At 56.3% G+C, this 69,424-nt stretch overlaps 2 protein-coding genes across 2 annotated transcripts; one reads left to right on the forward strand and one right to left on the reverse strand.

Moving 5' to 3' along the window:
* Window positions 1-9,156: 9,156 nt before the first annotated feature.
* Window positions 9,157-16,931, forward strand: PRSS27 (serine protease 27). The gene is made up of 6 exons (XM_030798137.1): window positions 9,157-9,260; window positions 12,830-12,856; window positions 13,472-13,634; window positions 15,010-15,281; window positions 15,646-15,815; window positions 16,535-16,931. The coding sequence occupies exons 1-6, from the start codon at window positions 9,215-9,217 to the stop codon at window positions 16,826-16,828; spliced, it is 972 nt and encodes a 323-aa protein (XP_030653997.1). The 5' UTR covers window positions 9,157-9,214; the 3' UTR covers window positions 16,829-16,931.
* Window positions 16,932-20,341: 3,410 nt separating this feature from the next.
* On the reverse strand, window positions 20,342-47,169 carry KCTD5 (potassium channel tetramerization domain containing 5). Its single transcript, XM_030798138.1, has 6 exons — window positions 46,850-47,169; window positions 33,252-33,360; window positions 31,299-31,390; window positions 29,379-29,474; window positions 26,843-26,968; window positions 20,342-22,094 (listed from the first exon to the last, which is right to left on the reverse strand). The coding sequence occupies exons 1-6, from the start codon at window positions 47,099-47,101 to the stop codon at window positions 22,065-22,067; spliced, it is 705 nt and encodes a 234-aa protein (XP_030653998.1). The 5' UTR covers window positions 47,102-47,169; the 3' UTR covers window positions 20,342-22,064.
* Window positions 47,170-69,424: the final 22,255 nt, after the last annotated feature.

The raw sequence follows: 69,424 nt of genomic DNA on the forward strand, positions 1-69,424 counted from the left end.
TGGTTTGGGAGAGCGCTTGTGGACCTCCCCTCTAATTAAAATGGCAACTTGGGGGTTTAACCCTGTCCCATTGATCCCCAGGGTTACACGTTCTCCCTTTTTCCAATGGGGATCTAGGGGATTGGTAATTATTAGTTCTAGTGGGTTACAGTGACCGGCAGCACAGGAGGGGTTGGCTTCCCCCTTCTGAAGATAAACCGGGTCCTTTTTGTTCTTTTTCCAAGTAGCCCAAATAACACATGGCCAATAGGAAGAATTTTCACAAACCCCTGACTCATGACAAACATATTTATTTTCTACTCTGTAGCTCCTTTCCCAGTTAAGAGAACCACATCGTGTTCCTAGCTTTTTACTATTAATGGCTGCACAAGCATCAAGTCTTAAAGTTATTTGCTTGGAGATTCCTTTTTCTTCTGTTCTGGTTATTATTTTAATTGTATTACCTAGGAAAAGGCCAGTTCTTATTCTTATTTCAAAAACGGTGGCTGCGGAGGGCTCAGATGGGTTATAACTCACATCAGGTCAATGATTTCCCGAGCTACATACCTTGTACTGAGTGGTATTATACAAACAAGTTTCTTTTAATGCTTCCTTACATTCATAATAACTATAGAACAGAAAGATTGTTTTAATTTGCTGTCCTCCCTCGGTGACCTGATGAATACACTGGGAACAGTCCCTAGTTTGAGTAAGGTCAGTTGAAGCCCTTACTGTATAAGTCCAAAATTTAAGAAAAATGAACCCCACGATGAGCTTCCTCATGCTTCGGCCGTGCGTGGACCAGTCAGCTTCCGGGTGTGACTGGAGCAGGGCTTGTCATCTTCTTCAGGGTCACTCTGCAAGGGTTGTCTGGGCTTGGTCTTGCCTCCCAGGTTTCAGGTGCTGCAGGTTTTACATGGCTATGGTGGGTCCAGGCAGGGATTCCCTCTACCTTCACAGCGGTGGGAGTGGTCAGGACGACAGTCTGGGGTCCTTTCCACCGTGGACACAAAGATGCTACGTTCCAGTCCTTGATCCACACTCGATCACCTGGGGAGAAAGGGTGAACTGGGGAGAATAAGCTAACAGGGCATCTTTCATTTACCCAGGCTGAGATAGATTGTGTAATTTTTCCTAAAGCCTGTAGCTGTCGCTGTAACTCAATTTCACCTAACTCTCGGGGAGTGCCTGGAAGTCCCCGCAATATAGGAGGGGGCCTATGATATAATATTTCATAAGGGGAATATCCTGTTCTTTTAGAAGGGGTACATCTAATTTTAAATAATACCATAGGGAGGGCCTGTATCCATTTTAATCCTGTTTCCCGACATACTTTCCCTAAACTGTTGTTGACAGTCCGATTCATCCGCTGCACCTTTCCAGAACTCTGAGGCCGGTAGGCGGCACGCAGTTTCCATGTGATTCCCAATACCTTTGCGGTCTTCTGTACCAAGTCAGCCACAAACGCAGGCCCGTTACCTGAGCCGATCCGTAAGGGCAGTCCCTATCTAGGAATAAGATCTCGAAGAAGCACACGAGTTTCTTCACGGGCTTTCTCAGTTCGTGTTGGATAAGCCTCCGCCCACCCAGAGTAGGTACACACAAGAACTAGTAAATACCTGTTACCTCCACACTTTGGCATCTCTGTGAAGTCCACCTGGAGATCTTCAAAGGGGGCTGCTCCATCAGCTCATATGCCGGGCGGAACAGCTGGACCTTGCCTTGCATTACGCTGTTGGCAGGTAACACACCGCCGCGTCACCGTTGTGGCAAGGGCTGACCAATGCGAGATGTAGAAATACCGGCCTAACAACTTTTCAAGTGATTCCTGACCTAGATGGGTTGCTTCATGCACAGCCAGTGCTGCAGCTCCTAGCAGCTGTGGCACAGCTACTCTCCCATCTGGTAACTGAATCCATCCTTCTTCCATCACTTGTCCTCCCTCTGCCTGGAGAAAGTCCTTTTCTTCTTTAGAATAAGTAGGTACAAGATCAGGTGCTTGAGGGAGCAGGGGGGCTGTGACTGATGCCCAGAAGGGGGCAGATGCTGCTTTTTGAGCCTCTGAGTCAGCGCGGGAATTTCCCAAGCCCACCAAGGTGGAAGCTCGCTGGTGTCCTCTGCAATGCATAACTGCCACCTTGTGGGGTTTCCATACTGCTTCTAATAATTACAAGATTTCTTGTTGATGTTTTGTCTTTTCCCTCAGCGTTCAATAGGCCCTTTTCTTTTGTAATGCTCCATGCACTTGAAGGGTTAAAAAGGCATATCAAGGGTCAGTGTGAATGTTTACAGTCTTACCTTCACTGAGTTCTAAGGCCCGAATTAAAGCAATGAGTTCAGCTTTCTGAGCTGAAGTGTCCTGGGGCAACGATCTGGCTTCAACAACAGTGTCCAGAGTTACCACCGCATACCCTGCACATCTCTCTCCTTGTGGGTTGATGAAGCTGCCCCCATCCACGTATAGTTCCCAGTCTGCTGATGCCCAAGGCTGGTCCCGGAGGTCAGGTCTGCTACAGTAAACTGAGTCCAACACTTCTACACAGTCATGCTTGACAGGGCTCTCAGAGACGGGGAGCAAGGTAGCGGGGTTCAGGGTGTTCCAAACTTCAATGGTTATACGGAGATTTTCACAGAGCAAACTTTGGTACTTAGTCTCGCATTCCTTAGCCAATGATGTCCTTTAGTATTTATTAAAGTCACCACAGCATGGGGGGCCTTTATGTTCAGGTTTTGCCCAAGAGTCAGCTTATCTGCTACTTGTATTAGCAGGGCAGTTGCTGCCAAGGCCCTCAAACACGGGGGCCATCCTTTAGAAACCCCGTCTAGTTGTTGAGAGAGGTAGGCCACTGGCCTCAGCCAGGGCCCCACAGTTTGGGTTAAAACTCCAACTGCCATCTTTGCTCTCTCTGACACATACAATGTAAAAGGCTTTGTCAGATCGGATAGCCCCAGGGCTTGGGCCAACATGAGTCTTTCCTTTAACTCATGAAAGGCTTGCTGTTGTGGGGATCCCCATTCAAAAGGTTCCCGGTCCCCCCCTTTGTGACCTCATACAAAGGCTTAGCTAATACTGCAAAGTTTGGGATCCACAGTCTGCAAAACTCTACAGTCCCTAAGAATTCTCTCACCTGCCTTCTGGTCTTAGGCTCCTGTAGATTACAAATGACCTGCTTTCTTTCTGATCCCAGGCTGTGCTCCCCCCATCGGATAGTAAATCCCAAGTAACATACCTGCTGTCGGCAAATCTGAGCTTTTTTCTTGGACATCTTATACCCACAGTCCTCCAGGTGTTCCCTTGGTGCACCCGACTGCTGTGGAGTGTCCCAGCAAACGTCATCAACGTACTGGAACAACACGCAGCCTAGGTCTCTGGTGGGAAACTTCTGGAGGTCTCGAGCCAACACCTCCCCGGAGATGGTGGGGGAGTTCTTGAACCCTTGGGGAAGCCGGGTCCAAGTGTACTGAGTAGTGACACTTGACTCCGGCTCTTCCCACTGAAAGGCAAACAGCTTCTGGCTCTCAGGGGCTAATGTGATAGGAAAGAAAGCGTCTTTCAGGTCCAAGCAGGTGAACCAGCTGTCCTCAGCTGGCAGCAACCCCAGCAATGTGTACGGGTTAGGTACTGTTGGATGTAAAGTCACTGTAGCCTGATTAACCAAGCGCAAATCCTGTACTGGCCTGTAGTCCTTGGTCCCAGGCTTGGGAACAGGCAGGAGGGGAGTGTTCCATGGAGACTGACAAGGAACTCTCATTCCAAAGGTTCTTAGGCGCTTGAGATGGACCTGGATACCTTCAAGAGCTTTTCTGGGGACCGGGTACTGTTTTTGCCTAACCAGCTGGGCCCCAGGCTTAACTTCTATAACTACGGGGGCTTGGTTGACTGCCAACCCTGGAGGGTTGTCTTCTGCCCACACTCTTGGCCACTGCTTAGCCAGAGCTGGTCTTATCTCTTGGCCTGACTCAGTTAAGAAAAGTCTCCATTCCTCCTCTCGGGGGACTGTAAGGGTCATAATGACTCCCGTTCCGGGTAACTTTAGCAGCAAAGAGCCGTGCTCTGTCAAAGAGATAGTGGCTCTCAGTTTGCTAAGCAAGTCCCTTCCCAACAAGGGCAAGGGACAATCAGGCATGTACAAAAACTGATGAGTCACTGTATGTCCTCCTACAGTGCAAGTCCCAGGCAAGCAGAAAGCTTGCTTTGCTGAAACCCCCGTGGCTCTGATGTCAATAGTCTTTTTGGATAAGGGGGCGACCGGGGCGTTTGCTACCGAATGTTCAGCACCGGTATCTACAAGACAATCAATGTCTTTACCCCCAACTGTCATCCTGACCATAGGCTCTTTGGGGGTCCTTGAGCCCGGTCCCCCTCAGTCCAGTAACCCTTCTGCCGGGTTGAGCAGGGCCCCTTCCTCCTTATCTGGAGTCTCCTGCTCTGAGTCACCTTGTTTTCCTTTTGGCTGAGGGCATTTGTTCTTTCAATGTCCTATTTCTTTACAATAAGCACACTGATTACGCCGCAAGCTCTGACAGCCAGGCTGAGTTTCTTTCCTGGGGCCCCCCTTCCCTTGCCTCTTTGGGGGGACCCCTCTGATTCCTGCAGCTAACAGGCAGGTTGGCGTTTCGCCGGGCCTGACGTTCATTCTCTCTGCGGTTTTCCTTACGGCCTACTGCATCCCTCTTTACAAACACCCGGTTAGCTCTTTCTAATAACTGTGATGTGTTCATCCCTGCAAGCCCAGCCTGTTTCTGCAGTTTTCTTCTCATGTCTTCTGTGCTTTGACTGACTAAAGCCATGTGAAGCATGTGCTGATTTTCAGGGCTATTGGGATCAAAGGGAGTATACATAGGATAGGCCTCACACAGTCTCTCATAGAATTGTGCTGGACTTTCTTCGTTTCCCTGAATGACCTCAGAGACCTTGTTAACGTTTGTGGCCTTCTGGGCTCCCCTCTTTAATCCTTCCAAGAGAGCTTCCCTGTATCGGTTTAGCCTTTGCATATGCTTTCATTTGGGTCCCACTGGGGGTCGGTTCCCAGTAACTAGGTGCTTCCATACTCCTGGGGGTTTTGGTAATCAGCCGGTGCATGTTCCTCTAGCCACTTAGTTGCTGCTTGGAGCACTCTCCGCCTTTCATCTCTGTTAAAGAGGAACATGAGCAACTGGTGGCAATCAGCCCAAGTGGGGTTATGGGTCTGGATAATAGTTTGGAGCAAATCAATTAGAGCTTGTGGCTTTTCAGTATAGGACAGGGTATTGTTTTTCCAGTTGAGAAGGTCGGCAGAGGTGAAGGGCTGGTAAAAACACGCCTCTCCACCACGTGACCATCCTCATCTACCCCAGTATACCGCTGCTCTCTCAGGGGCATTTGTATCCCCATTTTGGGTCTTAAACGAGCTGTCAAGGGAGGGGTTTGTCCCGAGGCTTCACCTCCTCTCCTGTCTACTCTGGGTGGCCTAGGGATATGTTTGTCTTGCAGAGGTGCAAGCACTGTGGACTCAAAAGTGGGGAGCCTCTTTCCCTGGTAAGGGGAGGGCACCACTGGGATCACTGGTGCCATCTCCTGCAATGGATCTTCTGACGTTGGGTCGAACAGAACTTCAGGAGTTGATTTCCCTCGGCGGGTGGAGCGGGATCCTTCCTTGGCTATCTGCCCCTTTGCTACTAGCACTGCTGCTGCCTGCCCTCTTAGCCACTGTGGGGGGTCTAGCACCAGCTGTAACCAAGTGTCTATGTATGGAAACTGGTCTGAGTGTCCTGACTTACCAGTTACCTTAGAAACAAGGGACCTGTCCAGGCTTCCTTCTGATGGCCAACCCACTTCTAATGTTGGCCAATCTATTTCACACAAAGTTCTCAGTTTCCCTGGTGTCGTAGTAACCCCATAGTCTCCATTAAATCCCTTCTTAAAATTTTTCAACATAGTTCCTAGAGGAGTAGACTTACTTTGTGTCTGACCCATGTTTCCTCAAGACAAAACATCACGCTCACACCACACGCACACCACAGAACAAAGAATGGGTAAGAAAGACACACACACATTTTTTCAGTTTTCACCAAACCAGAATCAAAACCAAAATCAGAGTATCCAGAAATCCAAGCCAGGTCAAACTAAAACCAAAGTATCAAGCAATTCAAGTCAAGTCAAAAACAAAAACGACAGTGGCAGTAGAGGCACGCCGTGGGTGACCAGGCCACGCTTCCCCTCGAATGGAGTGGGCAAGTTCCAAAGACCGGTCTTACCAAGTTTCAAATGTCCAGACTCCAAGTGTCTGTTCCTTCCCAGTGTTCAGCCACTGCGTTGATCCTCCACGGGGGCCCACCACACACTGCTCTGACAAGGCGTTCCACCAGGGCAATTGCCTACCCGGCAGTGCTCTCAGGATCCGTGTCGCTCAAGCTGGCCAGAGTCCCCCGCAGGCATGTTCCACAGGGCAGGCCTAAGCCACCTAAGGGGCTGCCTCGACTGTCCGTCAATTACCTCGCTTCCAGGTCAGGGAACCAAGAAATGTAGCAGGACGAGTCGCAGACGAAAGTCCTCAGACACCAGATTAAAGAAAGAAGAGGTTTTTTTATTCAGCCGGGAGCGTCAGCAGACTTGTGTCTTAAGAGCCGAGCTTTCCGAAAAAGAAATTCCTAGCCCTTTTAAGGGCTTACAACTCTAAGGGGTCTGCGTGAAAAAGTCATAATAGCTGAAGCAAGCGTGAGGAACGTGACTGGGGGCTACATACATCAGCTAACAGAACAAAAAGTTTTACAGTGCTTTCTCATACAATGTCTCTCAATCTACAGATAACACCAGTAGTTTTGGTCAGGGGTTAATATTATTTTTATTTTAACCACCAGGGCCAGGTGGTGGCGCCAAGGTCGTCTAGCTATTTATCTTCTGTTTCTTTGCAACTTTTTGCTTTCTCCCTTTTCTTCTGTCTTATAAAGTAGGGAAAATGGGAGGTTGGGGAAAAACTGGGAAGGACAACAGGAGAAGTGGTGGTCTCATACCATAGTCTGACACCTCTGAAACCTGGGTGAATAATCAGAGAGGCGTCCCTGCAATGATTAAACACCAGGGGAAGGCTGCCTTCCCAGTCTGTGACTGGCGCCGGAGTTTTGGGTCTACGGATAAAACGTGTCTCCTTTGTCTCTACCAGAAAATGAAAGGAATTGAAATTAAGAGAAGGGAGAGACTGAATACTGGAAAGGAGAAACTGGTTGAGGGACAGTGAGAGAGGTTGGAGAAGAGAGTAAGAAGAGGCCGCTTACCCAATTTAAAATTGGTGAGATGTTCCTTGGGCTGGTCGGTCTGAGGACCTGAGATCGTAGGTGGATCTTTCTCACAGAGCAAAGAACAGGAGGACAGGGAATTGATCTGCCAAGGGAGGTCCCCCGATCCGAGTCACGGCACCAAATTTCATGCGCGTCCGTGTGTGAAGAGACCACCAAACAGGCTTTGTGTGAGCAATAAAGCTTTTAATCACCTGGGTGCAGGCGGGCTGAGTCCGAAAAGGGAGTCAGCGAAGGGAGATGGGGTGGGGCCGTTTTATAGGATTTGGGTGGCTAAAGGAAAATTACAGTCAAAGGGGGGTTGTTCTCAGGCGGGCAGAGTAAGGGTCACAAGGTGCTCAGTAGGGGAGCTTTTGAGCCAGGATGAGCCAGGAGAAGGAATTTCACGAGACAATGTCATCAGTTAAGGCATGAACCGGCCATCTGGTTGTGTACGTGCAGGCCACAGCGGATATGATGGCTTAGCTTGGGCTCAGAGGCCTGACACCTCCTTCCCTCCAGCCCCCCAGGGGCTGCCCAGCCCGCCTCCCGTCCCCCCGACCCGGGAACTCCGGGGACTAGAGGGGGAGGGAAGGTGGGAGGAGGTGGCAGAGGCGGAGCCGAGGGAGGGCGGGGCTAGGGAGGGCGGTGCGGGGAGACAGAGCCCTGACCAAGAGGCTGGGAGCGCCACTTCTGCACCCCTGGCCGCCGGCCGCCGGCGCCGCGCCGCGCCCCGCGCCCCGCGCCCCGCGCCCCGCGCCCCGCGCCCACCAGAGGGCAGCACCACGACCCGCGCGGACAAGGCTGAGGCGGGAACGGCCGCACCCCCAGCCCTGCCCGGAGCCGCCCGGCCCCGCCCGCGAGTACCGCACCCCGGCGCCGGCGGGAAAACTGAGGCCCGGCGCCCCCGACCCCACGGCTCGGCCCCACTCTGTCTCTGACGTCAGCTCCGTGCACCAAATACCTTCCTCCCCGAGCCTCTTCCGCCGCGGCGCCGCGCCCAGAGCCAGGCGGGGACACTGAAACAGGTCACCCCGGCCCGGCCTTCCCGGAGCCGTTTCCTCCCCGCCTGGTGCCAGGAAGCCCCCGCCCCGCCCAAGGGATGGTAGCCGGGGCCGGGGTCGGCCGCCTGGGCCGGGCTGGCGCACGCCTGAGGGGTTCTGGGGCCTGGTGACCCGGGAGGAGGGTCGCTGCGGCCAACCCCGGACCCTGCCCCGTGTCCCATCGCCTCCCCTGCCCTAGGCCCCGCAAACACCCCTGGCCTTGACTTTCCCACTAGCGCGGCCCAGCCCCACTGTGTTCCATCGGCGTTCAATAAAATACTGAATGAGGCCGGGCGCGGTGGTTCATGCCTGTAATCCCAGCACTTTGGGAGGCCGAGGAGGGCGGATCACAAGGTCAGGAGATCGAGACCAGCCTGGCCAACACTGTGAAACCCCGTCTCTACTAAAAATACAAAACATTAGCCGAGCGTGGTGGCGGGCGCCTGTAGTCCCAGCTACTCAGGAGGCTGAGGCAGGAGAATGGCTTGAACCTGGGAGACGGAGCGTGCAGTGAGCCGAGATTGCGCTCCAGCCTGAGTGACAGATCGAGACTCCGTCTCAAAAAATTAAAAAATAAGAAAAATAATAATGAAGCTGGACGGACTTCGCGTGCACCGCGGTCAGCTCGGGGTCTGCTGGGGCGTCTGGGTCAGCTCAGGGTCCAGGAACCCAGGCCAACGGCACCCCGTGCTGCGCTGGGGTGAGGGGTCTGCCCGGGGGTCTCGAGGTTCAGGGCCAGGTCACGGAGGAGTAGGCCCTGGGCGCTTCCTTCCTGAGGAGAGGAGCTGGGCAGGCCGGGCGGACGGGTTGGGCGGCATAGCCGGGCCTGTGCTCATCTCCAGCATAAAACTCCACTTCATGGAGCCTGCACCTCGCTCGTGCTCCAACGCTTCTGCCACCGCCGACCACGGCCCTGCGCCCCAGCCAGGCCTGAGGACATGAGGCGGCCCGCGGCGGTGCCGCTCCTGCTGCTGCTGTGTTTTGGTGAGTCGCGAAGGTGCAGGGTCCTGGTGGTGCAGTCCCCCAACAGGCCCCGCGCTGCACTGCCTGGGGCTCCTGCTCACGGCTCAGCCCCCTCCTCCCTGGGACAGGCTATCATCCCTCCTGCCCGTGAGCAGGTGGGAAGGCTCCAGATGTGCCAACTGGGGAGTCCAAAGTGGGGCAGGCAAGGTGGGAGATGTGCTCACAGGCCCCGCAGGACCCCACCACCATAACTGGGCAGGGCCTCCTCCCATGCCTCTCCGCTGGCACTGCTGTGCCAGCTCTGGCCAGGCTCCCTGCTTCCTGCCACCTCAGCCTCTCACCCCATTCTCTAGGTGAGGACAGGGGCCTCCTATGTGCAGGATGTGAACTCAGGCTCCAAGTGCCTGGACCATCATCCTCAGGGTGGGAGAGTGGCCGAGCCGAGGGCTGCTGCCTGTGCCCAGAAGCCCCAGCAGGCTGGCTGTGGGCTCAGTAGAGAGCTGGGGGCAGGGGGTGCAGGTGGCAGAGGGCCCTGTCTCCTGCTGACAGAGGAACTGGTGATGTGCCACCATGCCCTCTCCCAGTCCTGGGTCAGGGACAGCAGGTGCAAGCCAGGGGGCCCCACCTGCCAGGCCCCTCCCTGCAGGCCGGGACACTCTCTGTCAGGGAAACCCTCTCACATTCCTGGGCTAGCCCGGCCAGCCTGGCAGCCACCACACTTCCCTGTCCTCAAGTCACCTCTCAGGGCTGGGTCAGGTCATCCCAGGCTGCAGCTTAGCCAGGACTCCAGGCTTCCTCGTTCCCTTGGGTAGGAGGGCACCAGGGTGGCCCCTCAGTGGCCCGGTCTCCCCCACCCCATTCCCCCAGCCTCCCAGCACAAGGGTGATGGTGCCCTCTGAGCGAGCCATCTGCACAGGAGGTGGAAGGCAGTGACTGCCCCTGAGCGGGGTGAGGAACCAAGGTCATTGCCAAAACTCTTTGGCAATGAGTTTTGCAGTCGGTTCACAGCTGTGACCAGAGGCTGGACTCCTGGACACGTCCTCACTCCCAGCCCGAGGGTGGCACCCCCACCACGTCTCTGGCTGGTACCCACTAAGCTTCACCATCCCCACCAGCTCCCAGCGAATCAGAGGCCCAGGCCCCAACAATGCTCCTGACACCCCCGGCACCCCTGGCTGTTGCCTCCAGCCCCCACAGGGCGCCCATCCCGAAGGGCTCAGCTGTCCACATCACCCATTTCCGATCAGCCCCCACAGCCACACTTGTGTCCGTCCACACATTCCCTGAGATCAGGCCCCCCAGATGCAGCCCTTGCCTTCTCGGAGCTGCTGGGCTAAGATAAGACTTGATTCTGGCTCCAGGGTGATGTAGGCAGAGCTCCCATCAGAAGGACAGAGAGCTCAAGAGAGAGTATGGGGCTTCCAAGATAATGCAAGCAAGCAAGGAAGACTTCCTGGAGGAGGCAGCATTCAGTTGGGCCTTGATCTCTAGATAAAGACTAGGATTTGGCTGGGCGCGGTGGCTCACACCTGTAATTCCAGCGCTTTGGGAGGCCGAGGCGGGCGGATCACGGGGTCAGGAGATCGAGACCATGGTGAAACCCCGTCTCTACTAAAAATACAAAAAATTAGTCTGACACAGTGGTGGGCGCCTGTAGTCCCAGCTACTCAGGAGGCTGAGGCAGGAGAATGGCGTGAACCCAGGAGGTGGAGCTTGCAGTGAGCTGAGATCGCGCCACTGCACTCCAGCCTGGGTGATAGAGCGAGACTCCGTCTCAAAAAAAAAAAAAGACTAGGACTTATGGAGACCGGGGGAAGGGCATCCAGATTGTGGGGTGAGGGGAGCAAGCACTCAGAGACCAGAAGACTCTGCCTAAATGAGAAGCACAGGGCTGCTTTAGGAAGGAAGGATCTGCATGGGGAGGAGGTATCGCTGAAGGGGGCAGTGCTCAGGCAGGGAGCATGGAGACACAGCTCCTGCAGACTCCCAGAGGGCGAGAAGGCCTGACAGTGCACCCCCTTCTGCAAGCAGGATCCTCAGGCCTGGAAGGAGCAAGGGGTCGGGGGGCGGGGTGGGGGGGCAGGGAATAACCCTCCCAGGAGTGTTTGCATTTTAAAGGGCACTTAATTAGCACAAATTAATGAGCAGAGCATCCAGGGCAGACTCTCCATTTCCTGTTGCCCCTGATTCTGCTTCTGCGGGGCACCCCTTTGCCTGCCCTGCACCTTCTCCACCTCCTCCTCCTGCCCATCCACAGCTGCCCCCTCGCCGCCTGCTGCCTTGTTGTCCAGCAACCCCCAGGGGTGTCTGTGCCCACCAATGGTGTTGGGGAGGGTGTCCCCCAGACTGTGAGGCAGACAGGTAGGAAGAGGATGCCGTAAAAACCCTGGGGGTGCTTGGGCCCTCTGTGGCCACTTCCTGTCCCCACAGCCCTTCGACTCCAGGGGACTGGTTATCTTTTCTGGGCAGAGTGAAGACATGGTCCACAGCAGCTGGCCCGGGCACCAGAAGGCACTGGGGGTCAAGGGGAAGCTGAGGGCCTAGGTGTGGGGAGGTGGCTGTTCTGACTCCTCCCCAGCTACGGGCAAATGTGCCCCCACAGAATCAGATGTGCGGAGTGCAGGGGTGGTGAGAGGACTCTCTCAAGGCCAGGAAGTTCCAGGCTTTGCTACCCTGGGGCTGTACACTGTGGTCCTGGCTGGGGTCTCCAAGCTGGGGTAGAGGCTCCAGTGTTTGGTTAAAGGCCCAGCAAGAGGCCCTTTGTGTCCTGGGGTGTGGGAGGCAATGGACCCCAGAAAATATGTTCCCATCCTTGGTTCCCCCGAATGACCCCATACCTTACTTCTCTTCCTGGCCCCTCACCTTATCCGCTCCAAAATCCCCTTGCACGGCCCAGCAGGAGGTCCTGGGCCTCGCCTGCCGAGCCTGCTGCATGCCTGGGAGAAGGGTCCGCTCTTGGGACTCTGGAATCTTGAGAAGGCTGATCCCTGATGGCCAATGCAGACCACTGTACCTTCTCTACTCCCCTGAGGCCAGGGAGAAGCCTATGGGGCTCGGGCCTCAGCCTCAGGACCAAAGTGAGACTTGGGGAAGGAGCTGTTTCCAGAGCAGACTGTGAGAGAGCCTGGGCAGCTCAAATGCAGAAAGAGCTCCCGGGCCTCTTCCACTCTGAGCTGTTCCAGGAGGAAAGGCCAACCCTACAGTGCCAGGGCTGGAGGCTGGACCCTCCCCAGAAACTTCCAGACAAGGATGGGTGTGGAGTGTGGAGGGACAGAACCCTTGCCAGGATGAGAAGGGGACATCGAGCTTGGGGATCCCTTCACTGGCATCTCCTGACTGGCTCCCCATGTGGCAAGGAGCATCCACCCTTGCAGATAAGCTCTGGCCCATGGGCCTGGGCCTGAGCATATGGCAGAGCCAGCCCTGGGGGGGAAACTGCAGGCCCTTGGGCTCTCCTGTGAGGTCCCTCTGTGGACTGTCCCTCTGGAGTCCTCAGGAGCTGGGGAGGGTCAGTGGAGAGGGGCTGCAGGGTTGGGGAGGGCAGGCCAGGCTGCAGCTGGCCTGGCTGATCACCCTCTCCTCATTTCCAGGGTCTCAGGGGGTCAAGGCAGCAACAGGTAAGCACCCAAGGCCCTGGGGTGGGAGGGACAGGAGCCAGCTGGACTGAGCCAGGGACAGTCACACCCAGAGGGAATTCGGAATGCACAGGATACGGGAATTCCAGAGGAGGGGAAAGTGGGGGCTGCGTGGAACTGGAGCCCAGAAAGGAGAGGAGGAGGAAGGTCCACACAGGAGCAGGACGGGCAGCACAGAGCATTGAGGCATGGCACAGGATGAGGGCCTCGGGGTCTGAGGATCACCCTGAACAGTGACTGGCCCCCTCTGGGTCGCTCCCTTGCAGAGGGCGTGACACCCGTTCCATCCTTCCAGACACCTGTTTGGGTCAGGCCCTGGGACAAGACCCTTCCCTGGGTTATCTCAGTGCCTCCGTGGCCCCCAAGAGGCAGCTGTTAGGTTGCCCTTCCCGGCGAGGAGAGTGAGACTTGGGGGACAGCTGGGGAGAGTCTGCCTGTATGCCAGACTGCCCCGAAGCCCAGGCCTCCGACTTCCTCAAGGTCTTCGGGCAGGTCGGGGCAGGAGGGACGAGGACTGGAGTGTGAGGCTGAGGGCTGGGCCTCGGCCGTGGAACAAGCCCCAGTGAGCGCCCCCACCCGCTCCCCATGCTCCCCCAGCCTGTGGGCGCCACAGGATGTTGAACCGAATGGTGGGCGGGCAGGACGCGCAGGAGGGCGAGTGGCCCTGGCAAGTCAGCATCCAGCGCAACGGAAGCCACTTCTGCGGGGGCAGCCTCATCGCGGAGCGGTGGGTCCTGACGGCCGCACACTGCTTCCCCAAGTGAGTCCGCCCGCCCCTGCCCCCGCCCATAGCGCTGACAGCTCCCCGCGCGCGACCGGTTCAGCACCGTGGACAGCGCCCGCCGCGCCAAATCCTGCGGGTGACCTCCCTGCGGGCTCCTGGTCCAGCCCCGCCGCCTTCCAAGCCAGATGCTTCCCTTAGGTCCAACTCCAGGGCTAACTTCCAGTTGCAACCGCTGCTCCCGCCCGCGGGAGGCGCCTCACACCGCCCCCCGACCCCCTCCATCCCCTCCACCCTCTCACCCACTCCCTGTGGGTCCCTGCAGAAGCGGCCCGGCAGGCTCTGCCCATCAGCCCGTCCTGGCCTTTCCCCATCCCGCGCACACCTCAGCTCCAGGACGCTCTTCCCGGGAGGAACTCTGCTCACAAAGCCCAAGGACCAGATAGAACGGCCCTTCCTCCCCTCACCCACCTGAACCACCCCAGAAAGCCCTGAGCGGAGGCCAGGCCACCCAACCCTCGGCCGTGTATGAACCACCTGGCCCCACACCTTCCGGGTGTCCCAAACCCCTCACCTCACACCTCACCACCACAGCTCTAATTATTTTAAACCCCACATCTGTTTCTCTTTTCTTCTTGATCTTTAGAAGAATATCGTGACAAAAAAAAACCCACATCTTAAATTCAGATACTCATGGCCAAGCACGGTGGCTCACGCCCGTAATCCCAGCACTTTGGGAGGCCAAGGCGGGCAGGTCAGTTGAGCCCAGGAGTTCAAGACCAGCCTGGGCAACATAGCAAGACCCTGTCTCTACTAAAAATCAAAAAAAAAAAAAAAAAAAAAAAAAGAAACCCAGGTGCAGTGGTGCCTGTGGTCCCAAGTACTCAGGAAGCTGAGGCGGGAGGATGGCTTGAGCCCAGGAGTTGGAGGCTGCAGTGAGTTACAATTGCGCCGCTGCACTCCAGCCTGGGTGACAGAATGAGAACTCTGTCTCTAGGGGAAAAAAAAAAATCGGAAACTCGGGCTGAGAGAGGGCGGGTCACCTGCCAGAGGCCCGCAGGTGGGGCTGGCCCTGCTGCACCTGGAGGGTGGTTCTCTCCCAGCCAGCCTTTCAGGTAGGCACTGTGACTGTCCCCACAGCACAGGTGAGAAAGCTGCGTCACAGAGAACTTGTTAGGTGACTTGCCCAAGGCCACACAGCGGCCAGGGGTGGAGGTGGAAATCTGAGTCAGGCGGTCTGGCTTCAATGTCAACACGGATCACCGCTGCACCTGGCTGTCCTAGAAATGGCTCTCGAAGACAGCATGCAGAGAGAGGTGTGGGGCACGGTGGTGGCCAGAGGGGCCCCAGCCCCTCCCGGGCCTGTCCCCACATGAGGGGCCGCCTCATACCGCCTCTCTGTTTCTCCCGCCAGCACCTCTGAGACGTCCCTGTACGAGGTCCTGCTGGGGGCAAGGCAGCTAGTGCAGCCGGGGCCACACGCTGTGTATGCCCGGGTGAGGCGGGTGGAGAGTAACCCCCTGTACCAGGGCATGGCCTCCAGCGCCGACGTGGCCCTGGTGGAGCTGGAGGCACCAGTGCCCTTCACCAATTACGTCCTCCCCGTGTGCCTGCCTGACCCCTCGGTGATCTTTGAGACGGGCATGAACTGCTGGGTCACTGGCTGGGGCAGCCCCAGTGAGCAAGGTAAGGGGACAGGGCTGGGAAAGAATGGGGGATGTGCCTCAACAAGGCCCAGGGCGGCTTGGGGACCACTCAACCCCCAATCTTCGTGTTGCTATATTAATACATACACATGGTCTCTGTTCACACAGGTAGGGCTGAGGGGAGCAGCAGCAGACCCAGAAGGAAGAGGGGGTGAAGGGAGAGGGCGACAGAAAGGGCCTAGCCTGCTGCCTGGAAGGAGGGAGGATGTCTGCCCCACAGTGCCCTAAGCCAGAGATGGTCTAAACATGAGGAAACGACAGGCAGGATGGAGTGGTGGTTCCCAGGGCCGTGGGTTCTTGATGAGGAAGTCCGTTGAGCCCCGGGCTGTTCCGCCCCTCTCCAGACCTCCTGCCCAAACCGCGGATCCTGCAGAAACTCGCTGTGCCCATCATCGACACGCCCAAGTGCAACCTGCTTTACAGCAAAGACACCGACTTCGGCTACCAACCCAAAACCATCAAGAATGACATGCTGTGCGCCGGCTTCGAAGAGGGCAAGAAGGACGCCTGCAAGGTGGGAGCCATGTGGTGTCCACGGGGACTCAGTCCCCACCTCCAGGCCCAGGGCAGGGTGGGATCATGCCCCGCTCCATGGGCTGTGCATTCAACCAGCTGAGCAGCTTGCTTTGAAAAGGCAGATTCCAGGGCCGGGCGCGGTGGCTCATGCCTGTAATCCCAGCACTTTGGGAGGCCAAGGAGGGTGGTTCACAAGGTCAGGAGATCGAGACCATCCTGGCTAACACGGTGAAACCCCCGTCTCTACTAAAAATACAAAAAATTAGCCGGGAGTGGTGGCAGGCGCCTGTAGTCCCAGCTACTAGGGAGGCTGAGGCAGGAGAATGGCATGAACCTGGGAGGCAGAGCTTGCAGTGAGCCGAGATCGCGCCAGTGCACTCCAGCCTGGGCGACAGAGCAAGACTCCATCTCAAAAAAAAAAAAAAAAAAAAAAGGAAAAGCAGATTCCTGGACCCCACCCCAGAAGGATCAGAGTCAGTGGGTCTGGGGTGGGGCACAGGAAACTGCATTTTCAACACACACACACCCTAGTTGATCTGGGGACACTAAAGAATAGGCACTCTAGACAATCAGACTGGAGGGGAGGGGGAGCCCGGCAGAGAGGCTCTGGGATGGAGAGAAGGAATCCAGTGTGGAGCTACACGCCTCCTGTGCGACTGCAACTGAGTCTCTGGGAACTCAAGGTGGGCTCTGACGGTGCCTCTGCATCCCCCGCAGGGCGACTCGGGCGGCCCCCTGGTGTGCCTCGTGGGTCAGTCGTGGCTGCAGGCCGGGGTGATCAGCTGGGGTGAGGGCTGCGCCCGCCAGAACCGCCCAGGTGTCTACATCCGTGTCACCGCCCACCACAACTGGATCCATCGGATCCTCCCCAAACTGCAGTTCCAGCCAGCGAGGTCGGGCGGCCAGAAGCGGGACACCCGGGGCCAGGAGACCCTTGAGCAGAGCTCTGCACCCAGCCTGGCTGCCCACACCATCCTGTTGGTCCTCCCAGCGCTGCTGTTGCACCTGTGAGCCCCATCAGACTCCTTTGTAAATAGCGCTCCTTCCTCCTCTCTCAAATACCGTTATTTTATTTATGCTTCTTCCAATAAAAACCCAGCCTGTGTGCCAGCTGCCCACGTGGGGATCCTTGGGGGACCCCGGTGGGTGAGGAGCTGTGAGTTGCAGGATGAAGCCCAGGTGGGAGATGTGGAGGGCTCTGGTCATCTCTGTATCAGCAGAAGGGAGCCGCAGCTGGTGCCCGAGGCGAGGACAGCATCAGAGCATGGGACCCCTGTCATGGGCCCCGCACAGGAGGCCACCTGCTGCCACCTGTGCCTCTGTTCTCTCACCTTAAAGGCCGCCACAGGGTGGGCACTGGGGACAGCGACGGACACAGGTGGAAAGACCCTCAGGGCCATGCAGGAGCCGTGCTGGGGGGAGAGGAGGGCATGGAGGGGCTGGCTGGGCATGGGCACCTCAGCCTCCCAAGCCTGCACTTCTGGTTGCCCGTGTCTCAGTGCCACCCAACTTTTCTAAACCACTTCAGCAGGAGTGGTGACAGTTGTCCCCTCGGGTGGGTGCCCACACCTGTGCTTTCCTGCTCCACTGCTCCTGGCACCCTTGCCCGGCGTCCCCCCTTGACCTGTCTCCCTGTGCCCAGCGTCTCCCCTTGACCCTCAGCTCCTCTTCCTCTGCCCCATCCCTCAGTCTCCACCCCCATGCAGGAGTCCAGAGCAGCAGGTGGTGGCAAGGGGGTTAGGCTGGACATGCACATGAGTACCTCACACCCACACGCACCCACGCACAAGCACACAGGCACTGTGGACTGCACAGCGCCAGGAAGAAATCAGGCCCTGGGTATTCACCAAGGAATCAAACCAACATCCACTCAGCAAGCAGCTGCCGGAGACCAGCCCTGGGGACACCGTGGGGAGCAAAACAGAAGGAATTCCCCGCTGGGCCCGACCCACCTCCCCAAGGGCTGCCCAGTGGCCCCCGTGGGCCATTTCTTGCACTCCTCCAGCCCAGGGGTGGGCGGGCAGGTCTGGGGGGCCTGTGCGCACAGCCCCATGGGGGAGCAGATGCACGAAGCCCAGGCGGAGGGAGAGGCAGGCCCAGGGAGCAGCACTGGGTGGTCCTAGCCGAGCAGGGACTGGCCAGGCCTCGCAGCCTCGGAGAGCCCTGGGTGAACCTGCACCCTGCTCTGGGCTGTGCAAGGAGCCCCAGGCCCCGTGGTCAGGGGGGAGGCTACAGGTTAGATGGTCTTGGGAGGGCAGCCCCTGCTGTCTTTGTGATGAGACCCCACCCAGACCCAGGATGTCAACAGGCAGATGCCCGTGGGAGAGGAGCAGAAAACACTCTCTACAGAGACTAGGGGTTGAGAAGGGAAAACAGGTCTATTTCATGCAATTAACAGCTCCCACGAAGCATGCTGTGAGAAGGACGTTAGGAAGGGAACAGTCCAGGTTGCCACAGGTCCCTTTTCCATCCTGGGGCGGGGGTGCAGCTCAGACTTTGCACGCTGCTGCGAAGCAGGGCTCTGAGCCATCTGCCAGGTGGGCGGCAGCAGGGCCCCTGCCAGCTCCAGGAGGGACTCGAGGGAGAGCCTGGCACAGGCCCGTGCACATTCTGTGGCTTACAGGGAGGTAGGCAGAGCGGGCGGCAGCCTTCATCCCCAGGCTCAGCTGGCCCAAGTGCACACATACACACACACACACACACACACACACAACCATACCCATGCCACTCACAGGCACACACCACATACCGAGCACACACCACATGCCACACATCACATACAGCACACACGTGCATGCCACACACACCATGTGCACACAGGCACACACCACACCCACACCACGTACAGCCAGTAGGTACACACACACACACACACACACACACACACACACAGAGCAGGAGCCCTGGGAAAGAAGTCTGTCGGCTCTGTTAGGGCCAGAACTGCGGTGAGGGGTCAGCCACAGGCCGGGCCTCCCTGTGCCGAGCCCCAGGCCTGGGAACACTGGGGAGGAAGAGGTGGTCTGAGGGCAAAGTGACCCATCTTGGGGGGCATGGCTCAGTGCAGAAGTGCCAGAAGTCATCGTCCCTCACACAGATGCCACATCAGGGCCTTGGTGGCTGCACTGTGGGGTCAGCTCTTCATCGCCCCAGCCGGCCACTGCCACGAGCTTTAGGAGGAAGGAGGGTGCTAGAAGTTCCTGCTGAGTGGACAGCAATAAATGCAGGGATGTCAAGGAGGGTGGTGCCAGCCGCTGGAGGGCTCCAGTCATGGGCTCTACAGGAAGCCTGGGGAGGACGGGCACCCACGCAGGGCACCTGCATGTGCCCCGCCCCTGCCTCCTCTTCTGCCCTCACGCTGGCTTCCTGGAGCCACAGGGCTGGGTCCCAGTCCCCACAGTGGGTGGGCTGTGCTGGAGCCAAAGGTCTGAGGAGGAACAGGGCTCCCTCCCTGCCCAGCAGACCCAGCGGCCCTGAGCATCCTTGGCTTCAGGACCCAAACTGCAGGGCCTGTCTCCTTTCCAGCCTTTTGCTTGGATGGGAGACCTGCTCCGGGCTTTGGCTGGGGACGCCTGCCACGCTGAGGCTTCTCCCAAGTGCCCACAACTCTACCTGGTCAAGAGGCTGCGAGGCCTAGCCAGGCTCCTGGTGGGAGTTGGGCGGCGGGAAGACCCTTTGGAGCAGAATCTGGGTCTCTCCCCTACTCCAACCCCTGCGCCGGCCTCGTGCTGGGCACCCAGAAGCCCAGTCACCCACTCCACCCCTCACCAGGGCCCTGGGGTCAGGCTGGGCCAGCCACACACCTGGAAACAGGATGGACAAGGCCACTACAGCCTGAGGCTCTGTGACCTCAGACAGCCAGGCCTTGGGGGACACTGTGAATGGGAATCTCCCTGCGAGGGGGGCGGGGAGTCCAACAGCCAAGCCTTCGTGGAGCAGCCACCAGGGGGAGTCACAGCAGCTGGCCAGAGGGTGCCAGGACCCCAGGACCTTCTCAGGAAGCTCCTGCTGTCACAACCTAGGCTGCAGGCTAAAGTGAGGGAAGAGAGGTGGATGCTAACTTGAGGTATCAGGACTTTCAAAAAAACATTACTTGAGCCGGGTGCAATGGCTCACGCCTGTAATCCCAACTGCTCAGGAGGCTGAGGCAGGAGGATCACTTGAGCCCAGGAGTTCAAGACCAGCCTGGGCAACATAGCAAGACCCCTGTCTCTTAAGGAAAAAAAAGGCCCTTGTACATGGTCTCTGGTCCCCCGGGATGGGGGTATGCTATCTGCTGGAGGCAGGTGAGGGGTCCAGGCAGAGTGGGGTACAGAGAAGGGCTGTGCAGCTCTGATCCAGTGGCCCCGGCCAAGCCAGCACCCCATGGACGGCCCGGCTCCACCCTGGCCATCGACTAAGAGGCAGAGCCCTGAGTGAGCTGCCACGGCCAGTGGAGCTGGACGGCTTGGAGTGGCAGCACCTTGGTCCGAGCGACCCGGGTGCCATTTCCCTGCATCTTAAGACCATAAACAGCTGCTACGCTCATTCATAAATACACAATTTTATTTGCTATTTCCAGGGGAAACTTAGGCATTAAACTGTAAGCTGATAAAATACGATACCTAAAAAAGTATAAAAGTATAAATATCCCCTTAGAATAAATTTTAGTGAATTAAGTCTTAATATGTTTAAATTAAAAAAACCACAAGCCTATCTACTATGTCAAGGTCAAAAATCAAACAACGCTAAGCGGCCAGCAGCTCCCCAAAGAGGGCGCCCAGGAGCCGCAGCGGCCGCCTCCCTCCCAGGCTCTGCTGGGGAGGACAGGGTCGGCCATGGCTAAGTCTGCCTTCTAGAAAGGCTTTTATAAATTGTTTAAGCCAAACATTTAACAACATACAAGAGACCTTACAAAAAGAAGGAGGTAAGTCCTAATGCTGGAGAATTTGTTAATCAGGTGACTGGCAAAGAAGAGGATGAGGCCTAGGCAGGAAGTCTCCAGAAGCATTGGAAACCAGACAGTGTCAGAGCCTCTGACCTGCAGGTGGGAGGCCGGTGGTCAGTCTGCACAGTGCCCCTTGGGAAGCCAGAGTTCCGGAAGCAAAGCGCTTGGAGCCTGCCCTGCACGCCAGGTCCCCAGACTCTTGACAGGTCCCCACAGCCAGCTGAGAAAGGTCTGTTTTCAAAGCATGCGGGCAGCGGTTTCTAAAGGAATCCCAGCAGCTCCCACGGCATGTTGGGCAGAGCCCGTGCAGGTTGAGTGAAGTCCCAAACATCCCAGAAAGAGAGGGAAGGCTGCATAGTTATACAAAGAAAATGAGAGAGCGGCGAGAGAGAGGCATTTGTGATGCTCTGTAAACATCCCGAATTTTCACCGTGACCCAGACCTTCAGCTCCAGAAGCCAGTGGATAGGCCTCCAGCCCAACCTCTATGCCAGGCGCGACAAGGCACTGACAGGCGCCAGCTCCCCGTGAGCCCGCAGTTGGAGGGACGAGGCGACACTGCTACCTCGCGCTAACGGGTGGAACAGATCAGTCTCCACGCAGCAAGCCCTGTGGGCATTTCCAGAGTATAAACACTGGGGAGTCTATCCACACAGAAAAGGGGTACAAAGTTCTCTTGCCTGGAAAATACAAATTGAGAAGCCTTGACTGTTCTGGGCTTGGTCAGGCGGGGTTGGAGCCTGTGTCAGAAGAAGGCCCGGCCTCGGAATGGCGCCGGGAAGTAGCGACGACGGAGAAGCCGCCTTTGTCAGGAGCTCTGCAAGGTTGAGAGAAACCAGCGGTCCTGCCTGGGAGGCAGAGCAGACTCCCTGACCGACACTAGGGCCTGGCGGTTGGACCAGAGGCCACGACGTGCTGGACACCGACGCGGCTGCGGCCGCTTCCTGCCAGTGGAGCCCAGGCTGCTTTTCCAGACTGTGTGTAGCACCAAGGACGCTTCCTTCACACGATCTTCAGGATTGAGCGGGCTGACTGGGAGTGTCTGCCTCAGTCCCATGTGGCACTTGGAAAAAACAGATCGAGGCCCCCCCAAGAGGCAGCGCCCACCCGGCCGCCGCGCTCCCCCCACTTGGGGACGTCTGGCCTTGGACAGCTGGGCCCGTCTCTCACCACCCACCTCAGAGGCAAAAAAGGATTCACACCCAGATCTCTAGAAAAATGATCAAAAGCAGGTTTCTCCTCACAGCCAAGCTTCCTGGACATGGCAGTTCATTACATCTCGGGAAAACGTCAATCATTTCTTCAGCTGTCAACACTGTGCCCCTCACATCCTTGAGCCTCGTTCTTGCAAAATCTGAAAAACACCAAATGCATAAACTGAGGACTTGAGCTGAGGAGGTGGCCCTGACCCGGCGCCTGCTCCAGAGAACAGAGCCCACAGGCCTGGGGTCAGCTCGGGGGGCCCCAGGAACCCAGTGGCACTGGCCAGGGTCTTGGGACTCAGCTGGCAGGCCCAGGACCTTCACCGGGGTGGCTGGCACATCTCCAGGCCGCACACAGGGAGCGCTCACTGTGCATGGCAGCCCCTCCCAGACCCACCCAAAGGTGCTGACTCTTGGGCCTCTCAGCAGGGCCTCAGACATGAAGTGCAACTCGGCCCGTGGGTCCCTCAGCAGTCCCCGCTCCCCAATTAAGTCTCTCCCTCTGTTCCTCCATGCCCAGTGCAGCCCCCACCCCCACCGTGACGCCCGGACCCTCCTGGAGATGCCCCTCACCCAAGCCCTCGGCCCTGCCCCTCAGCCTGGCCAGCCCACCTCATGTGCCGGCCCCTCCCAACTGCCCCATAGAACCACCACCAGCCCTCAGAGGGCCCTACCCCAAGTGCAGATCACGCTGCGGGGATTCCCCTCCTCATCTGGACCATGTCAGCCCTGCAGAGCCCACTGCCCCTCGGCCCCCCTGCCCTCCCCACCCTCCAACCTCCTCAAAACTCTTCCTCAGGGTACCCTCCCCACTTCCCTCACCAGCATTCAGGAACCCCCTGAGGCCACCCCCAAGTCGGCCTGGGCTCCCCTGAGGACAGGCTCAGGCGCTGGCCAATGCTGCTGAGGTGAACTCCCAAAACGAGCCACGGCAGCCCCAGAGACCCGGTGGAGGGGAAATCACCCCACGCTCCCGGGCAGGGGACTTCGGAGCCAGCCAGCCTCACTGTGCGTGGCCCACAACAGCTGTCTCCATGCGTCGCGTGAGGGCTGCGAAACACCAGGTGGGGCAGCAACGCCCACGCCCTCGCCGGGCACAGCCTCCCAGAGGTCACTGCCATGCTGCACTGACTGGAGAGAGGGCAGTGGGGAGAGGTGCATGCCACCCCAGGCTTGTTCCGAAGGCTCCTGGAGGCCACGTGCCCTGAGCTGCTCAGCCTGACTCCAATACTCCACCCCCCAACAGCTCTGCCGTTCCCAGGCGGGTGCCCCCGAGGCGCAGTGCCCTGGGCCACTTCCAGCTCAAGGCTCCCACTCACTCTCCAGTGCCTCGGAGGAGCCCATCCCACTGTGCCAGGGGCAGCACGTCCCTCCCTGGGCCAGGGTGATTCCCAAGTTTACTGGGATGTCTGGAGTTGACTCGGGGAGACAGTGAAGCCCCCAAGCCCCCACCAGCCCTGTGTAAAACTGAGTAGTGCAGCAGACAGGCCGGGAGCAGTGTGGCATCCGAGCATCCGGGAGCCCCAGCAGCTCCCTCCTGATGAGGGCAGGCAACCCCCTGGAGACCTGCAGCCAAAGTGCTGTCCTTCACCCTCCCAAGGACGGGGGCAGCACTGGCTACTCTAGACAGAGCCTGGGGCGAGACCCATGTTTTCTGGACACACTCTCTCCCTAGGCCATCTTCCACAGGAAGGTCCAACTGCAGACACCAACCAGGGGGCCTTTGAGGCTGTACCCCATGGCCAGGCACCCCCACAGGCAGGCAGGCCAGGGCGGCTGAGGGGCTTGCAGGACAAGGCTGGCCTGGGAGGCTTGAGCGCATCAGGGATGCCGCGGGATTTGGCAGCTGAGATCGGGGTCTGCTGTCTGCTGCACTGGTCCTGACCCCTTGGCCCCGAGCCTGTGGCCTGAGCCAGACAGGAAGGTCACCCACTAGGGCTGGCAGCAGGAGTGGCACTCCCTGCCCAGCCCCCAGGAGGGGCTCTTGTGTTCACGACTACTGACATCCACAGCCTGGCCTGACACAGGCACCCTCCAGTCATCCCAACAAAGGCCCCAACACTGCCCCCTGGGGTCTGCCCCACAGCAACAGCCCCATCCCCAAGACAGTGCTACTGCGGATCTACAGCTGGCGTGGAGTGTGGACGGCTCTCATCAACTACAGGCAGGAACAGACACACAGGGAGGGTCTGTGGCAAGGGTCAGCTGGGGCCATGGGATCAAGGAGGCCACGGAGCTCACCATGACATTCACCCTTAATCTGAGCCACTCCCTGGGTGCCCCTGGTCCTCGTCGTCACTCTGGCGGCGTGCAGCGTGCAGTAGGGGAGAAGACAGGCTGTCAGGACAGTGCTGGTGGGCGGGTGCCCCGGGCCCAAACCCCCACGCCCGGTGACCCTCCAGTGAGGCCACACCATAAGGGGACACACAGGCTCAGGGGCTCTGCCACATCTCAGAGGTGCAAACTTCCCTGTGTGAGGCGGCTGCATCTCGCGATCTGGGGCTGCTCCTGTCCCACCACGTGCTGAGGGGCTGAACCCTGTCCAGAGGTGCTTGGCCTCTGGCTCCACTCCTGGCAGGCGGCGCTAGCCCGCAGATCTTGGCCTGATAGGAGGGCCTCTGCTGCCTGGGCTCTGTGGACCCCACTGCATTGGCCCCACTGCTGCGGGAGAGAGGGTGGGGCCTGGGTCACAGGAGGTAAGACTGGGATCAGCCATGGTGGCAGATGGTGGATCCACCCATCGAGTGTGGCTATGGAATGGAGCCCCAACAACACCAAGGAACCCCCTCCTCAGCCGCCCGGGCACTGGGAGACCCCGGCCTCTGCCCAGGCGCCCGCCCTTGCTGATCTGAACCTGTCTCTCTCTGTTCCTTGCAATAAATGGCGGCCCCGAGTCTAAGCACTCTCAGTGAGCTCTGTGAGTCCTTCTAGCAAGTTCTTCAGGGGCTGGCATGGGAAGCAGGTGTGCTCATGTATGGACCGCCTTCACTTGCAACAGGTGCAACCCCTCCCACCCCACCACCCAGGCTCTCCCAGCCGCCGCTGACTGAAGTGGGGGACAGCTGCCCAGCAGCTCCAGGCCACACGTGCTGCAGGGACACCAGGGACGAGGGCCCGCAGCCCACGCGGCCCTGTGCAGCCCAGCCACCCTGGGGTGCCCCCATCACGGTCCTCCAGCTCTGGCCCCTGCAATCCCCCACGGCCTCCTGAGGCCCCGGCCTGAGCTCTGCCTCCTGGGGCACTGCTAACACCACCCCCATCAAGAAGCCGCCATAGCTGCCCCACTTCAGAGCAGGTATTTTTGGAAAATGAAATAGGGCCACATTCTCAACCACAAAGGGATTTGGGGTCATGCCTGGAGCTTCTTCACAGTACAGAGCGTCTCCTTTCTGCAGCTGCCAAGCCACCTGAGGGATAGGAGCCCAGGGGAGCTTGGTTATGAAAACTCAGCTCAGAAATAAAAAACTTCTAAAAATAAAACCATTTAGAAAAGAGCCCTACGATTACTCCAAGAGGGAGAGAAGTGCCTCCTTGTGACTGAGCTGGGGCTCTCAGGGAGCCAGGGGTCGCCTCCTAGATCCGAGACTCAAATGGAAGAGCATCTCCGAGCCTGACAGTGGAACCCCAGCTTCCACCCCGGCTGTCCCACACCAGGGCCTGCCCCAGCCTACACTGCCCCAGCCTCGAGGAACAGCGGTGGAGCAGGACTGGCATCTGCCCACAGCAAGAGCACAACGGGTGGCCAGCGAGGGAGGCTCTGGGCCAGGACAGTCGCCCGTGGTGGAAAGGCTGCCGTGACCGGGCCGCAGGCCTCGGAGAGACATGCTTGGTGGCCCCACCCCTCTGGTCCCAAGGGCATATCTCCAAAGGCCTACTCGGAGAGGCTCATGGGGACAGTCCTGGGCTGCTGGTGGCTGGCCAGAGGCCCCCAGCCAAGAGTCTGCGGTTGCCCAGGTGTCCCTGGTTTAATGCCACCAGTTAAAAGCCTTCCGGTTCTGGCCTCTCCTGGCACCCACTCAACACCCTTTGCCAATGCCCCAAGCCTTCACCCCAGGCTGGCTCCCCACAGAGCCCGCCCCACCACCCAGGCTCTCCCAGACCCCAGCCAAGGGCTCTCCAGCCACCACCTGGCTCTGAGGTCCGGGAGTCCTGCCAGGTGGAGCTGGCTCAGGCCAAGGCCAGATTCTGCTCGGATGGACGTATCTGTCCATCTTGGAGCCTCAACCTTAAGAACGTGTTCAGACGAAATGCCACCAGAATGGGTCACCTGTGGGCAGCGCCACACGGCCAGCCTGAAAGCAAACGAGGCAGGGGTCCCTGCATTTCACCCCAGCTGCCTGCCCTACAGAAAACAGAAGGGCCTGAGCCCCCGTGGAGTCTGCGCCAGTGCTGCCAGGCTGGGTGCCACACAGGGCCCACTCTGCAGCCTGAGAATCCCAGGGCCTGCAGGACACCCTCCTCTCGACAAAGATGAGGCCAACGCAGTGGCTGAGCCAGGGTGCCCACCCCTGCACTCAGGGATGGCCCGGACCTGTATGACAGCCAGGCCTCAGCGTCCCAAGTCCTCACTCACACAGCAGAGGCTGGGCCCTGGGAACAGAGGACCCTGGGTCCCCTGAGACACAGCCCTCAGTGGCATTCCTAAGAGCATGGCCCCTGCAGCAGGCCCGGGGCCCTTCCAGAGCAGCTCTGCGTGCAGGCTGGGAGGCCACAGGGGCTTACTGGAGCCTGTGTCGAGAGAACCTGTCCCACAGGAGACCGTGTGTCCGAGAAGTCAGCAAGGCCACCAGGGGCGGACACCGGGGGATTGATGAGAATGGCAGAAAAGGAGGAAGCTCTGAGAGGGCAAGAGCCTTCCCCACCCAAGCCTGCCCCGGGCCAGGGCCGTCCCAGCACTCACCTTGGCCTTCTCGCTGGGCTCACTGGCCGTACCGTACGGGGTGTTGTGCAGCTCCTTGGACACCACACAGAGGAACTCAGCTTGGTCTTCATTCCCATAGTTGTAAGAGGAGCCGATGCTGACCAGCTGCAAGGGAGACATAGCCTGAGATGCAGCCCAGTGAAGCCTGAGGGAGACCTAGCCAGGCTGACATGCCCAGGCTCAGGACGTGGCTGCCACCCTGAAAGCCACAGCAAAGACTGCCGACGCTTGAGGAATGGATGGAAAACAAATCCCCGCAACACCTGCATGAGCACACAGGGCGGCACCCCACGCCGTGGCATGGCACGGGGCGAGCTCTTCCTCTGTGAGGACGCTGAGCTTTCCTTGCCGCTTCCAGCTGGGCCAAAAGGGGCCACTGCCCCAGGGGGAGGGAGCGTGGAGGGAGAGGGACAGCAGAAGGAGAGTGGAGGGAGGCTCTGAAAACCTGGAGGGAAGAGCCGGTGACCAGCTGACTGGACGGAAAGCTGCTGGAGGAGCTGTGCTGTCTAGGAGTTCGGCCAGGGTGGGTCTGCTGCAGCCTGCTGGGCACACCCTTGGGCCACTCCAACCTGCCTCCCTCTGGGTCACCAGGCAGGTCAGGCCAATGCAGGTCCAGGGCCAACCTGTCTCTCTGGCCAGGTATCTGGCACACGGCTGGCTACCCCGGGCCACCAGGCACTTCTGTGCTTTTAAAAGGAAAATTAAAAGGCGATACGCAAATCACAATAAACATGCCAGCAGCAAATGACCAAGCCAAAAAGCAGCTGGACGACGCTCACACTTTGGCCTCCCTAAGACCTGCACAGTTGGACCAACGGCCAGGAGAGCGGCCCGCAGCTACCTGCTGTTCCTGTACAGCTGTCGGCTGACCCAGTGGACAGCAGTGGACCCAGCCCAGTGAGGCAGCCACAGGGGTGCTGGCGTGGGCCCAAGCAGCTCAGGGTACCCCTGGGAGCACTCACGGCCATGCCCACCGGAGCCCCTGTGTCCTCACAGGCACACCAGCCACTTCCAAGCCTTGCTTGCAATCCCCTGCTGACCACTGGGGACCCTGGGTCCGGTGTGGCCACCTCCCAGCCCAGTGGCTTCCCTACGTGAACTGGGAGAAGGGGTCCCCAAGGGATGAAGCATGCCAAGCAGGTTGTAATCAAGGAAGGGGGAGGACACCCGTTCTTTGCAATGGGTTTGGAATCCACCCAGAAGCGCTAAGGGTGAAGACCTGAAGCTGCCCCGGGAGGCAGGTGCCCACCACGGGCAGGAGACATTGCTCCCTCCCAGCCAGAAGTCACAAGATGGTGGCAGAAGAGCACAGGTGCCACATGGGGACAGCCCTGTTCATGGACCCCGAGCTGCTGACACGGCTTCCCAGGGCCCCAGCCCCACCCAGGGACAACCGGGAGGTGGGGCTCGCCTGGCAGCAGAGATTTCTCTTCCCGTGGGAGGCTCTGGCACGATTCTGGCGAGGTCAGAGCAGGAGAAGAGGCAGCCGCCAGTGCAGGGCAGGGCCCAAGCAGCTGGTCAGCAGCCCTGTCGGCACAGAGACCCTGAGTCACCCCGGCCCCCGGCCTAGGGGTCCAGGGTGGACGGTGGGACGCAAATGTTTTTAGTGACATTTTAAGGGGGGGGCTCTGAGTACCCTACAATGTGATCTATTATTTTGAAAAACTCAAAGGAAAAGGTAGCTTTCATTCAGAGGCACACTGGCTGAGCCTGTCACTCCCACATCCTGGCAGGGGCACTGGGCTGTGGACAGAACCTGCCCCAGACAGAAGCAAGTGACAGAGGAAACTCTCAGGACAGGGAGGGCTGGGCGAGGTCACTGTCCCCACCCTCAGTGTCTGCCTAGCACCAGAAACAGTGGCAGCCAGGTCGTGGGCAAGGGCCCTCTGGTCAGAGGCCATGCCTCACGTGTCCTGAGGTCCTCGAGGACAAGCCACAATGTGACGGCACAGTGGCCCATGCAGCACTCAGGTGGCTCCCGTGGAAGCTGTTGAAGAAGGCATGCCCTGCACAGACCCATCAGACCCCACCCGCCGCAGCTTGGCAAAACCAGAGAGAAGGCAACGGGGGCCTGGCGGCACCTTCCAGCATGGGCGGGAAGGGGAGGCAGCCTGGGAAGGGCGTCAGGGCCTCCACATGCTCCAATGGAGTGAGCTGTGTGGGAAAGGGGTTGCGCTGGATGGTGGGCTGGCCAGGAGGCTCTGGGGACGCCAAATCCCTCCCTCACACAGAGGTGTCAGGTGATGCGAAGGAAGTGCAGCGCTGGGAAGAAGCGGCAGGCCAGGGAGGAGGGGAAGGTGTGGGGCAGAGCCTGAGACACCTCTGCCCACCCCACCCGAACTCCCACGGCTCCTCCAGTGGTAACAGGGCGCAGGCCGCAGCCGTGAGCACCCCCAGAACTGCAGGAAGACGCCAGCAGCAAAGTCTGCATTTCCAGGAGCACTGAGCCCTGAGCCATTGTGAGTACAAGCTCAGCTGCAGCATGGCTGCCACCAGCCTGGCCAGGGCCCCTCACCTGCTCGAACTTCCAGCCGTCGGACATGGTGGACACCATCTGCGTGAGCTCCTCCTCCTGGCACTGCAGCACGCGGTACACATGCTTCACAGGCACCTGCAAGAACAATGGGCACAGGTCAGGGCGGGCCACCCACGTCCCGCTGCTGCCTGTGGCCCCAGTCCGGGCGACCCAGGGAGGCTGAGGTCCACTCTCCAGTTCTCAGCGCAGGGCACGAGGCCCAAAGCAACCCTGAGCACATCCACAAAAGCAAAACACGCGGCCCGAACAGCTGCTGTTTTCTGCTTCCTCGTTCGCCTCCAAAAATATTTCTATTTCTAAGTTCCAAAATAAAATGAGTCATGTTCCTGAAATCCCAAGAGCACCTGTGGCTCGACATGACGACAGGAGAGCGTCCATTTCTGCTCTGCACGCAGCAACCGTGCAGCCCTGAATTCACTGGTCGGGAGAGGCTGTGGCAAGCAGGGCCCTGAGAGCCAGTGGCAGACACAGCTCACTCCCAGCTACCAGAAAAAGGCTCTTGCACTGGCGCAGCAGCCTGGACTCGGGCCTCCCGAAGGCTGAGCTGCTTCCCAAAACTCCATGCACCTCCTAATCCCCGACCTGCCTGGCACGCTTGCTGTGCCCCTCCAGGCAGCTGTGGTCCTGGGAGTGATGGTGAGCCACCAGGGCCGCCCACCCGCATGGAGCTGCTCCCCAGTGGGCGGGGTGGCCCCACGTCCCAGACAGTCATTACGGAGGACTCCGGCTGCAGAAGGGGCTGGATGGAAACATAGCAGTGAGAAGGGGTTCAGGGGTCCTGGGTCCTTGACCTTAAAGTGGTGACTCATGCCAGGGATGCATGAATGACAAAGGCACACAGTGGCCTCGAGGTCACATGCCCGAGTGCTTTATTCTGCGAGACAGTAAGATGCTACTGTGTAACAGCAAGGCTGGACCACAGACTCTCCCACCTGCACCATATCCCGCCCACCTGCGTCATACGGGTAGGTAGAATGAGGCAGGGAGCACCAAACAGCCCGGTCACACAACAGGGAAAAAGGCAGACTGGACAAGGTGACCTGGGGTGCGGGACACAGCTCCTGCCCCACAGACAAGGAGCCCCTCCAGATCCCTCAGTGGCACCAAGGGAGCTCCAGCAGGAGGGGAAACTGGGCAAGTCGCTAGGTTGCCAGCGGCCCTGAGCGGCCAGGCTAGGAGCCTCTGCACAGGGCCCAGGGCTCTAAGTAGACCAAGACTTCTGAGGGCAGCCGCAGCCACAGTGCAGCACACGCCCACTCCTGGTGCCTTCCCAAGGGAGCTGAGCTCGGGGCGGGGGGCGGGCTCAGCTCTCAGGGACAGGACTGATGCCCAAGGCCCAGCAGTGGTCCCTCCACAGGAGGTACTGGGCAGAGCCCACCAACAACCTGGGCTCCCTGGGCTGCAGAAGGGCTGCGCCAGCTGTGAGAGGTCTGTCTGCGGCGACCCACCCCTCTTCCCAATAAAACCAAGGTCCTTCTGATGCCTGCGCAGACCCACATGACCCATCTGCTGTCTCCCTCCAGCCATGCTGGCTGCAGGCCCTTGGCACCCTCTGCTCCCTACCAGATGCCATCCACCTCAGGGTCTCCCCAACCAGTTCTCATGGGGCCCTCCTTCCCTACACACGTCTCCCATGCCCAACTCCCTTGGAGCCATCCTTTGGGGGCTCCCAGAGTCTGGGCCGGGCAGGATGAATGGATCCTTCAAGGGACTCTGGGGAGAGCGTGGTAGACGGAGCTGGTGGGCACTGGGGCGGTGACAGAGGACAAGGGTCTCAGGGTAGGAGAGCCCCAGACCACAGGACTCATGTGGGAGGCGGCCAGTCCGGTCGGGGGAGTAAAGGGGAGCCCTTCCTTCACACCAGCCATACAAGCTTCCAGACTCAGTCATTTGTCTCACCTGCGACGTTTTGCTGTCTCGTTCTCTAATTTTGTCCTTTACAAGTTTTATTAATGAGGTGATATTGTAAAATTCTGCTTCCTCCAACACTCCTGGAATAAGGAAAAATAAATTGTCTTTACCAGACCAATCTAAACCAAAGAATCCACGTTTCACAGCGCCCCCCTGCCCCTGCCCCTGCCCCTGCCCCTGCAATGAGGGTCCATGGCTCTGCCCAGCGGGAGCTGCTCAGGCCCCGACCTAACAGGCTTCCTGCAGACGCGTCAGCCCAGCAGGGCTCCCGGGATTATGGGCGGAGGGGCTGTGGTGAGAGGGCCGATGCGTGGACTGAACACCTCCAGCTCAGGTCACCCCAGGCAACCTTAAGTGACCTCCAGTGACCCGCCAGGTATGGAGCCGCTGGTTACATGCAGCTCAGCGCATGTCTACGCCGAGGCCATGGCATGCTGGGGGTCGGATCTGGCATTTTCCCTCCAAGCCTGGAGGCTGACGCTTCCTGCTGGGAACCTGCTCATGGCCACGCCACTGGGTGGGGTGCTGTGTGGGGCTCAGGCCTGCGGCCTTGTGCATATGTCTCAGTCACCTGGCACCTCAGTTGACCCCATTCAAAGGGAAGACTGTGGCTGGCTGAGAGGGTCACTTCCAGCTCTTCCCAAAGACTGCTACCAGTAATGTGCAGCATTTAGGGACTGCAAACCTCTCTTAAGAGGCTTAAGAGCAGATTCCACAGGTCCTGCCTCAGGGCTTCCTCATGGGTGGTCTTCATTCCTCCAGGACCCCAGAGGAACCCACATATGGGACATGGCAGCTCAGGACAACACCCAGCCACCTACATGGGACAAGGCCACGCAGGATAGAGACGAGGAGACGAGACGAGGGCCTCAGAGACACAGGCTTCCCGGCCCTGCATGGGTCCCGCACAGCCCCCTTCTCCAGCACCGAGGGCGTGAGTGGCTGCATCAGGGGCGGGCTAGAGGCAGACTGGCGAGTCCGGGCGGGCAGGGCCTTGGTCTGTGTCTAGCGCCCGTTTCTGAGCCAATCCCACTAGGGGCAGACTGAGATAAAGCGAAGCCTCGACTCGAGTGGCTCCACGACAGGACACAAGCGGCTGCCCAAGCGGCCAGAGAGAGTGCATGTGAAGGACATTCCCTGCCAAACAGACAGGAGTGGGCAGCATGGGTCACAGCCTCAGAGCAGCGGCAGGGCTGAGCCACAGCCCCCGTCACTCCACGCCCTGCGTGAACTCGGAGGAGGCGGGCGGATGCCGAGGCCCACGGGCCCAGAACAAAAATGGAGTCAGATGCTGCCCAGTGCAGACCGATGCGCAGACACGGACCCGGGGGAGCAGGGCCACGCCCGCACGCAGGTGCCCAGAAACCCTCAGCCTTCACGGTGAGGCCTCGGGCTGTTCTGAGCCAAGCCAGCACTACAGCACACAGGCAGGCCAGCCTGGGCCCAACGCGTGTGGGCGCCGTCCCTGCACCACGACCACTCAGAATGGAACACGGCAGCTGGCAGCAGCAGGCACAGTCCAGGTGATGGCACAGAGACACTCACCACCCTTGGGCTGTCCTTGAGGGAGAGCAGGCCAGGGAACCAGGGCTCTGAGGCACACTGTGGGCATCACCGGGCACGTGCCTCACACACCCGCTCAGACCACCTCAGTCACAGCAGGGAGGAGCCCCTCACACCCCTTGCGTCGCCAGCCGGAGCCTGGACAGAGGGAGCCCTCCAAGGAGCTGCAGCCAGGGAGGACCCCACACCCACAGGGTCCCCAGGCCTCCCTGTCTGGCAGCGGTGCCTCTGCCCGTGGCCTCAGCACCAGAACGTTGGCCCCAGCTTCAGAGTACAGGGCCTGCTCCTCAGGCATCTGTGTCTTAAGTGGAGCCCTTGGCACCTTCGTCGGGCCCTTGCCCCCAAAGCTAAGGCACCTGTGCCCAAAACTTGGCTTACCTTCCTCCGCGAGGTCTTTGTTAATCACCAGCTTGCCATGTCTCAGGTAGTTCAGCACGGGCCCAAAATAGGTGGGGTCTCTGTCGATTAAATAGGCGCCTGTTTCATCCTAAAGAGAGCAGAGCACGCTGAGTCCTCCGTGAGAAGCCGAAGGTTCCTGCAGGTCCACCAAGGCCTGGCCACCTCAGGAGGCTTCAGAGGCACCAGGTTACCCAGGCCTCTCCCCAACAGACCTGAGCCTGCGGCATCTCAGGAAACCCCTGACGGTGTGGCCACATCCTGCCGCCTACAGCCTAACCCTGACCAGCCACCACCCCAGGTCTAAGTGAGTTTAAGTCTCTCCGTATGGAGACAGCCTGGCTCTGTTACTCCCAGGTGAGGCCACTGTGCCCTGGACCTCTGTCCTCACAACTGCAAGACCTCTAGGAAAACACACACGAAAACCTCACCCAGATCCTCTCTCTGGGATGCCCTCGCGGGCAGGGCAGGGGCCTAGGGCTCAGCCTCTGAAGGACACCCCTGATGGCCACCAGCCTGGGCCTGCCCTCCTTGTGCCCAGGTCCTCCCCAGTCAATATCCAGGACTGGGGGTCGGGGTGACAGGGGCTTCCTGCCAGGGGTGGAGAGGGCACCTTTCAGCAGGGGCGGCTGCCCAACAGGCCCCGAGCCAGCAGCGAGGGAGGCCCACAGTGACCTGCACTCAGCAGCATCCGGGACTTTCCCCAAGATCATCACCCACCACACAAAGCCCTCGCCCCGGCTCAGTGCTCACGGAGGCCGAGATGTTTACACAACAGACCCCTCGGAGAGTGTCCCCACGCACCTGGGTGGAGGGACGCCTGAGAGGCACCGCCCCTGCTGCTACCACGGTCACTTCAATGTGGGCAGATGCCCTCTGAGGCCCGGGGTGCCCCATACATCACACCTTGTAGCCCCTTCCACAAAGCACAAGAGGCCCAGTGGCCCAGCTGTGAGCACAGGACGGGCACTCAGGCGCCCCAGGCAGCCCCCATGGGGGAGACGGAAGAGGCAGTTTCTGTCTTGTCAGCTACACATCTGATGGGGGGACCGCGCTGGCACAGCCCGTCTTCCACACAGACTCAGACCTTCAGTGTGGCTCTGCTGGGGCAGCTCCTGCCTCCCCCCACACACCTGCAGGGGTCCTGCTCCCACCTGCAAGTCACTCCCACAGGGGCTGGTGCCTGCGGGCGCCCTGGAGGGCGGGGAGCTGAGGCCTCCGTTCAGAAACACTGGCAGCCTCCCCGGCAAGGCCCAGGGCCAAGCACTGGAGAGGGAAGCAACCCCACACCCCAGTCGGAGCAGGAGCAGCCCCTCACCACATGGTGGCTCCTGTGGGGCCGTGGGCAGGTGCTGGCCACGGGAACGCCAGGCTCGGAGATACGGGGAGGCCGAAGGTGTCTCCACCACAAAGCCCGGGGCCACGCTAGGACCCTATTTTCATCCATGGACAAATCCTGCCATTTGAGTGCTAAGACCTAGTGGTCTCAAGAGATTTTCCCAAAGTTCACCACTGCAAACCTGCAACAACCTGCTCGTTTTAGATCACGGGGACTAAACTGAGTTTTGTAGCTGAGATGAAATCAATTAGGGCTCTGGGCACGGGGGCGCTGGACTCGGAGCCTCAGTGGCCCCCCTACTCCTTAGGGTGACCCCAACTCCACACAGACCTGACCCCATCCTCCTTCCCCACCCTCCCCCACAACACTCCAGCCAGAGCTGCCCACCCCACAGGTCCTGCCTCCTGGGCTTGCCCCTGCCTTTCCCCAACCCTCCAGACTCCACAGCTCTCAAGGAAGGGCCACGGCCATAGGGCCAGCTCTCGGGAAGAGGACGCTGGGCGGTCCTGCACAACTGGTAAAAAATGGACACCATTTCCCACAAAGGGGCCCAAGTCTGGCAAGGCAGCCAGTGCTGCCACCCGAGTCCAGGGTTCCTCCCTGCCCCACCCCCATACAGAGAGAATGCTGGCCACATGACATCTGCACACCGCTCAGCTCAGGAATTATTCATGGCTCAATGCTACCTCGACAGACCGCTGGCAGGAGGTCAGGAAAGATCAGATGATGGGCCGAGGCTCGCCTCTGCCCAGCACAACCCCCAGAGACCCCCCTCTCAGCCATGGAGGCCTCCAGGCCTGGCCTCAGTGGTCAGACTGCAGGCTCACGGCCAGGCCACCCCAGGCCTCAGTTTCTTTATGAGCAAAATGTGGGGGTGACCAGCTCATGTAGCTCGGGGCCATGAGTGCCAAGGCACCCAACCTGTGGCAGGACCTGGGCACTGAGCCGTGACCTCTAGACCAGGACAACCCACATGCGCTTCTTGGTCCCTGGGCCGGTGCAAGAGGAGAAGGAAGCGTGCTGGGCACCCCCAGACACACAAGGCAGCCCCAGCCCCGCAAGTGGAAGGACAAAGGCAGGAGGGAAGGAGGGCAGGGTGGGGACGGCCACTGACGGAAACTGCACGGCAGGACAGAGGAACACAGATAGGTCCAAAGAGCCGGCAGGGCACTGAGCATGCTGGCACTGGGCTCAGCCTCAAGACGGGCAGGCAGGGGTAGGCCGCTGCCATGTCTTGGCCACTCCTACCACTGGGCGGGGCTGGCTTTTCCATTAAACACCCCCTTTAGGAGGCAGCTTTTGTGGCTGATGCTTTGAAGGAACCCCTGACCTCAGTCTGGCCACACTTGGCCCAGTGCGGTGATGCCCGCAGCAGGCCAACTGGTGCGGCTGCTGCCATCATGTGATACCTGCCGCTGCAGGGAGGGAACAGGGAGGAGGCGAACAGACCCCATTCCCCACACCACAGCCCGCTGCCCTCAGCATGGCAGGAGAGCAGCATGGTTGGGTAGAGAGGGGCCCCGATGCAGAGCTGGGGCTGTGCTTCGGGGGCCTGGGTTGGGTAGCGAGAGTGGCACCAGCTTTGAGGACCCAGCCAGTGGCACAGCCATCACACCCACCCCACTGAAGGTGTCAGGTTCCTGGGCCTCAGGAGGAGGATCTGCGTGGGGCTGGGGCCCTGGGGTTCGCCCCACCCAAACTATGGCTGCAGACCTGGGCCTCCCACTCCATGGAGCAGGCAGGCCCACAACTGCAGCTGCCCAAACCACAGCCTCAGGCATCCCTGCACTCTTGGGGGCCCAGAAAGGCCCCTCTGCCCTTGCAGGCTCAGAAGTGCCTGCTCTCACTGCCTGGCTTATTCCTATTGTTGGTGCCTGCTCCGATCTTGGAGAAAAGTTAGGGCCCAGCCCAGGCGCCATGTACGGCAGCAGGAGGCAGATAAGATTCCTGGGCAGAAGGCGGCAGGTCCCCGGTAAGGCCCCACCTTCAGGCCAGGGAGGGCATGAAGGCTGGGGCCGGGCTGCCAGTCCCGGGGACCAGAGTGGGGACTTGTTGTGCATTTTCCGGGCCTGCCCATGAACCAATTAGCATGCACTTCCTTCCCTCTGGGTCCGTAAGAGCTCTGGGCTCAGCCAGAGCAGGGCAGAGGACAAAGAGGACAGAGACAATTGGCAACTGGAAGACCAGCTGCAGAGAGAAGCTACCCTCGCTGCTGAGAGCTGGGAAGTCAACGGGGACCTACTCGTGGAGAGGAGCCAGCCAGTCCGGGGCCTCCTCTCTGCTGAGAGTTGCAAACTGAATGAGCCGACCTGCCTACAGAGAGGAGCCGCCCCCGCAGTCTCCTCTGCACTGTCCTAACACCTGGTGAAGCTTCTCTGGGTCATGCCCACCCTCCACTTGTCTGCTACCTCATTCTTCCCGGACGCAGAGCAAGAACTTGGACAAAGGTGCTGCCGGCAAGAGAGGTTTTTGGCCAGAAAAGCGACACTCTAAAGATACCGTATCAGCAGGGCTGGGCACATCCAGACATGCGGACGTGGAGCTTTGCAAGGCCAAATTTACCAGCTGGAGCCATGGCACCTTTTCAGGGTGCCTGAAGAGAGACCCTACTGGCAGTGAGAGCTCTGGCCACAGTGGCTGGGCTCTACCCAGCTCGTCTCAGTCCCTGGGGCTCAGGCTCCCCACAGAGGGACCAGAAAGCCCCCGGACGCACCTGTGTGGGAACTGCAAGCCCCAGGAACCTTCCTGATGCGCTTTCCCTGCAGCCTCTGGCTCCAGCCCATCCCTGTGCTCAGGAGCCAGCAGCCTCGGTGCAAAATACCCAGCCATCAAAGGCAGGGGAGGCTGAGGCACCACGGGGGACCCCACCTGCATCCAGTTAGGAAGAGACTTGAAAGGAGCAGCCTCTGGAAGACTTCCAGGAGTCCACATGCTTGTTGCCAGCCTGGCTGGGAGCCAAGGCTGCAGGGCAGAGGAGCAGAGAGAACCCCAGCTGCGTCTACCAAGAACCTGCCGTTCTGGAACCTGCCAGCTACTCCACACCCCCGCCGCTCCGGTGCCTCCAGGACAGGGGGCTTCATATGGGGCCCCCGCCACACTACATTCCTCCCACGTGGTTCAATTCTCTGAGCCCCACGACCTCTGGGCCCATGCAGGACCTACCCAGGCTCCGTGGACTCGGCACGCCAGGCCTGCAGCTGCCCCCACAGCCCTCTCCCAGAGCGACACTGCAGAGCCCTGCGTGGCCTCCCGAGACCACGCAGACCCTAGAACCCAGCTGAGCCATGGGACACCAGAGGCTGAAGGGCGAGCAGCAGGCTGAACCCTTGGTGGGAAATTCCAAAACTGGCTCCTCTGTGGCTGGCCTCACAGCTCTCCGGCCGTTTCTTCCCGTGGGTTCCTTCTAACTGGTGGGTTTCCTCGAGAAACAGGCCCTGTCTGGGCAGAGCGGAAGGTCAGGGACATCTGCGCCAGGGCGGGGAGGCAGCGGCGTGTGGAGGTGCTGCTCTCACCACTGCGCTCTTTGAAGGCTTTCAATGGGAGATTTCCACATCCATAGGAAGTGCCAGGGTCTTAAACAAGGACCCCCAAATCCCACCAGGGTTCGGGCCTCGCTGTGGCCTGACTCGCTTCCACGCGTGTAGGCACATCTTGGTGCTCCCAGCTTGGGTGAGCCCACGTGCTCCAGATCGGCCTAGCGTGTGCAGGGGCTACTCGTGGTGCCAGCCCAGGCCCAGACAGCACCCAGCCCAGGTGCGAGGGCCTCGGCAGCTCACTGCTGGTGGTGGGGATGTGGCTCAGTAGCCTCCACCCTGATGCAGAAACAACAAAAAAATATGGAACACGGGAAAATGGGAAACACAAAATCATACAAAATTCAGGATATACTCTGAGGCTCACGGAGACAAAGGCAGCAAGGTCACCTCAGGGAGGTTTAGAACAGTGTCTAGGCCAACCTAGGCAGGGCCCCTGTGCTGCCCATAAGGCCATCAGCCGCGCCTGCCCAAGCCCCCATGACACGAGGAAGGAAAGATGCCCCGGCCCGGTCACGCCTCTAAGACTGGGATGAGGAGAGGCGGCCAGGAAGCCAGCGAGATGCTGCGGGCTGGGAGTGGGGGTGCTCTTCTTCCTGGCTTTCCCGTGTGTTCCACAGCTTACACAACCAGCACAGGCTGCACTTGATTCTCGGGAAGGTTCATGGTGGTTTTTTTTCTAAAACAGCCATAATTAAGACTGTTTTATTGACAAGTTATTTCCCTCATCTTCCCAGCGTCTCACTGAATTGGCATCTGACCTACTTGTGGCCGGGCCCAAGCTGGCATTCAGTGGGCCCACACGCTGGGCTGAGCCACCCATCTCCAGAGGTCCCAGCCTTCAGCCGGAGCCACGGGCCACCGGCTGGCAGGACAGTTTCCAAATCACAGAGGAGAGGGCGACCCTGGTCACAGGAGCACATGGGAGGCAGCGCCGAGCCAGGGCACACACAGCCCTGGGAGACGGAGGAAGACTCCGCAGACAAAGCTGACTGCTCACCCACTCCCCGAGTCCATAGGGCAGCCGCAGATGGACGTCTGGTCAGGAGAGCAGCACTCAGAGAAGTGTAGTAACAAGACTGGCAGCTCTGCTCATCTCACCAGACTCTGGCTGCAGCTCTCTGCCATCCACGCTGTCACCCAGCAAAGCACTGGAGGCAACGTGGGGGTTCCCCAGCCTCTCAGGGACAGGTCCCTAATGCAACCAACAGCCTTGAAAATGGCAGTGAAGGGCTGGGCATGGTGGCTCACGCCTGTAATCTCAGCACTTTCGGAGGCCAAGGCAGGCGGATCACCTGAGGTGAGGAGTTCAACACCAGCCTGACCAACATGGCGAAACCCTGTCTCTACTAAAAATTCAAAAATTAGCCAGGCATGGTGGAGGGTGCCTGTAATCCCAGCTACTACGGAGGCTGAGGCAGGAGAACTGCTTGAACCTGAGAGCCCCGTTGCAGTGAGCCGAAATTGTGCATTACACTCCAGCCTGGGCGATACAGTGAGGCTCTGTCTCAAAAAAAAAAAAAGAAAAGAAAAGAAAAGAAAACGGCAGTGAGGAACGAGGGTGGAGACTGCCAGGCTCTCACGCCAGATTCTGAACTCAACATAACCCTGCTGCCGCCTGCCCCTCCCGCAGCTCGCGGAGCTCCGCACAGAGGGTCAGCCCTGCGGCTCTGTCATTCCCGGTGCTCGGAGACACGTGCCACCAGAGGGGAACGAAATCAAGAGGGTGCGGTGCCCTGAGCCAATCCAGGAGATAAACTCTGTCAAATTGCCCCACAGAAATCTAGACGCGAAGGCATAGAATTTCCTGTGCACCAACATCTGCAATCAACCTAATTAGAAATACTTAGTTTTTACTCTGAAATTATCCATTTCAAGTGACTCTGTTTCACACACAAAACCTTCACCTCTATTCTCTCTTCTGTTTTGTTTTATGCAGATGTGTCGTATCTTTGGCCCACAAGAGGCCTTTGATGTCACCAATTACTAATGGGGAAACTGAGGCCAGAGGCCAAGGAGGCTTGTCCAAGGCGCCCAGATTTGGAGAGCAGGGTGGGGCCCCTGCGCCCTGGTCGCCAGGCCTGCTGCCTGCCCACCACCCCTTCCTTCCATTGCTTCTCGGCCACACCCAGCATCGAAACTGGAATTTGGGAGGTCCGTGCCCCACACATGACTCAAAGCTTAGTAAGAAGCAGACGTGTGGGGACTCACGACCGGGCCCCTCACAGGAGGTCCTGCGGCTTCTCGGGGAAGAAACATGTTTCAGGTGAACCACGGGGGGTCTTGCCAAGCCCAGGTCGCTGCAGAGAGTCCTGCTCTGCTCGGCAGGAACTGGAGCCGTCTCAGCAGCAGGGGTCTCAGGTTTCTTGCAAGAAAACTCGGAGGCTGCCCAGGAAGCCCTGCCCTCCTCACAGTGCAGGGTCCAGGGCCCAGAGGTGGAGACCCACTCTGTGGGGGCCTGTCCTGCTAGGGTCAGCCAGAGCTCTGGGTGGCAGCAGGGGGACTGGCGGGGGAGACATTCCTGGCCATACATGCTGCCTTCAGGGGCCTCCGGCGCATCAACCGAGGCTGACAGGGCTGAGTGCTGTCAGAGCTCAACGTTAACAGAAATTGTGCCGGGCGCGGTGGCTCACGCTTGTAATCCCAGCACTTTGGGAGGCCGAGGCGGGCGGATCACGAGGTCAGGAGATCGAGACCACGGTGAAACCCCGTCTCTACTAAAAAATACAAGAAATTAGCCGGGCGTGGTGGTGGGCGCCTGTAGTCCCAGCTACTCGGAGAGGCTGAGGCAGGAGAATGGCGTGAACCCGGGAGGCGGAGCTTGCAGTGAGCCGAGACTGCGCCACTGCACTCCAGCCTGGGCGACAGAGCGAGACTCCATCTCAAAAAAAAAAAAAAAAAAAAAAAAAAAAAAAAAAAAAACATTAACAGAAATTAAGTGCGGCTGCGGGACGGGAAAAGCATTCTTAGCATACCCTTTCTAAAAGCAAAGTACACTCACACCTGTAATTCCAGCACTTCGGGAGGCCGAGGCAGGCGGATGACCTGAGGTCAGGAGTTGGAGACCAGCCTGGCCAACATGGCAAAACCCCCTTCTCTACTGACTGTACAAAAATCAGCCAGACATGGTGGCTCATGCCTGTAATCCCAGCTACTTGGGAGGCTGGGGCAGGAGAAATGCTTGAACCCGGGAGACAGAGGTTGCAGTGAGCCAAGATCACCCCATCGCACTCCAGCCTGGGGGACAGAGCGAGACTCCGTCTCAAATAAATAAATAAATAAACAAATAAAATATATATTTAAAAATAAAAACCAAGTACAAACATGAAATGAAGACCGCCAGGCACAGCCTCTCCTGACTGCACTGACCTGGCACCAGGCATGGGGCGGGGGCACCACATCTGTCATCTTCAGGAGAGGACATCACAGTAAAGTACGGACTTTACAGAGGAAGAAACTACAGCTCACAGGGGCACGAAATCACCCCAAGTCATAAGGCAGGCCCGGGGTGGGCAGAGTCCAACCCAGGCTCCCCAACTCCAAGGAAGGTGCTCCGCCACACCAACCCCAGGCCAGAATGTTCTAGACGTTCTGCAGTCCAGGGAGAACTGCCGAGTTGACGCCCAGAGAGAACAAGCACGTCCTGGGAGAGAGAGGGCTTGCTGGCACCTTAGCTACAAGGACCCCTCCCATGGTGCCAGGCAGGCAGGTTCTTCCCCAGGCTTTCAAGACCATGCCTGGGGACTGCTGACCTGGGGTGTGGAGGAAGGGCCTGCTAAAAGAACCAAAGTGCCTATGAGTGTCTGAAAAGGAGTCCCTGGGATGCCTGGTGGTTAACGACAGGGCTGGGGAGAGACCAGGCAGCAGGCGCCCCCATCATGGCCATGAACCTGGCGAAGCTTTAGACCTCACTCCATGACCTTTCAGAGCAAAAACGGCCACACACAGTCCGTAAGCAAATGGGCATCTCTGCATTCCCGTAAAACTTTACCTGCAAAAAGAGGTGGGTGGACCAGTTTTCTGACTCCTGCTCTAAACGAAGACTAGTCACTGCCCTGATGGAAGACAGCCACTGAAGGCTGCATCTGCAGGGCCAGAAAGAGAAACCGCCCTGCGGCGACAGCATTTCCTCCCAGCCACCGGCAGAAGTCTGGAGGCGAGAACGCCGAAGACCGCGGGCCCGCGTCAGGTGCCCCAAAACAAGCTCTTCTCAGAAAGGCTCAAAAGTGTTTTCTTTCATTCTTCCTAGCTAGGACTGAACCCATCAGAAACGTTCCATTTCATCACCAGAGGCGAGTCCTTTTCTCAGGAATTTATGACACTGACTCGTGGCCTAAGGTCTAAAGGGCTTCAAGTGAGGCACCTGATAAAGAGGTGAGCACAGGTTTGCTGAGGACCAGCACCTGCTACAGTGGGGAAGGAGCGGGGAGCCCCCAGCACCGCGGGGACCATCGCAGATGTCCAGAATAGATGATGATTCGTGGTCAGAGCGAAGAACATGCTCACAGCCACATCCTCAACTGAAGCATGAAACAAAGTCCATCAGCGTCGCAGACACTCACTAACGGCCTCAAACGGAGACTGCCGCAGCTCTCACTAGTGCTGGCTACGCAGAATATCATCTGCCATACCCACTCCACGTGATCCCCACTTCTCTTGCCAAGCGGCTTCAAAGACGGTACTCTAGCCCACACCCCATCACTGAGCCCTGTCTGAACAATTCCTTTCATAACTTTCCACCCCCGAGGTCTTGCCAACACCAAGTACACTGTTAGAGGCACCCTGACTGCCCCACCCCTCAAAGACCCATCTCATGCCACCACACCTGCAACCCTCAAGCCGGGACAACGGCCCTGTTCAAAGGGCAAAAGTTCACATGCAGTTTTCTCCAGGGCCGCCTCAGCTGCAGGAACCGAAGCCTCCCCAAATCCTCCTCCATCTGAGTGGTTTCCAACCATAAAGCAGTAGTATTTCCTGTTTCCTTTTAACTCCTGAAGTATCTCCACACTAAAGCAGGGGCTGGTTTAGCTGGAAACAACAAACTCGACTTTGTTTTCAACAATGCCTATGGGCCAGGGACCATGCAATAAAGAGACCTAACCAAAATGAATCGAGTCTTTGGGAAGCCGTTATTTCACCTGGCCTGCCCTTGAAGACACCATGGAAGAGAAAAATGACAGAACAGCAGATGAGCAGATGCTGAAATGCACAACACAGCCACAGTCCTGCTGGAGGAAGTCCCAGGAGGAAGTGAGAATTCACACCGGGCTGTCTAGAAAAAGAACTTTGTGGCAGCAGTGGGCCCTTGGGACAGCACAGTAAGGGCTTGGGAGCATGGAGTATGGCGGGTGCTGGGTCTCAAGCTGGGCTCTGAGGACTTGGTTGGGGGCAGTCACAGCCCAGAAGCTTAGATGGGGGGCCAGAGGGCAATCAAGTCAGCCCCTTGATGGCGTGGCTTTCAGGCTTTCACCACCCTCCCTAACAACCCGTCTGTCAAGAGCTCCCCTCCCTCAGATAGGATGCTTTAGCAGGGTGCTCTCCCAACCTCCCAGGCACCCAAAGCTTCTGTGGTTTCTTGGGAACTCCTCCCCCTTAAATCTCCCCACCCAGCTCCTCTCCAGACCCCCACATTCTGCAAGCCCAGGTGCTCACTCCACACTAGTCTAATAATCCAGGCAGGGACTCTTCCACCAGATCCATGCTTAAGTCCAACTCTAGGAATATTCTTTCATTAATCTCAACTCTGAGGTCTGGCCTTGGAGATCTTTACAGGTGAATCAACATCCTGTTTGTCTTCCAATGTGTAATTAATGGCCTCCCACTCCTGACACCCCTTCCCCTCCTCCTCAGATTCCTCACTCAGCATTTAATTAGGAGGAATCTCCTGGGACATTCTTTCATCAGAGCCACTGGAGACAAAACTAAGAGGAAGCATTTTACACTTTTCCTCATTTGACAAAAAACACTTTAGTAACGTGACTAATATGAATTAGCACTACACTTTTGGCAAATTATCTGTCACTAAAACTAACCTTATTTACTCTAATTATTGTTTTCTTCTTTTCTATTTTTTTTTTTTTTTGAGACAGTCTCACTCTGTCGCCCATGCTGGAGTGCAGTGGCGCAACCTCAGCTCACTGTAACCTCTGCCTCTCGGTTCAAGCGATTCTCCTGCCTCAGCCTCCCGAGTAGCTGGGAGTACAGGCACGCGCCATCACGTCCAGCTAATTTTTTTGTAATTTTAGTAGAGATGGGGTTTCCCCATGTTGGCCAGGCTGCTCTCAAACCCCTGACCTCAGGTGATTCACCTGCCTCGGCCTCCCAAAGTGCTGGGATTACAGGCGTGAGCCACCATGCCGGGCCCCTACTCCAATTATTTTATGAGACAGAGACTGTATCTGCTACTTTACCTTCATGTTCTGAATTTGACTTTTACCATTTGGAAATCAAACCTGGTTAAATGGATGATGATGAAAATAGCAAGTATAACACAGATATATACGGAAAGATTAATTACCCCTCGTCCAAAGAATTGATTCCTACAGGAAAGCATTTTTTTTTTTTTTTTTGACACAGAGTCTTGCTCTGTCATCCAAGCTAGAGTGCAGTGGCGTGATCTTGACTCACTGCAACCTCTGCCTCCCAGGTTCAAGCGATTCTTCTGCCTCAGGCTCCAGAGTAGCTGGGATTACAGGCGCGCGCCACCACACCTGGCTAATTTTTTGTATTTATTTATTTATTTTTTAGACGGAGTCTCGCTCTTTCGCCCAGGCCGGACTGCAGTGGCGCTAACTCGGCTCACTGCAAGTTCCTCCTCCTGGGCTCACGCCATTCTCCTGCCTCAGACTACCTAGTAGCTGGGACTACAGGCACCCACCACCGCACCCGGCTCATTTTTTGTATTTTTAGTAGAGACTGGGTTTCATCGTCTTAGCCAGGATGGTCTTGATCTCCTGACTTCATGATCCGCCTGCCTCGGCCTCCCAAAGTGCTGGGATTACAGACGCGAGCCACCGCACCTGACCTTTTTGTATTTTTAGTAGAGCGGGCATCACCACATTGGCCAGGTTGGTTTTGAACGAGATCCACCTGCCTGGGCCTCCCAAAGTGTTGGGATTACAGGAGTGAGCCACCGCGCCCGGCCCATGATTTTTAACAAAGTCTTAGGGAACAGTAAAGCAAAGGGAACAACCACCTTAACTGTGCTAAAGCTCATCAACTGCGAGTCAAGTGCTCCAGTGCTGAATAGACAACCATTGCCTCAAAGAACCCAATGGACAAGAGCAATTTAAACTCCAATTTCATATACAAAACAGGAATGCTTGAGTAGAAAGGCAAGGGAGTGACCACTAAGCCCTGTTATTTAAAAAGAAAAACCAAACAGTAAATCATACACCAGCACTTATAAAAGGAAAATCACAGCTAACAAAAGCCTATTTCTATCCTGGAGATGACTGTCATTTCCTGGGAGGTCAATTCTCTGAGTAGAGGGCTTGGTCAAATGAGCAATGGAAACAGTTGGAAGTTGTGGGGAGACACAGGAGTGTTGGCATCTCAAACCCTCATTTCCACCCACAAGGCTGCCTTAGCAGTAACTCCAGATTCTCATTTCCTGATCACAGTCATGCCATGCTGAGAATGGTCGCAGTCAGGCTTCTCAAACTTCAAGAGGGATCCGAACCTTTCTGGGAAGCCTCATGCATGGCAAATGTTGGCTGCCAAGGCACAAAGCCAAGTGCAATCACGTAAGCTCAACTGAAAGACCCAGCAAAGTTAGTACAAGGCTTGTGAACTGCCTTCAATAAATATAGGTAACAACTTCTTCAAACAGGCTTTTTTGTGAGTTTCGATCCTGCACAACTCCCAGACAGTTCCTCGGCTCTGCAACTCTTGATAAATAAAGGTAATAAAAGGTTTCTATTACCATCTGCCCAACAGCATGAGCATTTCGCTTGATGAAAGACAAGCTGCAAACTAACCTGTCCTTAAGGACAGGAAATTCCTGTCCTTTTGCGAAGACAGTGGGAAAACTAAGCCAATTAGAAAGCAGGTTGAAAGATTCCTTACCTGGCCCTTCCGGGACATCCCTGAAGCAACCCCTAATATGAGCAAAATCTCCTTCGAAAAATCATACTATATACTATGGACGCATCTTCTAAGAGGTGCTGAGTGCTGTGGATGGAAAGGATGGAGCGCCAACTCTCTAAATGCAAGTCACCGGGGAAAAAAAGGGCCGCCCATATCAATCCCCAGGCCAGCGTTAATTCAAATGTCCAAAATGTGAAAGGACAGACCAACGCCAAGGGTTCTGTTTCCAGAGCCAGCAAGTACCCTGGGACAGAGAAGGCGTTCACACACCCTGGGCAAAAGAACCTAGTGAGAAAAAGAAAGCAGAATCACAGCAAAGTCTGGGGTCTGGGAAGCCTCCTCCACCAAAGAGCAAAAAGGGCAACGAACAGGCACCCCAAGGTGAAGCGACTCAGAATCCTCAAAGGCAGTGGACGCCAGGGCGCCATCCTCGCCCTCTCCTCCCAGGGTAGGGGGTTGGGGCAAGCTGGGGACGAGCTGGTGACAAGGGAGCGCGGGGCTCGAAGCCCGAGGAAAGTCGCCCGCTCCCGCTGAGGTCTCCTCCACACGAAGCAGGGCGTGTGCAGCAGCCGCAGGCCAGGAGGGCCAGGACACTCCGGGCTGGCCCGCAAGGCCCTCACCTTGTCTGAGTCCAGGTCGGGGTCGGCCTGGCACAAGCGGTACAGGAAGGATTTCGGGTCCCGGCACAGCGTCTGCCGAGTGGTGAGAAAGTAGGTGCCGCCGACGTTGAGTCGGACCCACTTGGACACGCTGCCGGGGCGCTGGGCCAAGGCGCCGAGCCCGGCGCTGCAGCGGCGGCACAGGCCGCCCCCCAGCCCCGCCCCGAGGCCGCCCCGGGCCGGCGGCAGGAGCTCGCAGTGATTCTCCGCCATGATCCCAGCAAGCCCCGCCACAGCTCGGGTGCACCGGAAGCGTCCGGCTTTTAATAGCGTCCTCTGAGTTCTGTCCCGCCCACAGGTCCGCCCTGGTAGAGCGCCCGCCCCAGCGTCACGCGGCAGGCGGAAGTTCCGGTCCGGAAGAGCAGGAGGCTGCGCCCGCTTCCGGGGGGAGCGGAACACGGGGTGATCTGGGCGCCAACGGTGATGGGCAGCAGTGGACATCAGCCTCGACCTCCTAGGAACCGTGCGCGAGCTCCTGACCTAGACCTCAACCTTAGCCACCCTGACCCCAGTTCATGCACCGGTCAAAGGAAGAGCCATGCCAGCAAAGTCTACACTGTACATGCTTTTTATTACAAGACCACGGAGCATAGGAGGAAAATTCATCATCCGGTAATTACACCTAAAGCACAAATAATTGGGGGAAAAAAAAGAATAAACAGATTCATTACATTATATGATTAAATCATTGACCCAATAGAAAATTTATATAAGGGTGGGGCCTAGTGGCTCAGGCCTGTAATCCCAGCACTTTGGGAGGCCAAGGAGGGAGGATCAGGCGGTTAGGAGATCAAGACCATGCTGGCCAACGTGGTGAAACCCCGTCTCCACTGAAAATACAAAAATTAGCTAGGCGTTGTGGTGGGTGTGTGTAATCCAAGCTACTCGGGAGGCTGTGGCAGGAGAATGGCATGAACCCGGGAGGTAGAGGTTGCAGTGAGCCGAGATCTCGACACTGCACTCCAGCCTGGTGACAAGGCGAGACTCTGTCTCAAACCAAGAAAAGAAATTTAATAAAGCCGGAAAAAAGTTGTAAATTATAGTTTACAGTAATTATTCACATTCAAGGCTGTACATCAATACATACAACAACGTGGCCCCGAACATGAGTTCAATACAAATAATTCATATATTAGAATTTAGGCCGGGCACAGTGGCTTATGCCTGTAAGCCCAACACTTTGGGAGGCCAAGGTGGGTGGATCACAAGGTCAGGAGTTCAACATCAGCCTGGCCAAGATGGTGAATCTCCGTCTCTACTAAAAATACAAACAATTAGCCGGGCGTGGTTGTGGGCGCTTGTAATCCCAGCTACTCAGAGGCTGAGGCAGAGAATTGCTTAAACCCAGGAGGCGGAGCTTGCAGTTAGCCGAGATCAGGCCACTGCACTCCAGCCTGGGCAACAGAGTGAGACTCCGTCTCAAGAAAACAAAAAAGAATTTAAATAACAGGCTGAACTAGAGGCCAACAATAGCCAGCAAATAACCTTCTATAAGATTAAAAACACAAAAGTGTATATCCTAATACCATTGTATTGTTTGTTTTCATAAGTTCTTTTAATTTTTCCTTTGCCTGGGCCGGGTGCGGTGGCTCACGCTTGTAATCCCAGCACTTTGGGAGGCTGAGGCGGGCGGATCACGAGGTCAGGAGATCGAGACCACGGTGAAACCCTGTCTCTACTAAAAATACAAAAAATTAGCCGGGCGTGGTGGCGGGCGCCTGTAGTCCCAGCTACTTGGAGAGGCTGAGGCAGGAGAATGGCGTGAACCCGGGAGGCGGAGCTTGCAGTGAGCCGAGATCGCGCCACTGCACTCCAGCCTGGGCGACAGAGCGAGACTCTGTCTCAAAAAAAAAAAAAAAAAAAAAAGGTCTGCTTTTGTAAAAAGTTATCTGTGCATAGTTTGGTGTTTCTTCATATGGAAGAAATGAGTTATGGGGAAAATTCAGGTGCACACGGAGGCTCGTTCAGTTGCTCACCACAGCCATCTCAACAGATAAAAGTGCTCTTTGTTGGAAACAGCTTCCTCCTCACACCAGTTCTCCACAGGCAGCCTCATCTACAACCCTGCAATTTTGGGCCAGAAGTGGTGGCTCCTCAGAGGCTCTGAAGTGCCTCCAGCACTGATTCAGGCACTTGCCACGTGTGCTGCGTAAGAAGGGACCCCACCCAGTGAGTCAACATAGGTTCCTGTCAGGTTTGAAAATAACTGGGGAAAAGTGTAGGACAACATCTTCCAGAACATAGTACCTTCACCGTATTCTCACAGCAGCTGCGATCTCCGAAGTCTCAGCAGTGAGCACCCCGGGTCTGTCAACCAGCCAGGCCAGGGGGTCGCAGGCTTCAGAGGAGGGCAAGAAACCAAATTCCGTGCAATTTGGCCATAATCTCTGGTAGAGTGAAGCAGCACTGAACGCGGTGCCTAGAAAAACCCCCCGCATGTTCTCCTGCACAATCAATGGACCCCAACTAAAGTGGAGAAATGAAGAATCCAACCAAACTTGGGTGGTCTGGACTTGCCACCAGCCAGGCAATCTGCAACACTCTGGGCAGGGAGTTAGGGGGAGGCGGCCTGAAATCTACACCAGCTGGGACAACCACGCCCTACAATGAAAAAGCCAGCCTGGCTGCTGGGCTCTTCTGAACCACTAAGACCTGAAGGGGGGCGGAAGGGGGAGACAAATGCAGTCTTGTAAAACCCAATCAGCTACGTGGTTTTTTCAAGTAGAGGCTTTGCTCTGCTACTGATTCTAAATGGCCTAATGTACTTTCTGAGTCTATAAACTTAATTACAAATCACTCACTAAGCATGTGGCAAGGTCAGTTCAACACTCGTTATCTCTGCTGACTGTACAGATGCAAATTCAGTACCATTGTGGACACAAAGTACAAGATTCTGAAAATATCGCCAAGCGCTTGAAAGCCACCGCAGCAGGGATGGCAGAGAGCTGACATGCAGGCGGAGCCAGGTTCTCGCAACCAAAACAAGGAAATTGGCTCTTGGAAAAAATCGGCCACAAATGGATTGCAGTAATGACATCCTCTTAGCATTTAAATAAAGAGCGGTCTTACTCAGACATTCTTTGGAACACACGGCTTATCAGAAACTGATTTGTTCAGAATCTGTAAGACACAACTAAAGTGGTTCTGCCACTGGAACTCTGAGCATCTAAACATCAGATCGAGAGAGAGACAGAAATATCTTTAAAATGAACAAACTCTTTGACCTCAAAATACCACTTCTAGACATCTAAGGGGAAAAAAAGTAAGAAATCAGAAGATTTTAAGGATATTCATCACAGCATTATTTAAATAGTGGAAAAACCAGAAACCATCTTAAGTATTTTACAGCAGGGAAATGGTCAGATAAATGATAGTAAATGACAATGACTAAACACTACAATTGTTAAAAACATGTTTCTGAGAAACTCATGACATGGGAAAATGCTTAAAATATCAAGGGAGAAGACGATGCAACCGGTGTGTGTCGGATGTTCCCAATTTAGTTTAAAAAGTGAACAAATGGGAGCCGCTGTGGCTCAGGCTCGTTGCCCTGGCACTCGGGGAGGCAAGGCTACACGTTCGAGGCCAACCTGGCCAATATTGATTAAAAAAAAAAAAAACTTAAAAAAAAAAAGTGAACAAATGGCAGGGCAGGATATAGGGCAAAATGCTCACAGTGGTCTTCTCTGGCCGGTGAGCCTACAGCTGATCTTGTCAGAGACAAATGTTAGTTTTGAGTCACCCAGAGCCCTGTGCTGGTGCCTGGGGGTTTGTGCCATGGGACAGTCTCCACAATTCCTCTGGGGAGGGCCACAAATCCCAGTGTGTCCCAAGAGGGCTGGAGGAGGCAGAGTCCCCAGCAGCTGTGGCATGACCAGCCATCTCTCTCAAAACAATTGTTAACAAATTTTCCGCAAGTTGTTGTTGTTGTTGTTGTTTTTCTTAGATGGAGTCTTGCTCTGTCGCCCAGGCTGGAGTGCAGTGGTGCAATCTCAGCTCACTGCAAGCTCCGCTTCCTGGATTGATGCTATTCTCCTGCCTCAGCCTCCCGAGTAGCTGGGACTACAGGCGCCCACCACCACACCTGGCTAATATTTTGTATTTTCAGTAGAGACAGGGTTTCACCATGTTAGCCAGGATGGTCACGATCTCCTGACCTTGTGATCTGCCCGCCTTGGCCTCCCAAAGTGCTGGGATTACAAGCGTGAGCCACCATGCCCGGCCAAGCCTTCCGCAAGTTAAGGTTCCACATGGTAGCCATCGTACAGAGCCATCTCGTTAGGGTGGAGAGCCTTGTGCTCTACACCAGGACTGCCCACCGCCCTGGCTGGGGCCACACAAAGAGGGGAGAAAAGAGTCCCTCAGAAGCCGGCCCCCAACTGTCTCAGAGAAAGGCAGGGCACCTGGGGCACCTAGGCTGGCAGCAACCACAGCCTCCCTCCACTTTATGGCGAGAAGCCACACACAGTGTGGTCCTGACATTCCACCTGTCCTTGCCCATGTGTGGGGAGGCACATGGCCTCTGGTCTATCAAACAGCAGGTGCGGCCCAGCTCACCCCAGCTCACGGTCACAGGCTCACACGCAGCTCTCACACAGCAGCAGCCAAGGCCCAGGCAGGAACCGCAGGCAGAGCCTGGGGAACATCTCTGCCCCCTCCCAGGCCCCGCATCTGCACTCCTGCACTCGCCTAGCTAAAAAAGCCACTCTCGTCATTAGCAGTGTAAAAAGGACACCTTCCCTCTCAGTTTGGATCTGGCCTGGTACACAGGGTCACTGCTGAGTCATCTGTGACTTGAGGGTAGGGACCAGGGAGGGTGGACACAGTTGAGTCAGAGGCAGGTCTGTGGGCAGCAATGTCTGGAGCTGGAAAGCAGTGGCACCATCACAGCTCACTGCAGCCTCAATCACCTGTGCCCAAGCCATTTTCGCACCTCAGCCTCTCAAGTAGCTGGGACCACAGGCACATGCTCGGCTAATTTTTTTTTCTTTTTTTTAGAGACAGGGTCTTGCTAATGTTGCCCAGGCTGGCCTTGAACTCCTGGATTCAAGCGATCCTCCTGCCTCGGCCTCCCAAAGTGCTGGGATTACAGGCGTGAGCCACTATGCCTGGCCATAATTATGCAGTTGTAAGGTCAGCTGATTAATTCGTCTCTCCATGTAATAACATATTCACAGTTTGGGAGATTAGGATGAGAACATCTGTGGAGATGATATTATTCTGTCTTTTAGAGAGAAGGGCCTAGGACAGGAATTCCCAGTGCTCAGGTTTAAAGGAAATACGATGTTCCTATCATCGGTATATGAAGGTGTCCCTTTCTCTACATTCCTACCAACATTGGATATTTCCACCTTTGGGACTTCTAGCAGTTGTTGAGCCAGCCCATTTTACAGTGGGGAAAATTGAGGTTTAAGGAGGGGAAATTAGTTGCCTAAGATCTCATGCAACTTTCTGTTTCCCGACTCCCAGTCAAGTTTGATTCTCCCTTGGCGTGGCTTACAAGGGAGGATATTTACCCGGTGGCTCGGAAACCACTGAATGACTTTGTCATCTTCCATCCATCCGTGTAGCTCTATCTGCAGCCCAGCAAATTTATATTGGCAGCCTCAGACATGTGACCAGGGCCTTGTGGGTCAGAGGCAGGCAGGAGACCATGCTGTTGTTTTTTTGTTTGTATTTTTGAGACACAGTCCCCTTCTGTCGCCCAGGCTGGAGTGCAGTGGCTCATTCTGAGCACACTACAACCTCTGCCTCCCTGGGTTCAAGTGATTCTCATACTTCAGCCTCCCGAGTAGCTGTAATTATAGGCATGCACCACCACACCCGGCTAATTTTTGTATTTTTAGTACAGATGGGGTTTCACCATGTTGGCCAGGCTGGTCTCCAACTCCTGACCTCAAGTGATCCACCCGCCTCACTCTCCCAAAATGCTGGGATTACAGGTGTGAGCCACAGCACCCGGCCAGTGCTGTTGTCTTTTGAGAGCCCCCTTTTCTCTCACCTGATCTCCCTGCCCCCCATTTTCCCCTTTAGTCCCCTTTCCAGATGCTACTGAGTGGCTGCAGGGTCAGTCTAGAAATGCAAACCGGGTTGGGATCTTGCTGGGAGAGCCCTTCCTTCCCTGGCTTTGTAACTCAGGGCCTTCTGGTGTGCACACCTGCAGGGTCCAGGCTGGGCCTGCACTTCTAGCTTCTGTCTCTCCCTGAGATTGGAATCCTGGCTCTGTCCTCAACTAGCTTGAAGGGGGCCCCCAGCAATGGCCCCTTCTGGATTTCATACCCTTGTGTAGTCCCGTTTCACTTTTTATAACATTTAAAAAGTTTTTTTTTTTGTTAGAGACTGGGTCTCACTTTGTTGCCCAGGCTGCTCTCAAACACCTTGCCTCAAGCAGTGCTCCTGCCTCAGCCTCCCAAAGCATGCCCGTTCACTTTCTACCAGGGTGGTTGTGTGTGACCAGCAGATGTGTTGGAAGTGATGGTGTGTCACTTCTGAGGTTAGGTCATTAAAGACACGGCGGCTTCTATCTTGTGTGTGTTCTCTTTCTCTTGGGCCACTCGCTCTGGGGAAAGCCAGCTGCCGGGGCTTGAAAACGCACACGCCTGGGAAGAGGCCCCACTGGTGAGGGACTGAGGCCTCCAGCCCACAGCTGTGGGAACGTGGGAACGAACCTTTACATGCATCCTTTGGCCCTGCTCTGGCCTTTAGATGACTCAGTCCTGGCTGCATTTTTTGTTGTTGTTGTTGTTGGGACGGAGTCTTGCTCTTATTGCCCAGGCTGAGTGCAATGGCGTGATCTCGGCTCACTGCAACCTCCACCGGCTGGGTTCAAGCGATTCTGGTGCCTCGATCTCCTGAGTAACTGGCATTACAGGCGCCTGCCACCATGCCCAGCTAATTTTTGTGTATTTTTAGTAGAGACGGGGTTTCACTATATCAGGCTGGTCTCAAAATCCTGACCTCGTGATCTGCCCGCCTCAGCCTCCCAAAGTGCTGAGATTACAGGTGTGAATCACTGCACCTGGCCAGCCCTGGCAGCATCTTGATGGCAACTTCACTGAGCCAGACCACCCAGCCCAGCCTTTCCTGGATTCCAGACCCACAGGAACCATGAGTTAGACATCTTTGTTGTTTTACACATCTAAATTTTGGGGCAATTTGTTACACAGCGGTAGATAACTAATACATCAGCTGTAGGGCTTTGGGCACGTTCCTTAGCCTCTGCATCCCCGTTTCCTCCCTTGTGCTATGAGCATTGTAGAGGTGAGTGAGGAATGCGTAGACACAGCACAGGACCACACACCTGAGGCAGCTTTCCAACCCCTCCCAAGATGGTTCTGGTCATATTATTGCCACTCCCTGGATGGACTGTGACTTCACAACGTCAGGCCAAGTTATTGCATTCTTGGCCTCACGTCATCCATTGGTCGTGGACAGAGGTTCTGGGCAGGAAAGGGTGAGATAAAGAGAGGGGTTAGTCTCCTTCCTCCAGCCCAGGTCCGGAGAATCGTGCTGAGCCAGGTCAGACATCTGCTCTCTGTCTGGTGTCCTAGGATGGGCAGCTGGACCTGACCCATCAGGAGGTTTCTCTGTGTCTCCAGAGGGCAGAGGGGCTGCCTGGTCTGGCTTCCCTTGGGCTTGGCCAAGCATTCTGGCTGCCATTGAGGCCTCCAGGACAACTGAGAACTGTCTTTTCTTCCTTGCCCTTCAGCTGCCCCTCTCTCCTCTGCCCCCTGGTGCCTGGTCAGCTGCTTTCTTCACAGAACAGCCTTCTTGTGACCCTTGGCCCCTGCCCCTGAGGCTCCTCCACCCCGGGCTCTGTGTTCTAGAGTTCACTGTGTACTATTTCCTCAAGTTGTTTCTCCTTCACCGCTTCCCTTTTCTCTGTGCATTACTCAAGGTCTGCATGGGCATGTGTCAGTATAAAAAAAAAATAAAGTTGGCCGGGCGTGGTGGCTCACCCCTGTAATCCCAGCACTTTGGGAGGCGGTGGTGGGCAGATCATGAGGTCAGGAGTTCGAGACCAGTCTGGCCAATATGGTGAAACCCCATCTCTACGAAAAATACAAAAATTAGCCGGGTGTGGTGGCACGCACCTGTAGTCCCAGCTACTCAGGAGGCTGAGGCAGAAGAATTGCTTGAAGCCAGGAGGTGGAGGTTGCAGTGAAATTGCCATTGACTCCAGCCTGGGTGACACAGCGAGACTTCGTCTCAAAAAAAAAAACAAAAAACCCATTTTAGTTGGGTGCAGTGGCTCATGCCTCTAATCCCAGCACTTTGGGAGGCTGAGGCAGGCGGACAGAGCGAGATCGTCTCAAAAAAAAAAAAAAAAAAAAAAAGAATTGCTTGAACTCGGGAGGTGGAGGTTGCAGTGACCCGAGATCGAGCCACTGCACCCCAGCCTGGGCGACGGAGCAAGACTCCGTCTCAAAAAAAAAAAAAAAAAACCCAAAAAACAAAAAACACACACAAACAAAAAATCATGATCGACATTAACAAGTACAAAAAAAAAAAAAAACAAACCCCAAAAAAACCGCCACAAAATCATTTATAGGTAAGGACAGAAGTTCTGAGGCTGCCTCCAGGACTATGGGCAGTGGTGTGATTGGTTGCTGTCCGCCTTATGAATGTGACTTATAGCCCAGATTTCCTTCCGGGAACGCTTGTTAGTTGTGAAACTAGCAAAGCTGCGCCTCCGCATTTACGCAGAGCCAACTCCGGAGTCAGACCCCGGGTTCGAGCCCAGCCCCGCCACTATCTCTGGCGTGACCTTGGCCAGAGCCCCGTCCCCTCTGAGCCACAGTTTCCGGGTCTGGGAGCTGGGAATGGCAGCTCGCCCCAGCCCCGCCCAGCCCCGCCCCCGGGGCCCTGGGATTGGTTCGCGTGAGGTCCCCCTCCCCAGGCGGGGCTGGGCCTCTCTCGCCCGCCAGGCCCCAACCCGGAAATACAGCTGGGGCGGAGGCGGGGCCCACTCAGACCGCGGCAGAGGGGCGATGGGCGCGGCCAATGGGCGCGGGCGGCGGCGGCGGTGCGACGGAAGTCTTGTCTGGCGTCGCGCGGGGGCGCGGGGGCGAGGGGCGGGGCGGCGGGCGGCGGGCAGCCGGGCGTGCACTGGATGAGGGCGGCGCTTGCTGGAGTTCAGCTTTGGGGAGGAGGACGCTGAGGAGGCGCAGAGCCGCGGAGCGCTGCGGGGGAGGCGCCCGCGCAGACGCGAGGCCCATGGCCAGGACCACCACCTAGCTCGTGAGTGCGTGGCGGCGGACTGGGCGCGCCAGCTTGTTACCCCGTCGGGTCCGGCGGCCGCCCGCTGGCGACTCGGGGCGGCCCAGGGTCCCGAGGGCTGGGTGCCGCCTTACCTGCGGCCGGGCGGGGGACGGCGGGCGCTGGCCGAGAGCGCTGCTTGGCTGCGGCGGGGAGCCGGCCTGGCCGGGGGCGCTGACAGACGCGCGGAGAGCGGGGGAGGCCGGGAGGTGTCACCCGGACCTGCCGGGTGGAAGTGCCTGGAAAGTTTGTTTTCCGCTCGGCGCAGCCTGGAGCCGAGCCTCCGGGGTTACCTTTCGGTTCTGTCTGTACAGGAACCGCCCTGGGCCTCCACCTGGAATGGGGTCTCTGGCGCCTCCACCTGGAATGGGGTCTCTGGCGCCTCCACCTGCGAGAGAAGCAGAAGGTGCAAGTTCTTGCTCAAAGCACCTGATGCTCCTGGGCTCCCTTTTCCAGATTCTTGATGACATTGGTCGGAAAAACTCGCCTTTCACGGCCCGGCCAAGGGGCATTTGGGTGCTTTTCCTGCCCGTGGCTGTGCTCAGCGTTGTGGGAAGCCCCTGGAAGGCCGAATGTGCAGGATCACCGAGGGGAAAGTGAGCTTGACAGGTAGGAGGGATTTTAGGGGAAAGACCAAAACAAACCACTTGTTGGGTGAAATGTTTTGCTAAGTGTATCGCTGCTGTTTATTTTCTCTCTGTCGCTAAAAGTATCCCTCGTGTTTTTATGTTTTCTATATGCTAAGTTCTACAGTCTGGGGATTTAAAAATTTATGCCTTCTATGCGATGTGCAGTGGGTGATGGAAGAACGTCTACATAGCTTGCAAAATTTGATTTAAAAAGCAAATATTTTAAATGAAGGAAAATCCAAGAAATTTACTTGATTCCTTATCTTCCAGGATGCGACTTTTATTTATTTCTTTATTTTTTTGATGGAGTCTCCAGCGTAGGCTGGAGTGCAGTGACACGATCTCGACCCAGGAACCTCCACCTCCTGGGTTCAAGAGATTCTCCTTCCTCAACTGTAGGGACCAGCCCCAGAGGGTCGGTGGGTCTCTCCCCGTGTGCGGCGACGAGAGAGTGTAGAAATAAAGACACAAGACAAAGAGATAAAAGAAAAGGCAGCTGGGCCTGGGGGACCACTACCACCAATGCTCGGAGAAGACTGGTAGTGGCCCCGAATATCTGGCTTCGCTGTTACTTACTGTATACAAAGCAAAAGGGGCAGGGTAAAGAATGTGAGTCTTCTCCAATGATAGGTAAGGTCACGTGGGTCATGTGTCCACTGGACAGGGGGCCCTTCCCCGCCTGGCAGCCAAGGCAGAGAGAGAGAGAGAGAAGACAAAGAGAAAGACAGCTTACACCATTATTTCTACATATCAGAGACTTTTAGTACATTCACTAATTTACTACTGCTATCTAGAAAGCAGAGCCAGGTGTACAGGATGGAACATGAAGGTGGACTAAGAGTGTGGCCACTGAAGCACAGCATCACAGGGAGACGGTTAGGCCTCCGGATAACTGCGGGAAAGCCTGACTGGTGTCAGGCTCTCCACGAGAGATGGAGGAGCAGGGTCTTCTTTAAACTCCTCCGGGGAAAAGGAGACTCCCTTTCCCGGTCTGCTAAGTAGCGGGTGTTGTTGCTTGACCCCTTTTGCTACCGCCAGACCACGGTCCGCCTGGCAACGGGCATCTTCCCAGATGCTGGCGTCACCGCTAGACCAAGGAGCCCTCTGGTGGCTCTGTCCAGGCATAACAGAAGGCTCGCACTCCTGGTCACACCTCACTATGTCCCCTCAGCTCCTATCTCTGTATGGCCTGGTTTTTCCTAGGTTATGATTATAGAGCAGGGATTATTATAATATTGGGATAAAGAGTAATTACTACCAACTAATGATTAATGATATTCATATATAATCATATCTAAGATCTATATCTGGTATGACTATTCTTGTTTTGTATTTTATTATACTGGAACAGCTCATGTTTTTGGTCTCTTGCCTCGGCACCTGGGTGGCTTGCTGGCCACACTCAACCACCCGAGTAGCTGGGATTACAGGTGTGTGCCACCATGCCTGGCTAATTTTTGTATTTTTGGTAGAGACCGTTGAAGGTATGGGCCCTCTTCTGAGAAAAATGCAGGATGGCACTGAATTTTGTAACTACATCAGGAGGCTCTTGAACCTCCTGCAGCTCTCTGTTGGAGTTTGTAGAGATGCGTGATAATCCGACCTGTTAAGGAAGAAGATTCTGTTGAGGAAAATGTTGGAGGGTTGAGGGGGATGCCTTTCGCTATTTCAGCATGTGTGGCTGTACCCCAGAGTGCCCTGCTAACACGCAAAACCATGAATTAGGCGGCTTGGCGAGCTCAGCGGAGGCTGGGGCCGAGAGTCATGGCGAAGTTTGTGAGGTTAACCTGCACCCAATGACAGTCATGGCGAAGTTTGTGAGGTTAACTCGCACCCAGTAACGCTGTTGCAATGCAAGGTGTGTATTTGGTGTCATCCGCGGGAAGAGGAAAGAGCAAATTTTCTCATGACCTTGGCAGTTCCACGTGATGGACATTTAATATCTGCAGTTTTCTTCGCATAAGACGGCTTTTTTGCACAAAAACACTGGAATCCGGTGAGCAAGAATGATAGAATACAAGATAGATTTCCACATGAGAAAGTGTCACGAACGAGGCTTTTGCCTCTCTGTCAGCTGGATTCCCCCATGTGTACGTGTGTGAGAACATGCCATGTTTCCTGTCCGTAATGGTAGAGGCAGCCCTGATACTGGATTTTCACCTGAGGATGGATAGACCTTCAGGGTTCCAGTGGGTTTGCATCTGGACTTCAGGGTGGCCCTGTAGGCCCTTTGTGAGAAGCCCCCTTCCCAGTGAACTTTCCCGCGTGTGTACGCGTGGACAGCCAACAGGGGGAGCAGTGCGAGCGTGAAGGCAGACAGTGGCCTGGCCCAGTCTGATGCTAAGTGGGCCAGAGGCAGTGAATACCATTTCTTGAGCTGACTACTCAAGACAGGTGCTTCCCTAGGTACTTTTTTTTTTTTTTTTTTTTTTGAGATGGAGTCTCGCTCTGTCGCCCAGGCTGGAGTGCAGTGGCGCAATCTCGGCTCACTGCAAGCTCCGCCTCCCGGGTTCACGCCATTCTCCTGCCTCAGCCTCTCCGAGTAGCTGGGACTACAGGCGCCTGCCACCATGCACGGCTAATTTTTTTGTATTTTTAGTGGAGACGGGGTTTCACCGTGGTCTCGATCTCCTGACCTCGTGATCCGCCCGCCTCGGCCTCCCAAAGTGCTGGGATTACAAGCGTGAGCCACCGCGCCCGGCCTTCCCTAGGTACTTTCACACCTCATTGCGAGGTAGGTGTTTTTCCCATTTTACAGGTGCAGAAGCTGAGCTGCAGAGGCGTTAAGTACCTGCTTCATAAGTGGTGGAGACCCTGCCCCTCACGTTCGGAGCCCCCGAGGGAGGGTCTGCCGGGCAGCTCAGCCCAGCACTCTGTAAGGAAATCTTCAGTGCCACTGCCCAGGATGTCTTCCCGGGGATTGGGCCTGAATGTCTTGACCATGCCATGTTGGAGGCAGGAGGGGTGTCTTCATATGGAAGATTCATGCCATTCTCCTGCCTCAGCCTCCGGAGTAGCTGGGACTACAGGCGCCCGCCACCGTGCCCGGCTAATTTTTTTTTTTTTTTGTATTTTTAGTGGAGACGGGGTTTCACCGTGGCCTTGATCTCCTGACCTCATGATCCAACCGCCTCAGCCTCCCAAAGTGCTGGAATTACAGGTGTGAGCCACCGCGCCCGGCCTAATTATAATTTTTAAAATCTTTTGTACAGATGGGGTCTCGCTTTGTTGCCCAGGCTGGTCTTGGACTGGATTAGAGTGATCCTACCACCTGCTCCTCCCAAAGTGCTGGGAATACAGGCGTGAGCTACAGCAACCTGGCTGGCATTTCTTAAAATACGAGACTAGTTGTCTCGTATTTTATATAAATACAGGATTCACAATCTGGATTTGTCTCATTGTTTCCTCGTGAGATTAGGTTCAGGCTAAGTATTTACGGCAAGAATACTGCTTAGGAGATGATGAGCTAAAGGTAATTTTTTTTTTTTTTTTTTTAGACGGAGTCTCGCTCTGTCGCCCAGGCTGTAGTGCAGTGGCACAATCGCGGCTCACTGCAAGCTCCGCCTCCCGGGTTCATGCCATTCTCCTGCCTCAGCCTCTCCGAGTAGCTGGGACTACAGGCGCCCGCCACCAGGCCCGGCTAATTTTTTTTGTATTTTTTAGTAGAGACGGGGTTTCACCGTGGTCTCGATCTCCTGACCTCGTGATCCACCCGCCTCGGCCTCCCAAAGTGCTGGGATTAGAAGCGTGAGCCACCGCGCCTGGCCTCTAAGTTCTTATATACCTATTTTATGAAACAAAATGCCCAGTTTACCCATGGGCTACATTTTTACAAGTTTCAATTTGTTTAAAACTCAGGTTCGTTTTCCTATCAGAGGTGTGGTTGGGGGCTTGGGCTCGGGCTGGGGCTGGCTGAAACCTGAATGCCTGCTCTGGAAAAGAGCAACAGGACCCGCACCTGGTGGTCCCATCTGCCTGTGGGAATAAGTAGGGGGCAGTGACTCGTCATTGAGTGGCGTGGGGGGATGTGAGAGCCCCTCTTCCAGAGACTTGAGGGATGGCACCTGTTAGCTGTAAGGACCTAACCTGTTGATGGTGCTCATTCTCCCAGCCACATTCCGTTTAGAACATTGGCCCTTCCCTGTTCTCAGTAGACCTGTGCCATGGCACGTCTTTCACATTTCTCAGCACTGATGAAGTCACAGGAGCTTGTCTCGACAGTGGTGTAGAAGAGGACAGAGGGGGTCCTGTCCTGAGTGGGGAGATTGATTGATTGCCAGGACTGAGAAGGGGGTGTGGAAAGACGTGGTTGGCAGGAGGCTCCTGGTGGGAAAGAAGCCGCACTGACCTGGGCAGGCCTTGGCCACGAGGAGCCCCAGGGAGCCAGTGTGCGAGGCTGCTGGCGAGGCAGGCCACAGCTCCCCGCCTTCCCTTGGGTGTGGTGCGTGCACCTGTGTGTTTGTAGGAAAGCCCAGTGATCAGATCATAACCAGGGAGTGGGGGGCTTGCGTGGTGACCCCACACCTGTGAAGTGGGCACTGGTGTTTTTGGTGGACTTCTCTTGTGAGGAGCTGCTTTTTTTTTGTTTATTTTTGAAGATGGAGTCTCCCTCTGTGGCCCAGGCTGGGGTGCAGTGGCGCAATCTTGGCTCACTGCAAGCTCCACCTCCCAGGTTCATGCCATTCTCCTGCCTCAGCCTCCTGAGTAGCTGGGACTACAGGCGCCCGCTACCACGCCCGGCTAATTTTTTGTATTTTTAGTAGAGATGGGGTATCACCCTGTTAGCCAGGATGGTCCCGATCTCCTGACCTCGTGATTCACCCGCCTCGGCCTCCCAAAGTGCTGGGATTACAGGCATGAGCCCCTGCACCCGGCCAAGCTCCTTTAAAAAAAAAAAAAGAGAGCCTTGCTGTGTTGCCCAGACTGGAGTACAGGGTCTCGATGATAGTTCACCTCAACCTTGAACTCTCAGCCCAAGTGATCCTCCCACTTCAGCTGTAAGTGGAACCACAGGTGCACACCACCGGGCCTGGCTCTTTTTTTTTTTTTTTTAATTTTTATTTCTTTTTTAAAAAAAGAAGGTTTTGTTCTGTCACCCTTGCTGGAGTGTGGTGGTATGACCATGGCTCACTGCAGCCTCAGCCTCCTGGGCTCAAGTAATTCTCCCACTTCAGCCTCCCTAGTAGCTGGGATTACAGGTGTGCGCCACCACAGCCAGCAGATTTTTTTTTTTATTAGAGGTGAGGTCTCGCCATGTTACCCAGGCTGGTCTCCCAACACCTGGGCCCAAGCAGTTCTCCTGCCTTGGCCTCCCAAAATGGGGGATTACAGGCATGAGCCACCACGCCTAGCCCATTGTATTAGGAAAAGGATAGTAGACAGGTGCGCCTAGGGTCTTATTGCTGTAAATCGTTCCAGAGATTTAAATTTCAGAAGCCATTGAGTAACCGGAAGTGTTTACTTGCTACAATTTGGGGTCACCAAGTGGGTGGCAGATTGATTGGGCTGTGCAGGGGCTGAAGGACTCAGCTCCAGGCCCAGAGTCGCTGGCCTCCTTGAGGCCGTGCTGCCTCCATGGGACTGAGTGCTGGGACGGGGCATTTTGGGAGCCTGGCAGGACCCTACCCTGCACGTGGGCCCTGGCAGTGCGTTTCCTCCAGATCATGGCAGGCGGTCTCGGGATGCTGTTAATGCAGTTTAATCACCACCTAAAAATGCTGCCATTTACAACAATAGTAGTACAAATAAATATTTAGACACTTCACACTCAAAGAGGGCTTTTGCTCGGGCTTTTTATTTCACAATTGATGCTTAAAAGTGCTTTAAAAGGTAATACTGCAACTATCTATTTTTTTTTTTTTTTGCTGCAGAAATAAAGTTATTTATTAAAACACACCCATGGTAGCAAGTTCTGATGGGCCTGAAGAGGAGGCAGGAGCACTGTGTTGAGCTTCTAAACATCGTCCTGCCAGGGAGGGACCCTGACAGGTTCTTGGCTGACATGCTGTGGCCGAGGCAGGAAGGAAGTTGCAGAATTCCACGAAGGCAGAAGACTACCAGTAGACAGGCCCCATGTCATCACACCCATGAGAGTGGCAGTGGTCTGGTGGCCACAGAGATGTCTGACAGCGTAGGTCTGGAGCCGGCGATTGGCTGGCTTTGAGAGGCTCCTTCGGGAGGTGCCTGGGCCCTGATGGACAGCCCCAGGCCTCACACTTCCCCTTTGAGGTTTGCAGAGGGTGCCAGAAGTGACCCCAGAAAGGGTACTCTGAGGTGCTGCTGTCCCTACCCAGCAGCCAGGGGCTCTGTCTGGAAGTGGTCGTGTGGTGGCCGTGCTGAACAGCTGTGAGTCCAGAGCTTCCCCTGCCTCCTCTGCTCTGCCGGGAAGGCTCTGGGGCTCTGCCCACCGTCTCGAATCTTTGCTCAGATATCACCTTCCCAGCAAAGGCTGTCTGATTATTTGAATTTGCACCACCCTCATTCAAACAGTCCTGTCTCTTTGCCTGCTTTGTTGTTATCTTAGTAATCATCAGCATCTGACACGCTGTGCATTTTCCTGCTCTGTGTTTTGAAGTCTGTCTGTCCCGCTGGAATGCAGGCTTCTGTAGGGCATGGTCTTGGTTTCGTTCTTTGCTGTACTTCCAGCGCCCAGGACAGTGCCCAGCATGGAGTAGCTGCTCAGCCAATGCTGTGGTCTTGATGGGACTGCATTCGCTTTACATGATTGAAGCTCCTGGCGTGGAAGCTGTGCCGTGTCATGTAAAGCATGCGGTGGGGTGGGGGCGTCTTTGTCTGTATTACATCATCTGTTATTGCCGTTTCAAAAATCCAGAGGCCTTTCTGCACTTCACTTGGATGTTGATTTCAAAATGACTGATGTTTCTTTCTGGCTCATGAAGGCTGCTGTCTTTGGAATCTGACATTAGGGGAAAGCAAAACTTTACAATGTGTGGGGCAGCCTGGTGTGGTGGCTCAGGTCTGTAATCCAGCACTTTGGGAGGCCAAGGAGGGCGGATCACTTGAGCTCTGGAGTTTGAGGGCAGCCTGGGCAACATGATAAGACCCCATCTCCACAAAAATACACAAATTAGCTGGACACGGTGGTGCACACCCGTGGTCCCACTACTCAGGAGGCTGAGGTGGGAGGATCGCTTGAGCCCAGGAGGTTGAGACTGCAGTGAGTTATGATCATGCCACTGAAGTCCAGCCTGGGAGACAGAGTGAGACCCCGTCTCAAAACAGAAAAAAGTGGCCAGGCATGGTGGCTCATGCCTGTAATTACATCATGTTGGGAGGCTGAGGCAGGCAGATCACTTGAGCTCAGGAGTTTGAAACCATCCGGGACGACAAGCAAAACCCCATCTCTATTATTTTTAATTTTATATATATAAAATTTTTGTATGAAAACTGTGTGGTACATGTTTAGCTGTTTTATGTTTCACTTTCTGGACATAAGTGTGATCCTCCCTGCTCTTACGGTGCCATCTAAGCCGTCATCACTTTTCCTGGGTGAGTGATGCAGCTCCCCAACTGGTCTGTCTGACCCCCTGGCCAGCCACGGGGCTGCCCTTGACTCTCCCAGCACCTGCCCATCTCTGCATAGCCACGCCCACCACTTTAACTGGATGGTTCTGTAGTGAGGTCAGGCTGGACATCAGCTTTCTGTGGGCAGGGACCATGTCCTCTTACTGGCTGAGTAATTGGGTCCATAGTGTAGTTAAGTCACCTCCTTTAAGAGACTTTGGTAAACAAAATAGTGAATATATTCTTTTTATTTATTTACTTATTATTTTTTTTTTTTTTGAGGCAGGGTCTCCTTCTGTCATCCAGGCTGGAGTACAGTGACGTGATCTTGGCTCATTGCAGCCTCGAACTCCCTGGGCTTAGGTAATCCTCCCACCTCAGCCTCTCAATTAGCTGGGACCACAGGCACATGTCACCATGCCTGGTTAATTTTTATATTTTTAGTAGAGATGGGGTTTTGCTGTGTTTGCCCAGGCTGGTCTTGAACTCATGGGCTCAAGTGATCCACCCACTTTGGCTTCTGCGCCCGGCCTATTTTTTTTTTTTTTTTGAGATGAAATTTCACTCTTGTTGCCTAGGCTGGAGTGGAATGGCGTGATCTCAGCTTACTGCAACCTCTGCCTTGCAGGTTGAAGCGATTCTCCTCCCTCAGCCTCCGAAGTAGCTGGGATTACAGGCATACGCCAACAAGCCCGGCTAGTTTTTTTATATTTTTAGTAGAGACGGGATTTCTCCATGTGGTCACGCTGATCTCAGACTCCTGACCTCAGGTGATCCACCCGCCTCTGCCTCTCAAAGTGCTGGAATTAGGGGCATGAGCCACTGCACCCGGCTTTTTTTTTTTTCTTTTTTGAAGACAGTTTTGCTCTGAGGCCCAGGCTGGAGTACAGTGGCATGATCTTGGCTCACTGCAACCTCCACTTCCCAGGTTCAAGTGATTCTCCTGCCTCAGCCTCTCCAGTAGCTGGGACCACAGGCACATGTCACCATGCCTGGTTAATTTTTATATTTTTAGTAGAGATGGGGTTTTGCTGTGTTTGCCCAGGCTGGTCTTGAACTCATGGGCTCAAGTGATCCACCCACTTTGGCTTCTGTGCCCAGCCTATTTTTTTTTTTTTTTTTTTTTTTGAGACGAAATTTCACTCTTGTTGCCTAGGCTGGTGTGCAATGGCGTGATCTCAGCTCACTGCAACCTCTGCCTTGCAGGTTGAAGCGATTCTCCTCCCTCAGCCTCCCAAGTAGCTGGGATTACAGGCATGCACCAACAAGCCCGGCTAGTTTTTTTGTATTTTTAGTAGAGACGGGATTTCTCCATGTGGTCAGGCTGGTCTCGAACTCCTGACCTCAGGTGATCCGCCCGCCTCAGCCTCCCAAAGTGCTTGGCTTACAGGTGTGAGCCACCACACCCACCCTCTTTTTAACTTTTGTTTATTTTGAGATCATGTCTCACTGTGTCACCGAGGCTGGGGTGCGGTGGTGCAATCTCAGTTCACTGCAACCTTGACCTCCTGGACTCCAGCAGTCTCCGTGCCTCAGCCTCCCAAGTAGCTGGGACTACAGGTGCACACACTACACCTGGCTAAGTTTTGTGGAGACGGGTCTCACTGTGTTGCCCAGGCTGGTCTTGAACTCCTGGGCTCAAGTGATCCCCCCCCACCTTGGCCTCCCAAAGTGCTGGGATTATAGGTGTGATCTACTGCGCCTGGCTAGACTATGTTCTTACGGCTTTGGAGAGTGTGTTGTGCTGCAGATGTCACTGCACGTCCTGCGCTGTGTGCAACTGAGCAGGATAGAGCCTCATGTCTCCCCATAATGCCTCCAAGACTGTGGACTTGGGGTTGCCAGATAGGCCGCGAGCTGTGCGAACAACACAGATGTGCCTGCCTGGTGGGGGCGGATGCAGGGGCTGGAGAGGGTCCCGAAGTGAAGACAGTGGGGTCCTGGGAATTCAGGTGGAGGGCTGTGGAGTCTATGCTGGAGGCGCTGCCCATCTGGTGGTTGTGAACTTGTCATCTTCTCCATGCCCCTTCAGCTTGGCCCGGTCCCCCGCATCTCCCCCATCCCTGCATCTCATGAGTACACACCCTCTGTCCTCTGACTCTGGCTGAGCCTTCTAGCTCATATCCACCAAATCAAAAGCAGGCCAGGGCTCAGCTCAGGCTCCAGGTCATTGTGCACCTGCCCACTGCATGCTTATGGTTTCAGACAGGTGTGCACAGCAAAATAAGACAAGTAAGTGTTTATGTTGATGTGTCCTCAGGTGGCGGGTACTCCTGTGGGGAGAAGCTTATTCACACCTTTGAGTCTTTTGGGCTGGTTGATGTGGCCAGTCATCTTTTAAAAATAAGATTTAGCGCTGGGCCCGGTGGCGCACGCCTGTAATCCCGGCACTTTGGGAGGCCGAGGCACGTAGATCAGTTGAGGTCAGGAGTTCGAGACCAGCCTGGCCAATGTGGTGAAACCCCATCTCTACTAAAAATATGAAAATTAGCCGGGTGTGGTGGTCGGTGCCTGTAGTCCCAGCTACTGGGAGGCTGAGGCGGGAGAATCACTTGAACCCCAGGAAGCAGAGGTTGCAGTGAGCCAAGATCATGCCACTGCACTCTAGCCTGGGCAACAGAGGGAGACTCTGTCTCAAAAAAAAAAAAAAATTTAGCATTAGGTGCATTAATGTTTACAGTAGGAAAAAACCTGGCTTAAACCTTTCTCTTGTGACAGGCTCTGGGAAGTAGATAGAACACAATGTTTTTCTAACTACTGTCTCAAATCACCGATCCGCCATGGGGTACAGTGCTAAGAATATACCCAGGGTGCGGGAGGTGGAGCTTCATGCTCCTTTATCTGCTGCTGGGGTGGGGTGCGTGGGGGTGTGGCTCCTTCCGTGAAAGATGACACTATCTCCTGGCCCGGCAGGGAACAGGCTGTAGGTCAGATACACCCAGCGGATCTTGTTTCCAGTGCTTTCCTGGCCGGAATGGCTCTCGCTCTGCAGTTGCGTGCTGCACCGCAGAAGAAACAAGGCGTTCTTCATGGCAGTCAGACCTGGCTTGCTAGATGTGTTTTTCATCCCACTTCTGTGCTGAGAGTTTGCTTAGTTAGTTAAAAAAAAAAAAAATCAGAGAAATTACTGGGTATAATCCCACAGCAAGTGAAATGTCAAAGGCTGACATTTGGAAACAGCATTGTCAAGCAGAGTTTTAGCCAAAACCTGTGCTGTGACAGCTGAGCCCGGAGTCCAGAAGAATCTACCAGGGGGAGGCGGCACTTGCTGCCGGAGTGTCCGCCAGTGTCTGCGAGGAGGATGGATCGCGGGCACCTCTCACCAGGAAGATGGGCTTCTGCCCGGATGTCGGGATTAGTGGCATCGTCCCACAGTAGGGGTCTCACCCTCTGCTGCTGAGGAAGTAGCACTGTCACCCCGTAGGGGTGTGTCCCCCGCTCCTCTCATTTTCCATGCACTGGCCAGTCTGCGCTGCTTTCCTCCCCAGACGCCCTCCGTTCCCTTCGGCCCCTTAGCTCCTGTCTGCCGTGGACTCACTGTTCCATGGGGCTCTTGGTCCCGCTCCAGTACAGTTTTCTCCATTTAAAGTCACGTCGCCTTGTGGGGAATCTCACTGCCGTTTCACACTGTGTGTATTGTGGAAATAAGGTTCTTCCTGTTGCCCAAACATAGCATGAGGATTTTAAACTACGCTTCTTCAGCCTGGGCCCTTCCCCCTCTTCCCAGGCTCCCTGTGCCCGTGCCTGTGTTTCTGTCCTCCCCCGTCCCAGGTGAGGCTGCAGGGCCACGTTGCACACGTGGCCCACTCTGTGCTGCGCGCTTGGAGGGAGGCCACTAAGACTTGGTGGGTTTCTTTCTGATGTGGGGGTAGAGTCTATGAAGACAGAGCAGGGTTTCTCAGCCGGGGGTGGTTGCCCTGTGGCCTGGGTCCCTCCGTTGTGTGGAGACCTGTTCCTGGTAGCATGTTGAGCAGCACCCCCACCTCTACCCAGCAGGTGCCAGTAACGCTTTCTCTCCTGCCCCGGTTATGACAACCAACAAGAAGCAAAACTTAGACATTGCTAAGTCTCCCTGGGGTCACAGTCGCCCTGGTGAGAGACACCAGGATAGACTGTGTGCCAGGGCCCTGCGTTCCCCAGACTGGGCACCCACGCTGTGGGTCGGGTGTTAGCGCGGCCTCGTGGCCAGCAGCTCCCAGAAGGAGCCCACTAGAGGCAGCCACACGACGCTGCCTGTGACTGGCCCAGCCAGCGGTCTGTTCTCACACTGCTGTGGACACGACACATCGGGAGGAGCTTTGATACCACATGTGAGCTGACAAGTGTTTTGGGGACTGGGCTGGGAGTCCTCTAGTGCCACAAGGGATGCTCAGATGCACGTCTGCAGCGGATCTTCTGACTCATTTATGTCTCCCTCTGACACTCCATAGCCGACAACACTAGTACTAGCAAAGCACACACTTCCTGTCCTTCAAAACTCAGTCCTCAGGGCGCCTCCTGTCTCCTCTCACACCTGCTCAGGTGGCCTGGGCGGCCTGCGTAGCCCTTGGGGTCCCTGTGTGTGGACGGTGTTGAGGGAGTGAAGAGACTTGTCCACACGATGCTCCACGTCTCCCTGAGCTGGGGGACAGGGTGGCTCAGTGTCACAGGGTCCAGCGGTCAGGTCGAGTCTTGTCGTGATAGCCTGTTGGCTTCCAGTGTGCCTCGTGGTCTGCCTGGCAACCGCCATGCTGCCCAGGAGCCGCAGGCCATACTGCCTGGCTGGTGTCTGGAGCAGGGGCTGGGTCAAGAGCAAACTTGTACTTTCCAAGGGGCAGTGCTCCCCTTTGAGCATCTGCCTGGAGACGGTTTAGTAACCACGGAGACCGCTTCGATGAAAAAGAAAGGTCTCCAGAACACACGTTTGAATGAGTGTCGTCAGACTTGACCTCAGTCGTCTGTTGTTTGGGGGTCGGCTCTTCAGGAGCTGAAACTCTTCTCCAGTTAATGGTTGGGAGGTTTGAGCTGAAGGTAGCTTTTCTTGGAAAGTGTTCCTGACGGCCCTGGCCGCATGCTTTGCTGTTTTGTGTCCCTCAGGCAGTGCTTGATATCAAGGTCCCCTTTCCCTAGAGCAGCCCATTAGATG

The sequence above is a fragment of the Nomascus leucogenys genome, chromosome 18 (assembly GCF_006542625.1).
Source record: "Nomascus leucogenys isolate Asia chromosome 18, Asia_NLE_v1, whole genome shotgun sequence".
NCBI lineage: Eukaryota > Metazoa > Chordata > Mammalia > Primates > Hylobatidae > Nomascus > Nomascus leucogenys.

Coding starts and splice junctions, on each gene's coding strand:
- PRSS27 (XM_030798137.1), top strand. CDS start 9,215: ATGAGGCGGCCCGCGGCGGTGCCGCTCCTGCTGCTGCTGTGTTTTG. Junction 13,635..15,009: donor GCCGCACACTGCTTCCCCAA/GTGAGTCCGCCC, acceptor TTCTCCCGCCAG/CACCTCTGAGACGTCCCTGT. Junction 15,816..16,534: donor GCAAGAAGGACGCCTGCAAG/GTGGGAGCCATG, acceptor CATCCCCCGCAG/GGCGACTCGGGCGGCCCCCT.
- KCTD5 (XM_030798138.1), bottom strand. CDS start 47,101: ATGGCGGAGAATCACTGCGAGCTCCTGCCGCCGGCCCGGGGCGGCCTC. Junction 33,361..46,849: donor CCGACCTGGACTCAGACAAG/GTGAGGGCCTTG, acceptor TGCTCTCTTTAG/GATGAAACAGGCGCCTATTT. Junction 22,095..26,842: donor AGCCCAGCGAGAAGGCCAAG/GTGAGTGCTGGG, acceptor GGTGTTTTTCAG/ATTTTGCAAGAACGAGGCTC.